The sequence below is a fragment of the Polypterus senegalus genome, chromosome 12 (genome assembly GCF_016835505.1).
Source record: "Polypterus senegalus isolate Bchr_013 chromosome 12, ASM1683550v1, whole genome shotgun sequence".
NCBI lineage: Eukaryota > Metazoa > Chordata > Cladistia > Polypteriformes > Polypteridae > Polypterus > Polypterus senegalus.
Window position 1 is genome coordinate 11,838,544 of NC_053165.1, and position 72,089 is coordinate 11,910,632.

At 41.6% G+C, this 72,089-nt stretch overlaps 1 protein-coding gene and 2 long non-coding RNA genes across 3 annotated transcripts; 2 read left to right on the top strand and 1 right to left on the bottom strand.

Annotated features, from left to right (window-relative positions):
* The first annotated feature begins 21,291 nt into the window (after positions 1-21,291).
* LOC120541511 lies at positions 21,292-23,065 on the top strand. The gene is made up of 3 exons (XR_005636017.1): positions 21,292-21,826; positions 22,788-22,852; positions 22,977-23,065. It is a non-coding gene; the product is annotated as an uncharacterized LOC120541511 (long non-coding RNA).
* Positions 23,066-23,978: 913 nt separating this feature from the next.
* LOC120541510 lies at positions 23,979-38,972 on the bottom strand. Its single transcript, XR_005636015.1, has 4 exons — positions 38,871-38,972; positions 31,519-31,624; positions 26,107-26,446; positions 23,979-24,063 (listed from the first exon to the last, which is right to left on the bottom strand). It is a non-coding gene; the product is annotated as an uncharacterized LOC120541510 (long non-coding RNA).
* A 5,957-nt stretch (positions 38,973-44,929) lies between these two features.
* On the top strand, positions 44,930-48,904 carry bhlhe40 (basic helix-loop-helix family, member e40). The gene is made up of 5 exons (XM_039770773.1): positions 44,930-45,488; positions 45,589-45,661; positions 45,887-45,994; positions 46,182-46,305; positions 46,817-48,904. Exons 1-5 carry the CDS (start codon positions 45,409-45,411, stop codon positions 47,680-47,682), a joined length of 1,251 nt encoding a protein of 416 aa, XP_039626707.1. The 5' UTR covers positions 44,930-45,408; the 3' UTR covers positions 47,683-48,904.
* The last annotated feature ends 23,185 nt before the right edge of the window (positions 48,905-72,089 follow it).

The following is a 72,089-nucleotide window of genomic DNA, read 5'->3' on the forward strand; positions in this document are numbered from 1 at the left end:
TGTCTCAACCTCTGTAGTTTGTCACTCCTTTGGACTTCTCATGGGTCTCTTGGTGGTCTCCTTCACTCATCGTCTTCAGTCTTGGTGGACGGCCTACTCGTAGAGGATTTCCATCTCTGCCATACTCCTTTCCATTTCTTCATGATTAGTTTAACTGGACACTCAGTAACTTGGATATTTTTCTTGTCTCCATCTCCTGACTTGTTGTTTTTTTTGGAGTTGCTTGGCGTGTTCTTTTGTGTTTGTGTTGTTAGGCAGACCATCATACGGACTCCCCACCAGTTGGCACTCTCACATTCAGGTGCACTTTTATGGCTCTCGCATGCAAGCCTAAGACCAGTGACTTCCATTGCGCTAATTCTGGGATTTCTAATATTTTCATATTAGCACAAATGCAATCAAATATTTTATTTTTCTAATTCATTTAGACCACTCTGCAGAGAGCTGTTTTCACTTTGACATTAAAGAGTCTTTATCTTCTGATCAGTTTCAAAAAAGCAAAACAAAATCCTCTGTACCGAATGTTGTATAATAAGTTGAAAACTTCCAAGGGGGTGAGCACCATAGACTTGCAAGGTCATGAGATGGATGGTTCCAAATTGGGAAACATCCTACCACCCCCTGTGTGTGTGTGTGCGCTGCGCTGCATGATCTTGTCCGGAGATGAGCTGCTAGCTTTTCCAGAGTTGATTCTTGCCTTGGGCTTCGGCCCTAGAAAACCACGAACTGTAGTGAGTGGGTTTGAAGATGGCTGGAATCGCCTGTCAGTGTTTAACAAATTGGGCTGCCGTCCCCATCTGCACTGGAGTAGATTTTTGCAGCAGTGTTTTAAGTTACATGGAGGTGACACACACCCCCCTACGCTGACGTGGCGACTCCGTCTCAAGGGCTCATTTGCTTGAAAGCTCCCAACCCAATTCTGTTGCTTACACCAACTGTCCCACTGAGACGTCTGTTGTCTCCTTGGTTTTCTGCTGAGCCGCCTTTTCTGTATTACAGGCCACACATCGCTCATCAGTCCTTCGCCAGCGATTTCCAAAACAAATGAAATTGAGCTTTGAATCTCACAGGGGTGCCTTTGCACCACAGTGTCGAGGAGACCTCCTCTGTCACAGGCCTTAATTTCCTCACATTTCTATTCAGAGTGACGCCCATGTCCCTGCTCAAGGACACATTTCACCGACTTTATTTCCTTGATATTTGTAACTTGCGTCAGGCTCTGTCTGCTCCTTCAGCCTGCTAGTCCTCTGTCTGTACATGGGGACCTGTGCTGGCAAAAGTGTTCCATGCAGCCTTGCAAGTGTGTCACAAAGCCCCCTAAAGAGCAGCTTTGGGCCTGCACCACGGACAGCGAGCAGCCTGTTTGCCTCCCGAGTTGCTTTGGCCTGCTGGTGTCTGCTTGTGAGGAGTCCACTGGGACATTAGTGACTGTCTTGTTTTCACACTTAGCTACTGCTTATAATTTTCCAGGCTGTGCATAAATGTTTTTGTTCTGCCTTCAATTCACGCCACTAACCCTGCAGACTGTGGAATGGGGTTCAGATTTACTGACTCAATTTTGTTTCCATCGAAGCTGTGCAGTTCTCGCCTCCCTTTTCAGGTCAATCATAGATTTACAACTGGACTCTAAATGTTTAGGAAGATGGTAAGAATTTGTTGTAAGGTTTTGTTTTTGAGTGTTATGAGTATTTGAGCCATTTTTTATTAAGTATTCAAGTGGCAGTCTCTAAAAGAGCTGCATGCCTTTTGCATTCTGTCATTTGCATCCGTGTCTGCTGTGCTCATTAATTGTTCATATTTCAATTCAATTAAAGGTGCACTCAACCCAACAGTGATAATTTTTTTTTTTTTTTATAAAATGTCACTTACTGCATGTCCTATTGTAGTGATGCCCAAGAAAGTTTTTAATCTCATGTTTACACACAGACTATGGAGAGAATAAAGTTTTATGATATAACACAAGCAAATGATGTGAAATACGGTTGGGGAATCTCGGGTTATATAATCCACATGTGAGTATGCAGGAAAACCTGGAAAAGGCATCCTTTATATGTCTAGAATTATCAGTGCACATCAGAAATCCACCTCTCCTCTTTCATTGGTCAAGAGTTCTGTCTTCTGTTTGTAAAGTCCTAGGTTTAACTGTTTTAATGTGTGCTTTTTGTACCAATTACTGAGGAATGATGGCATAAAATCCTGACCAAAACTACAAACAGTGTTTTAACTTAAACAATAGCATCATCTGTGATGGTGGTGGGCATACTGGTTTGGGTCCAGGGTAGGTGGGATAGGGGCTTTGAAGTGTAATGCAACTCCTTACTCCAGACATTTCAAACTAACTGGTCCATGATGATGGATTTAAGGCATTTTGGATCAGCAGTCTGGGCCAAGGAGGTGTTCTAACAAAACATTTAACTTAGATGTAATACTTCAGCTCATTGTTTATAGCACTGCAGATGTTTTTTTATACATAAAAATGAAGGCAAACAGCCTTTCAAGTATGCCTGATGGGGGGGGGGTCCTCGGGATCTAGGGTTCCTATGGTGTGTTTGCTCCTGTTGGCTTGCTACTCACCGTTTGTATTAGATGGGAATGGGTGGTGTAGGATCTTGGTGGCCGGCGGTGGTTTAAACAATTGACATTAACACCACATTGGTGGCGATTCTCCAAGACCACCACCTGCTAATGCTGTCATTGGCAATTCTACAAAGGTGGGGCTGGCCCACCCTTCCAAGATATGATGGTTCTCATGGACTGGATTTTGAAGATGCTATGAAGAGGTTGGATCACAAGGAATAAAAGTTTATGAACCTATCCTAGAAGTGCAAGTTGATGACATTTGAAAGTCCTGAATCTGTCCTGAGTGTGATTCGTCCTCCCCCTCCCCTGCTGACCTGTTTTCAGTGGAGTGGTGGGCTCTGATCATTGGCTTCATTTTGCATCACTGCTGAGTCAAGCTGCACCTCGGACACACACAGTGGGGATTTCCTCTGTGCTACGCTGTGTGGCAGCTTTTATGATGTTGCAGATGAGGTTGCCTCATTTCGTGGCTTGCTGGATAGAAAAACCTTGAGCACTGTGTTGCTGCAGTGCCAGAAACACAAGTGGCTGTCAGCCTCCTGATTCAATAAAAACAATTGCAACCCATCATTGGGAATTTGTTTTTCTCACATGGATTGCATGTCCCATTGCCTTTCATCAAAAGCCCAAGAGCTTAGTGCCAGTCTGTACCAGAGCCAACACTTTCTGAGGCTCTAAATCAGAACACCCGCCCCCTACTCCCTGTGCCAATGTAGTCAGCCCCTATTCGTGACATCTCTCTGCATGCTACAGCTTTTCAAAAGGCCACTCAAGTAATGGGGAATCTCCCCACCCAAGCATTGCTCCTGCATTCCTTCTCCTTTCTGGGTGTGCCATGGTAAAAAATGCCAGTGTTGCTTTGGCTCATTACCTTCTCTTCTTCAGGGGCTTTTTTTTATTTAAATTAATCAACTGTTATCCCTGTGGCTGTTAAGACCCTCATCCTATGCTGGAGGAAATTCTGAAAGTGATGAGTAATGAGGTAATTTAAGGAGGATGCCCCAACCTGCGCCCTGACCCTCCTGCCCGAATTGTAATACAGCCTTCATGTACTGTAAGTTAGGCTCCAATAATTGAAGTTGGCTTTCTTCACTTGTGCTGCCCACCCTGAGAATGCCGAGTAAGCCCACCTTATGTTTTCAGGCAACATTAAGTAAACTCAGGTTTTACAGGCAGAGTACAGTATTATTCCTTTATGATGGGCTTGTTCCTGAATGTTTGAAGAAGTTTAATGTAATACAGTGATTGGAGTCCTTTGGGGCCTCCCAGCATTGGAGGTACAGTTTAGGGTTAGAAATCAAGCAGGAAACTGTCAACAGGTTGATTTGTACCAATGTTAAGATAAAGCTATGGGACATTTCAAACCCATCCTTTAATGCTCAATTTATAAAGGAGGGGAGGGGGGGGCGCCATAAGAGTGGGATTTACCTTCAGGCCCACCTATCACCAACAGTTAAGGGCATCCAGTGCAGTGAACTTCTGAGTTAAGGGTCCGCATAACCTGTGCCATGTCACCAAGTGTCTGGTGCCATCACTACAGCACCATTTATTACTGGAGCACATTTTCATACACCAGATGCGCCCAAAGTGCTTCACAACATGTCAAAGTAGTAGTTACAAGCAAATAAACACAAATTAAATGTAGATAAGAATAATGATGAATACAGAGTATAACATAAATAACTAATGTACACTCATGTAAGATAAATACAGAATTAAGGATTCTGAGTCTCTAAATGATAATTAGGTCAGTGTGTCCAGAAAAACAAATAAAAAGAAAACATCCAGTGGGAAAAATCAAAATCTGCAGGGACTCGAGACCACCCACCACCCCCATTGGACATTCTGACTAAAATAAATGCTCTTAAGTTTTATTTTAGAGGATTTGATGCAGTGGGTCTCATGGCAGGTTGGTCTGCTTTCATTCAGACATCACAGGTGCCTGCACAGGACAGGCCTACAAATAAGAATGTCGTAAAATACACAACTTTACTTTAATTAATAGAAAATACAAATTGGCTTACCTAATTGTACAACTTCTTTCTGATTCTGTGCTCCAGTTACCTGAAACCTGGGGGTAGTAAAAAGCCAGAGAGTCGTTTCAGTTAATGAAAGGATTTAGTTATAAAGAATGCAAAAGATTTGAATTAAAAACTGCTGCAGATGCATCTAATTAGAAACATTAAGGCTTTACCTTCATCTGTTTGCTAGTCTTGCTACCCACCATTTCCCCCACTAAGATGAGTACTCGCAATCAACAAGCAGCAGGGCCACTCCTCAAACAGGCTCTCCACAGGTGGCTGTAAGTTCAAGTGTACTACATAAACTCCCACCACCCTAGAAAAGACCCTCTACTCCATATCTGGGAAGGGCACGCGCCATGACAGGCTGCACCGCAATATAAAAAGAGGCTCTGGGGTTCATTAATAGAAAAACCTCCAGCTCACCATACACATTTGATGCACCTCATCGTGCTTACATCAGTGCCCTCTATCATCTACTGGGATGTGGTCACTTCTGCAGCTTCTCAAGTAACGAGAGCCCACTTCTTATGTGCTGTTGACGCCTTAGTATCCAAACCATCGATGGACAATCATGGACTGGCATCAGCCACCTTTGTTTGGGGTAGTTTGACCATGTGAGGCTACCCACTTTGTAGCCATTCTTTGCAGGCATGCCATGCGCCATTACCAAATGGGGGGAATGCACACCTTCTGTGTCTTTTGTTGAACGGCTGGGGTGCTAATTCACCATCGTTTATCCAATTCTAATGACCATCTTCATGGCTCTGGATTTGGAATTGTTTCTTGCATGGTGTCAGCTCTGTTTCTGGGCCTCTTGTACTGCTGCTTCTCAGACACCAAGCCTGTAACATTTTCAATGTGTGGATGATGAGATTCAGGGTTACAGTGTTCAGTAAGTGTCCTTACTTCTCCTCTGGGCACAGATTTAGACAATTTACTGGATGTGGCTGTGGCATTCGGAGTATCGAGCACTGGAGATCATCTTTACTCTTTCTTGCACATGTATTCTTGAAGCCGACATTATCTAGTTTTGGAACTCGAGTGCCCGGAGCCTGTTCTGACAGCAGTTAGGTACAAGTGAGGACCCACACACACACACACACACACACACACTCCACCCACCTGTTGTCAGTTTACTAGTTCAGCCAAGCATTCTCTGCGTCTGTGTTCTCAGAACTGTCGTACATTTAAGTTTCCGTAACAATAAAAACAATTTGGTTAACTTGTCAGTATTGCCTATTCCACATCGGAAACTGTTGATATTTCACTTTAATGGGTAATCTTTGCGGGAAGATCTCGGTGAAGTGAAAACTCTGGCCACTTATTTTACATAAATATCAATAATTATTGGCTGGTAAGATTACTGTATGAAGAGGGGGTTTTAATTAGGGAAATGAAAAGTCAGTGAGGATTAGCAGAGGGCGGTGGTCCTGTCGGAGTCCTCGACATCCAGACTGATGACCATTTCCTGACCTGGCTGCCATACTGAAGCTGATGTGGTGCCACCACCAGTGCACATAGTTGGGACTTATTTTTGTGTGTGTCTTGCATCAAGTGATCTGTAAGGTACGTGTCGCATGTCACTCAATATCTTTGGCTTGCTGATGTCTAAAATGGTATCTGTCATTTTTATGGAACCTAGAACACAGAACTCTACCAAAACAGCCAGTATGGCAGTCGGATGTGTTCTGTTACTGACACTCATGTATACAGCAGATGGAAACACTCCAAGGTCCTGTCATTCTCGCACTCGTCTTTACTTCCAAATTCAGTGTCTTAAATTGTCGAACCAAGCCTCCAGTTTTCCACAAAATGGTCAGGGGTGTCCCAGCATCACGGAGAACCAGCCCTGGATGAGGTATTGGTCCATGGTGAAGGTGATCCTATGCCCATAGTCCATACCGAGGTAACTAGGACCCACCATATAAACATGAGAGGTCCATCAAAGACGCAGTAGCGACTAAGGAGAGATGTTCACTGATTTCAGGAAGGAGCACTTCCATTGAGGATGAGGCTATGGAAAGAGTCAACAGCACTAACTTCCTGGAGGTTACCATGACCAATGATCGGAGGTGGACCGGACACACAACAGCAGGCCCATCAGTGACTTTATTTACTCAGACACCTGAGGTAGGCCCAAATGTCTCCAGCAGCCTGAGTTAACTTTTATAACTGTATTGTGGAGTCCATAGGGGGCTAGGGCAAAGGGGACTGCGAGGCCTTGCAGAGGGTGGTGAAGATCATTGGCACACACACATTCTGTCACTTCTCAAGACCGATTTGACAACCACGGTGAGTGAAAGGTAAAGGAATCCAAAAGGACACCAGTCAGTTGGCCTACGTGGACATTTTTTTCTGCTCTTGCATCCCGCAGGGCACTACAGAACTATTAACAGCAGAACTGTGTCATTGAAAAACGGTTTCTACCCGCAGGGAATACGGCTGCATGATAAACTGTGTGTAACCGACTGAGTGAATGAAGTGGCCTGTCTTCTGGGGTTCTCGTGTACGTAGCGGAATGCTTACCTGTATGGCCATTATTATTACTAGGGACAATAGTAAAGGTTCAAACTTAAATCTGATATTTCTTCTAGACTTAATGAATCAACGTAAAACATCACGCAAGTAAGAATTTCAGTAAAAGTCTTCGACCGGTCACAGTTAAACACGTGGAAACTTCACACACACAAGCTTTGATCCACCAACTCTGGATGCTGCGACAGAGCAGTGCTAACCTTTGAGCCACCATGCTGCCCCAGATTGTAAAACCACACTTTGTAAAACCTTCTGACGTGCTCTGGTAGGTGCCGTCAGATCTTCCACTGACTCAGGCCTCAAGTCTAATAATGAAAGTGTACTGGTAAGGCTGTACGAGGTGACAACTGGCACAGCATGTGGCAGTGTCTTTACGTGACACTCTGCTCATAGGGGCATACGGCTTTAGTTAACAACATGGAGCAATTCAAAAGCGTGTATCGAATCTTCTGTCACCTCGGGCCTGAGCTCACTTTACACACACAGCGTCTCCTCCATAATGTTTGGGACCCATTTTGCCTTTATTTACCCCTCTGCTCCACAGTTTAAAATTATAAATCCAACAATTGAGACTTGTGATTAAAGTGCATACTGAAGACTTTCCTTTAAGGCAGCGGTAGGCAAAGGCGATCCTGGAGAGCCACAGTGGCTGCAGGTTTTTGTTCCAACCCAGTTTCTTAATGAGATGTCAATTGTTGCTATTTAAGCACTTATTGCTCAAGTGACATTTTTCTGCTTCATTTTAGTGGTTTTGCATGTTAAGGTTCCCCACCCTTAATTGCTTATTTTAGTATTAAACAGCTGCATTCAGTAGTTTTAATGACTTTTCATTAGCAATAAGATACAAATGACAATGGAGCCAGCAGTTCTCCATATACACCTGTGTGGATTCATCATGCACTATTTGGTTTAATCAAACACTTAAGAGTAAAATGTTTTAGATTAATCTGTTTTAGGCTTCAAACCATAAATGATCCATTGCCATTTGCATCTTATTGCTAATAAGAAGCCATTAAAACAGTGAATGCGGCTGTTTAAGACTGAAATAAGCAATTAAGGGTGGGGAACCTTAACAAGAGAGACCACTATAATGAAGCAGAAAATGTCACTTGAGCAGCAAGTGCTTCATCAGCAATAAGTGACTTCTCATTAAATAACTGGGTTGGAACAAAAACCTGCAGCCACTGTGGCTCTCCAGTATCGACTTTGCCTACCTCTGCTTTAAGGGGATCTGCACACTTTTCAGTCACACAAAACACCTTTTCTACATGGGCCCCCTTTTTAGATTTGACACAGCAATGAAAGGTATATTAAAGCAGTCGTCATATTTAGGACTTTGTCTTGGAAGTCTGCGATTCATAGACCTCTCTGGTGATGTCCTGCCAAGCCCTCTAATGCTCGTTTGTTTCTTGTGCCCTTAAATTCACTCCTGTGCCTGTCTGAAGTGCAGATGCTGTAAATGTCTCGTGCTTATGGCTGCCATTTCTGAACCGTGTTTTCAGACTCCCTGTCCATCCCGCTCGTCAGGGCCTTTTTCTTTCAGCTTTCTTGTTATTCACGTCCGTCAGTCTGTCCATTTTAAGATTGCTGGTTTGATCACAGCTTCAAAACTCTTTCTTGATTTCGAAATAGAGGTGACATGTTGCTGTTTCACCCATCTCGCCACAAGTTTATTGCTCAGTAAGTGTAGTCAACAATGGCTTCTCCTCCTAACAGCTGAACTTGCCCACAAGCTGACCCTGGGAGAAGGTCAAGTGGCCATCATATTTACAGTTAAAGACAACTTTGAGAAATAGCGGAGAGCTGCTTGAGCCCACTTCTGTCACAGACTTTCTCCATTTTTGGGTGGATTCTTTACAAGACTTCCTTAACACTTGTAACTTCTTGCCAATTATGGCTGAATTTATCATCAATTACACTTCCTGGTTTGTAACATAATGTTAACATAAAATCATCTCTCCATGGACTATTTTCTCAAGTGAAGGCCATGTTTCCTCATTTCGTGATCCAGCCCCTGTCCTATCAGCTATTCTCGTCCGTTTGCATGCAGAGGGCTGGAACGGTGCCGTTGCCTTCCTTTCCATTTGACATCAGTAAATAAATAAATGTGATGCTATATACTGCAAAGCTCTAACAGCTCCAGGGCTGCCCCTTGTGCCAGGCAGTCAGATGACATTTAGACTTTGATTTCTGCCACAGGCTCGAAGATGAAATCGGCAGATGTGTCAAACAGCGTCTCAAGCCCTCGGTCACACATTTGAAACTGGCCCGCACAAACAGTCAAACCTTCTGACCCCCCACTTTTTGAAGGCAATTCCACATTACGAGTTCATCCCTACACCTGCATTCACATGGGCATAGAAGACTTGTACCCATAGCAGTGGGCATGCTGAATGATAGATACTGAAGCTCCTGAATTACGCTCACTCCCTGAGCCCAGCCTGATTCAAAGTGTGACAAGTTTGAATTCACTAAATGATGTAGCGCAACTGAAACAAGTGAAACACTTTCTAAAAATTCAACTTGTAAAACCGGTCTCATCTTTTTTTTTTATTACTATTATTATTCTAGCAACACTGAAGTTGTGTCCCGAAGACAATTCATTCATAACTGCAGGGAGCCCCTCAATGACGTTTGAGGTGAAAAAAAATCATTGGGGTCCCCGTGTGGACTGACACTTGTAAATAAGATTTGTCACTGCCAGGCTGGTATCCTCCACCTACACAGTCAACTGATTGTGACAAAGAGACATGAACATGGAAGAGTTGAAAATTAATATTTTCAGAACTTTACCAGTGAGTTGCATCACTACACAGACCCTGAAAGGCACCTGGGCACTCTGTATAGGTGTAACAATCGTAGTTTACTGGCAAACGTGCTTCACTCACCAATGAGGTGATGCTGCTTCTACAATCATCCCTATGGGAAATGGGGGTACGTAAATCTGTATCCAGTGACAACGGTCATAAATAAAGTGAAAGTGGGACCACTCACTCACAAAACAAAAAAGGAAAAAAAGCTTGGAGACAGCAGCCAACAGTTAGGGACTGTATGTGCTACTTGAACCAAAGAGAGTCGTTCTGAATAACAAACGGCCAAAACTATTAGAATAGATAGGAGGAAGCAATGGCATCAGTTTCTGTAAAAGGGAAATTAATGAAATCATCTGGTCATCCACTTTCAAGATCACTAAATTCAGTTTAGGGCCACATCTGGCACAAGGTGGAAACAACCACGGACAGGGCAGACTTTCACTTTTACTTTATACATGTGTATCTATAAATAATATCTATATATCCACCCTAATGCAAGGCTAAATGTGTTTATCTGTGAATCTATGTCATTTCAGCACATGGTGCATCACACACATTAACACTGCTTTTACAAATGCCCAACTGAATGGCATCTACCTTAGGAAAAAGATAAGTGTCTGTCTGTGGCCGTCTGCTTGCCACATCTCTGTCATTCCAACAGATGGCACATTGCAAACATTAACACGACTTTTACAAATCCCATACAGAGACTTGGTGCACTACAAACGTTAACCTGTCTTAGCTGAGTAGCACACCTTGTCAGATAAAACATTATCAAACAAACTTATCGCAATTCAGTGCCTTGAGTGAGGCTGGAGTAAATCCTGGCAACATCAGCTGCGAGGTGGGAATTAGCTGTCAGCTGGGCACCAGTCTGTCTGAGGGGCCCACTTGCGAATCTACTTATCCTCACCCTGATCCAACTTGGAGTTGTCCATTTACCTGACAGGAAAGCAGGAGGCTGTAGCACGAGCCACTGTGTAGGCCCATTAAAACATTTTCAGCATACCTTTAATTTTGTTTATATCTAGAATTTCTTTTCTACACAAATATGGAACTGTCTTGTTAATGGTTAATTGCACTATAACAGAACTGGGGGCACAGTGGTGCAGTTAGCAATGCTGCCATGCGTCTGTGCAGTTTGAACCCTGGCCTTGTCACTCTCTTCACTGTTTTTTTTGTTAAAGTTTGAAGATTAATCAATGTAAGAGTGAAAATGTCCAAGGTATCTATGTATCTAATCTTGCCTACTATATCTATCTTATAGTGTTTTTCCTATCTAATCCTACTTACTATACTACAAATTATCTATCTATCTATCTTATAGTGTTTTATCTTTCTATCCATCTATCTATCTATCTGTCTATGCAAATGCCACACACACAATGTCAAGACCGGGATTCAAACTTGGCATTGAGGTAGCTGTGCTCCATATCCTTAAATCGGTCGTTTTTCGTATTTTTCGTATGTGTGCCTTGAACATTTAGAAACTTTTCAGGTGGTCTCATCCCCACTAAAGCTAGCAATTGAATGGAGGAAAGTGGCAGCAACTTTCCTAGTGGAGAGGAACGGTGATCATGGGAACAGCATGATGAAGGTGACAAAAAGAGAAAAGTAGGAGTTAAGTTGAAACTGGGACAACTGGGCCCCTATACTCTCATTTGTTCGATAATGAACTGGTATTGATCTGGAGTTTGCAGCTATTTCTGTACTTGATGATCACATACATTTATTTTATATTTAAAATACGAGTGCCATGATATGGAGCTTCATAAGGCAAACAGTACTGCATTGACCGACAGCCTGTTGCACTGTGGGTGGGAACAGCAATGCCTCACAGGCCCAGGCACTTTGACTTTTCCTTCCAGGTTAATCTACATGATTGAGTTTTGAGTGTGTCCTCATCTGTTTAGCACCCAGTTTGGGTGGGACAGGCACTGGCCCCCTGAACGCCTGAGTTGCGAAAGTGAACATTAATGGATTTACAGTACATGATACACTCCAAGCAGGCCTAATGAGCCACCCCACTAACGCTGTCTGTGTCTGCCACCCACCTTGTCTCTTTATGGATACTCCTTACAGGCCCAGGTTTTTCTAGACGCTCTTCTCCAAGGCTGCTTCTATTTCAGACTTTTCCTTTTAATCCTTAACCTTAAAGCTTTGACATCCATCATGTCAGTGTCTTCCTCCTCCACCATGAGCAAGGATGCTAAAAAAAAAAAAAATTCAAGCCCACCATTCCACTCCTCATTCACACTTGGTAATTTATTCAGGATATAGCTCATGACCCTAAATCCTCCAATCTAATCTTGAGGTTGCGAAACCCTGCAAGCGCATCCTTCACCACTCAGCCACCCACAAGCTTTTCAAGTGACTTTATTACTCAAATCTCAACTACCACTGTAGCCATCTGGAGTTTTTTTTTTTGGTCTGCTGAACCTAACAACCTGCAGGGGTTTTCCAGCATTCTTTACCAACGTGGCCGTTGCCGTTGGCTTCTTGCTTGTCACGACGCTGCTTACATCTTCGCTTTCCTATAAGTGAATTCATTTTTTACGAACAGAGTGAGGTGTTATTTTTAGGAACTCGAGTGCAGCGCCTGTTTGGTGCCGAGACGTGTAAAGTTGTAAGCGAGAGTACATTGTGCACACAGGGCTGCGTGTCAAACGCAATGACAGGCTCAACCTTAATGCTACACCTGGACTAGGGGGTCTCAAACTCACTTCCTGGAGGGCTGCAGTGGCTGCTACGTTTTCATCCCAGCCAGTTTATTAATTTGCCTCTAATGGAAATATCTGTCATTACCTCAATTTAAATGGACTCCTATTTTAAGATTTCAAAACCTAAACTGACTACTTTTTTTCTTAAACAGCTGGCAGTTATCAGGAAGCACTATGCTGATGGATTGGATGATGATTCCCCTTGGGATGAATAAAGTATCTATCTATCTATCTATGTTCTCAGGAAAAGAAAATATATTGGAAAATGTCTGACGTGTCAGAGTGTGTGCACTGTGAAGACATATAAATCAAGCAACATGTACTGTATTATCACAAACAAGAGCCAGCTTCTAATTATAGAGCTGCTAGCAGCAAAAACCTCAAGCCTTTGCTACCCACCAGGAACTGAGTTTGAGACCCTTGATCTCGGCAGGCATACGTCTCCCAGATGAAGGACCCTGTGACTCTGTGGACACTGAGGTGTGGCGTACAAGGGCTGATTCAGCTCCTGACCATCACACGCCTTTGCACTTCCTTCAGGTCTGTTTCTTTGGCTGCATCGACAAGTCTGTCATCTTCCTCCTCTTGACTCAAGTCTTAGAGTGACTGTCATCCTTTATCGGTTTCCATGGAAAGCAGCGAGTTGGCGGTATTAGTTTGCAACAGTTAACAACCTCCCAGAAAATGTGACTGGTGCCCAAGACTACAAACTAAACACAGCATCTCAACGTGGAAATCCCCTCCGCTTTATTGCTTGACGTTCTTTTATTTCTGCTTTCATGTGGTGTGAATCCTTTCTCCAAACATCCTCTGATATGCCAGGAATTGGGACAGAGGGTTCGTGTTAACTGTTTGAATCCTCATATTCAGTCCTCTATCGAGGCAGGTAGCAGGTACAGGTGGAGACCCGAGCACCTTCTGGGTATCTTCTGTATACTGCATGATGGGCAATTTATTTAAACTTTAGACAGATAGATACTTTATTAATCCCAACGGGAAATTCACATACTCCAGCAGCAGCATACTGACAAAAAACAATATTAAAGAGTGATAACAATGCAGGTAAAACAGACAATAACTTTACATAATGTTAACGTTTATACCCCCGGGTGGAACTGAAGAGTCGCATAGTGTGGGGTCTCCTCAGTCTGTCAGTGGAGCAGGATGGTGACAGCAGTCTGTCGCTGAAGCTGCTCCTCTGTCTGGAGATGATCCTGTTCAGTGGATTCTTCATGATTGACAGGATCCTGCTCAGCGCCCGTCGCTCTGCCATGGATGTCAAACTGTCCAGCTCTGTGCCTACAATAGAGCCTGCCTTCCTCACCAGTTTGTCCAGGCGTGAGGCGTCCCTCTTCTTTATGCTGCCTCCCCAGCACACCACCGCATAGAAGAGGGCGCTCGCCACAACCGTCTGATAGAACATCTGCAGCATCTTATTGCAGATGTTGAAGGACGCCAGCCTTCTAAGGAAGTATAGTCAGCTCTGTCCTCTCTTGCAACAGAGCATCAGTATTGGCAGTCCAGCCCAGTTTATCATCCAGCTGCACTCCCAGGTATTTATAGGTCTGTACCCTCTGCACAGTCACCTCTGATGATCACGGGGTCCATGAGGGGCCTGGTCCTCCTAAAATCCACCACCAGCTCCTTGGTTTTGCTGGTGTTCAGGTGTAAGTGGTTTGAGTCGCACCATTTAACAAAGTCCTTGATTAGGTTCCTATACTCCTCCTCCTGCCCACGATAGCAGTGCCGTCAGTGAACTTTTGCACGTGGCAGGACTCCGAGTTGTATTGGAAGTCCGATGTATGTTGGCTGAACAGTACCAGCAAAAGTCCAGTCCCCTGCAGCACTCCTGTGTTGCTGACCACAATGTCAGACCTGCAGTTCCCGAGATGCACATACTGAGGTCTGTTTGTAAGATAGTCCACGAGCCATGCCACCAGGTATGAATCTACTCCCATCTCTGTCAGCTTGTCTTCAAGGCACTTCTCTCACCTTGATTACTTCATAAAATGTTTTGCCTCCATTCTTGGAGAGTGGCTGTTTTTGGAAGTGGTTTTTGAATTCAACAGAACATTAGAATTCTGACCTCTGTTTTTATGTATGGCCTAACATTCTCCAGTGCATTCAATACCATCTAGCCATCCCTGTTTAAGGGGTAAGCTCAGAGATATACAGGTTGATATCGGCCAGGCAGACCACAGTTTGTGAGCCTCAAGGGTTGTATGAGCAATACTGGAGCACCACAAGGAACTTGCCTGTCTCCTTCTCTCTTTATTTTGTACACCTCAGACTATAACTTAAAACAGCAGGACATGTCACTTGCACAAATTCTCAGATGATTCTGCACTTATGGGGTATACTGATAAGAGGGATGAAATAAGAAAGAAGTCATGTGGAAAACTGTGAGAAGTGTCTTAACACCCGCAAAACCAAGGAACTGCTTACTGACTTTTGTCGCACCAGAGAGCCTCTACCATTTAGGGCAGGGGTTTTCATTCTAACCCTTTTCTTTATTAGTAACCTGTTTTTGCTACTAATTAACGTCTTTTGAACTAATTTTAATTGATTTGCTCTGACTCAGACCCCTTAATTGTTTCTTTTTCCTTAATTAGCAGCCAAACATTAATGAGATATAAAATGAGCCAAAACAACTGGTGTCCATCATACAGTATCTGAAAATAAAGAAAGATGAGGGTCTCTGCTCAGGTCCACAAAACATTTTAACAGTGCCCTTAGAAAAGAGAACATTAGTAATTTCAGAAATGTCTGCTATTGCACCATAAGAGCAGCAGCAAGCCATGGAATTGAAGAACGGGTTTAATGAGTGACTAGACTCAGCGCCTAATCAAGCAACTGCTTGGAGTTTGAAGCCCTGACTGAGGTGATCTTCTGTTAGCTCACATTTCATTTCTGTTTAGGTGCCATTTAAGGAAAGAAATGAAGCAATTCAGAGGAACAAATCTAAAAAAACAAGTCAATTAAAATGAAAAGAAAAGGAGTTAATTAGCAGCAAAAACAGGTCACTAATTGAGAAGAGGGTTAGAATGAAAACTGGCAGTCACTGCGGCCCTCCAGAACCGGAGCTGACCCTTGATTTAGGGAGTGGGATGTAGAAGTGGTGTACTCCTACAGGTATTTGGGGGTCCTCATCAACAACAGGTTGGACTGGTCTTGCAATAGAGATTAATTCCAGTATATAACAAAGGGCAGTGCAGGCTCCTAATCCTAAAGAGATTGCATTCCTTTATTGTGGGAAGTGACTTCCTTTACAACTCAGTGATGGCCAGTGCAATTATTTTCATCACTGTGGTGTGCTGGGTTGGTAACAACAATTCAGGCCCACCGAATTAACAGTCTAATTAAAAGGGCAGACTCAGTGGTGTGACACACTCTGGACCCCCCAGGAGGTCATAGCAAAGGAGTGAATGAAAGCAAAACTCAGTGCCATTATGAACAATGCTGCACATCCTCTCTGTGAGACACTGAGGATTTTCAGCCAATGGATTATACAGAAGTGGGTAAAGAAACACTACAGGGGCTCTTTTATAGCAACAGCAATACACCTGTACTGAGCCTCACCGGGTATGGGACTGAGTGCCAAGTAAGAAGTTTTTCTTCCTTTTAATTTTCTTTCTTTTTAGTCATTTTGGTGTTTGTTCAGACCAAATTATGTATGTTAGATAGATAGATAGATAGATTCTATCTATCTATCTATCTATTATACAGTGCCTTTCACATCTGTCTATCTATCTCATTTGTATAATGCCTTTCATATCTGTCTTGTGTTCCCTTCAGAAAGGAGCATCTTGCAGCACAACAAAAGACTCATTGTATTTAGCGACTGGAAGATGCCAATCGTAAGCAAATGGACTGAGACATGTTAGAAGTTGTCCTTGTTTTATAGCCTTTCCAATCAGCAGATCTCATTTCTAACAAGAATTGAGTAAGAATTAGTGAGCCAATGATCAATGGCTTCTATTTTAAATTCTAAATACCAAATAAAAAATGTGCTTTCTTTCTTTGTCAAACAGTTAGTATTCTTTGCAAGGCACTGGCTATTTGCCACCTGTCCACCATGTCCGATTTTGACTGTAATGATTAATAATCAAGTCTTAATAAATGAAGAAATATTTGATGTATGGATTAATAAATATGAACAGCACCAAGGAGGATTACTAAACTCTAACCTTGATCTTCCCTCTAATGCCCACATCTGACACCATACATTGTTGTACTTGACTCTAACAACCTTACAACACAGGAAAATGAATTTCTGTAAATTTCAACATTGTGGTCCACTACTGGTCATGAGGCAGATTGGATGAGGAGACACATGGAAAATAGTGTTAACTTTCCTCAGTGCACCTGATCATTATGAAACCCACTTCAGGACCACAGAGGCTAAAGCTGATTTGGCAGCATCATGTGTAAGGCAGAAACCAGTCCTGGATAGGCTGTGACTCAACTATATATTCACAAACACCCACTTGGGGACAATTTGGTGTCTTCAGTCACAGAGTGGTCAGCAGCTTTTGTGTGTCCAAGTGTTCCCACAACAGCAATTCAGCCACTAGATTTATAGTTTATTCAGTCAGCAAAGACAAAGGGAGAAGTTGGTGCTTTTGTTTAGCTGTTTCTTGGATAAAATCATTAACATCCTTTACAAATCCTACAACCTGGCAACTACTGTATATGCTCGTGTACAAGTCGGTCTTAAAACCCGAAAAATCGATCATAATATCAGACCCCGACTTATACGCCTATTCAAAAATGAGACACTTAATTTTTTTTTTTTTTACATCTTCTTGTCTCCTCCAATCTCCCATCAGTTTCTCAGACGCATCAAATTTAGTTGCAGCAGCGCAGTTATTAATTTCTTTTGCTACTTCATCGACTTCTAATTTAAAACCAGCTTCATATTTTCTTTTCATCGAACACTCTATTTACGATAAAGGTGTACAAGGGTGCGAGATACAAAAAACACAAATCTGTGCAAACAACGCTTTGGAATAGTTCGGGTATTACCGTGTGGTCACGCGGGCACAATACATAGTATTAAAAAGGCCATGTGCCCCGTGGTTACTCTCTCACGTGGGCGTTAGCATACCATAATCTCTTGGACCAATAGCATGAGTTTTCTGCATTCAACTTATATGACCACCATTATAAAATAAAATGAAATTACATTGTAAAATCAAGTCCCAACTTATCCACGAGTATGTACGGTAATATAACCAGGACAGTGAAGCTCAGTCTTTGTTGGTAGTTTGAATTTACAAAGCATCAACAGATATTTCTGATCTGGGGATCTTTACATTAAGCTGCCATGGATTCACCCAGACCCCAATTGAGAAGGCCCAAAAGTGCCATCACACCAAGGTGGTACCCTGAATGCTGTCATGTGTGGTGCGCTGTTTTACTGTACCGTAACAATCTACAAATATATGAAGGAATTGTGTGTTTGTGCCGACTGTGTTCTCTTATACTTGTTGTTGCTTTACACCATGCCAAAGCTGTTTTGTAATTTTTTTTTTTGCTTGCTCTTAAAGAACAAAGGTAAATAACAATTTGATTGTACTATTTGTAAATGAAACCATATTAAATTTCAAAATGAGTTAAGTAGTGAGTTGTAATGACACATATTGAGAGTCAATATAAAGGTGAAAGGGATAGGCAAGGAGAAAAAGACTAGAAACAAGGCAAAGTGAGATGAGACTAGTAGTTAGAGAATGTCAAAAACCTGAATAGTCACTGAATGTGTGAAAGCAACATCCTGGCAGTTGTTACATGAAACATGGAGATGGCGCCACACTAACATGTGTACAGTAGACCAGTACCTTCAGAACTTAATACCACAGGCAGGAAGGTAATATGGTTGGGTCAGCTGTGAGGATAGTTTTGGAGGAAAAAAAACTACAACGTAATATAAAACATTGTTAATTCAAGCGTAGTTCACCCTAAGGTCAGGGGTGTAGGTCAGAGCCTATTAGAGCAGCATCAGGGCAAGGCAGGAATCACAGAGGCCATCACACACAAGCACACACACTGGGCCAATTTCGAATTATTAATCAACCTAACATGCATGTCTTTGGTGCGATTAAGGAAATCCTACATAGATTAATGGAGAATGTGCGTACTCCCCACAAAGAATGACCAATGTGTTGTCTCACTGAAGCCACATTTATAATACAGATATCTGGAGACAACTCTGAGTTAATTTTGCTTAAAACTGGGTGGGAAATGATTAGAGCAGTCACATAGTGTCACATTTCTGAGCCAATCCAACGCCTCATGAAAGTGGTGCTCAAAGTAGGGGCGTTGATTCTGAACTGCAAAGCTCAGAGGTGCTCCTGTTAATCTGGTCCAACAGACAGCGAGCTTCTGTTTATGATGAACTGTCTAGAGTCAAAAAGTCTCCTAAAAAAACCCTACTAGACATAAAATGTGTGTTGCGTGTGCAGAGAGCACATTACACTTTGTAAAAATAAACATAACCTGATCCAAGGGGTAGAAACTTTCTGTAGCATCAGCGAATACATTTGGGACTTGACGGCCTCAAATGTGAATGATATGCTGTCGTAGGTGTGGTTTGTGCTCTCTGTTTTCTTTGGAGTTACGATAATACTGTAAGAGTCGATGTAAACTTGAAAGGCCTGGCAGCTACCGTATGTTTGTGAAAATATGAAGAGCAAACCATGCATTTCAAGTAAATGGTGTATCACTCTGCGTTAAATGGACTGCCATTGAGAAAGCTGATAACAAAGAGCCATAGGAGATGCAGATTTACGACACCAGCAGAACAGACGAGGCTGTGCAACATCCACTGTCTGACTTTTAATGAATAACTAAAGAAATTTAACTTTACTGTCTAATTGGAAGTGCAAACCGGCCAAGATTAAATAGCCACAGCGTTTTTTTTTTCTTGTTTTTATTTTTCGCCTTATACAATTTCTTGTATTAGGAATTTGTTAGTTTTCGCATACCCCTTGGGGTCAAAGCACAGGGTCAGCCATTGTACAGCGCCCCGGAGCAATTGAAGGTTAAGGGCCTTGCACAATGGCCCAGCAGAGTAGGATCTCTTTTGGCAGTGACGGGGATTCGAAACAGCAACCTTCAGGATACCAGCGCAGATCCTTAGCCTCAGAGCCACCACTCCACCCGTGTTTTAACATGGTGGATATCATTACAGCACAATGCTTACCTAAACTTGATTTGCTGTAGTTGTGTCACAGTGAAGTAATAGTTAAAATGACAGAACAACACTGTAGCAAATGGAGGCACTTCTCAAACATGTGGAGTCCAGTAACTCCAGTTGTCTACAAGTGTGTGTGTGTGTGTTTGTGTCTGTCTGTCTCCAAAGTCACAGCACTCATTATAATGTAGAAATGAATGATTAAGCTTCAGTTACCTTCGCTACTGAGTTCTTGAATGGCTAACAGCAATTGTAGCTTTTAATTTTCTCTCAGTGTCAAGTCTTTTGTTCAGTGTCTTTCTCTCTTTACCTAAAACCTTAGCAGCAGTTTAAAATGCATGGACTGGAGGAATTGGGAGCAGGTGTTTTAGAAGGAGGCTGCTAGTCACTACACACTTTTTAACGTGTTGTCCCCAGACGTGTATTCTCATTTCAGAATCATGTCTGGTCCCATGAGACTAATCAATGTGGGAATCAAACTCAGACTTGGATCTGCTAACCTCTCCTCCACAGTCCTGCCCACAACTGCAACAGTTCTAACAGTACAGATAATGAAGGCATGGCAATGAGTTTCTACTCTACACCCAAGGGCGGAACGTGGTTTTAGGTCACAGCTGATTTGTGAGTCAACATCAGGCCACTGTCAAAAAATGACTGCATGGCTGGTCATAGACAGTTACTTAAAATGTCCCTTCCTCTTATAGGCAGGCTGTAACTTTTCATGATAAATATACATTCTCGTTACCACAAGTACTGATACTTTTGACTGTTTTCTTACATTGAAACTGGTACACACACTTTAGCATATGCAAGATAGTCCATCCACATTTATTTTTTATATTTTTTTTGCTTTACTGCTCTTGATAATGAAACCCTCATGTCTGTGTGTTTCTTTTCCCTTCGCCCTAATGTAAACCAGTCTATTGCCAAGTTTCAGTCAGCAGCCCTTAGCTTTTGGGTTCAGTAACAGTTATTATTATAATTAACTTTTTAGGCAGCGTCTTGATGGATTATACATACAATTAATTTAAATGATAACTTTTGGTTAACCTTGCACTTTGTAAAGGGTAAAATAAAAGTGACATACAAGTAGTTTAGTACTACGCTTTATCTGAAGACTAGATGAAAATTTTAAAATCAGACAAGACTGAATTTGCTTGAAGGTTGATTGTAAAATAAAAAAGTTCAGACATCCAGCTGAAGAGCAGACAACCTAAACCATGAATGAGGTTTATTGTAATTCTGAGGTGGCCATGATAGATTGGCCGTCAAGCTCGGTGACGAGGATTACTTGTGCTCTCTTTGGTGTCTCCATTTTTTGACACCCATTGCACGCCCAACCTACCTGGACGGAGGTCTTTCTCTGAATTGCCCTTCCTTAGATTTCTTCCATTTTTTTTCCTACAAGGTTTTTTTGGGAGTTTTTTTTTCCTGAAGAGACGTAAGGATTGGGGGCTGCCGAAAACCAGGCCTGAGGCATATAAGATGAGTTTGGGCAATATAACAAATAATCTGTTGCTGTTGTGTGTCTTTAGGGGATGTCTTGCCATCAGTAGACTGGGAACATGGGATGCTTATTCATCTTAGGAGCAACAACTGAAAAGTATTGTCCAGTTATAGCATGTCTGGCAATAGGAGGGATAGCCAGCAGACAAGCCAAAGCAGAATGGAGGCTTCTAGTAGGGATGTTTGGAAAGACACAAAACTGGAGTTACTGAGCAGCACAACCATAAAGAAACCAGTGGATCAGGACAAGAGGTTTGAACTGGATCATTGCAGTTCCTGTAAGTCATTGCTGAGAGAGAGAGAGAGAGAGAGAGAGAGAGAGAGACAAAGAAACAATGTGGACAAATCAAAACACCAGTCGGGTACCAGCTTTCTGGATTAGCAGGACAGGCTGAGTGGCAGTTGCTGAGTTTCCAGCTAGGAATGCCTTGTTGTCGACCAGCCATGAAAAAAAAGGTAATGAAAAAGAGTGTAGGTCGCTGTCATAATCAAGTTTATGTTTTAAGTTTTTTTTTTTTTTATGAATTCTCCTTGAACTCAAATTTATTTAGGCCTTGCTTTATGTATTTTATTGGTCAAGGAATCTTGCGGTCACTTTCATTTTTGCACTTGATATGTTTTTAACAAGGTTGAAGATAAGCAACAACCTCCTGCACCACCATTTTGTTATTGCACTGCCATTTTGAGTTTTCTTTTTTGTTGACGGTTGCTAATTTAGGCAAGGTGAACAGAAAGTGGGCAGCGCCTAACAACTCCGTGTCACGTTGTGCACTTTGTGTTATTGAAATGAGGTTATTCAACCAAAACCTACTGCCAAAAACAAAAAAAAACTGTTTAAAAAGTGTTGGGCTGACAAATGCTGGCTCTGCTATTCAACTGCTATTTAAAATTAACACTTTGGCTTAATTTAAATGTGTGTTTATTGGTTTTCGAATTTGTACCCCCTCTACTGCACTACGGTTTTTGTTAGCTGTATTGAGCCTTGGTCATTTGTTTTTGGACTTTCTGCTTGCTCTTTTGGTTAGGATTCATCCCCTGATTTGAATGTGTTCACTGAAAAATAGAGAGCGTTTTATGGTAACAGAGTAACCAGGAACATGCTTAAAGAAGCATCATAGGAAGGAGGAGCAGAGAGCAAGAACAAAACACTGGAGACGGTGAGGTTAAGTTTTTAAGTTTGCTCGTGCACAATGAGGTGGCACAGAGGCAAGTGGAGATCTGAGCTAAAAGAAGAAAATCTAAGGAAGATCTGAGCATCATCAGCGTAGAGACGAAGTGACAGCAGTGCTCTCTAATTTTCACTTTATCTTTTCCTTAATTAAGCGAGTTTTTATTTAAATGACACATGAGTAGCATTTCCAGTAACACTGATCAAGTTTTAAATGGTTCTAATTAATCAGACGTTTTGCTCCATTAGGTCCTCGACAGCCTCCAGATACTGCTGCCCTTGAGGTCTGAAGCAGAGTGGCCCAGAGCTTGCTGGTTTGTTGTATTTTTTTTTTGTTTTTTTTTTCTCACACAGCTCAGATGTCATTCTTCTTCTAACTGTTTCCTTTGTTCTTTTGCTTGCAAGAACATTTTGAGTTTTTTCTTTTCTTTCCTGCAGGGTAACCAGCCTGAAAGTGGTGCTATTAAAAATGTATCAAGAGCTGGATTTGAGTTACACTCCTTCAGCTAAATCAAACTCACGACGCACAGTCCAACTTGCTGATTCACCTTCTCCACACACTACCAGTGGTTTATTCATTGCAGCTGCAAAATGAAAAATGACTTCCAAATGCAGTCTTTACAGAGTTCAGCGTTTCATCTGTTTTCTTTGTTCTCCTAAATAAATATTTTAGCATTCTACTGAGCAATGCCGTTTCAAAATCTCAGTGCATAAACAGTAGCGGAGAGGAGGCAGGGCACAGACTCCGGCATATAGCTTGGCAGGTTTTTTGAGAAATGCCTACAGAATTTAATGATCAGTCCAATTATACTTTAGAACAGTGTCATGTGCATGCACTTGGGAGGCCGGTTAAGGGCCAGTGAGGACAAGACGTATATATATATTTTTTATTGTATAATAAACTATTTACTTTAGAAGATAAGTTCACATAGCATATATGTCATCTTTGTGAAGAAACAGGTTCAGCTCCAAAAATACCAAACCTATCCTTTAATTTCTACTTTGTGCTTAATGCTGCCTGGAGAGTCAATGGCCAATGCATAAACATGTATTGGATTAAGAAGGTTTGGAATGTTATCTCTCCTTAGAGTTCTATGTGTCCATGTGGAATATAAATGAACACTCATTAATGACTGTGGCAACTGCTTACATGTATCATGCTTTGACCTCGATCCCACCTATTGCCATCTTCGATAGTCACCTTTTCCAGGTAATGGCAATTATCACTTCAGGTCCTTTTTATTGCTTATCACATTTTTGTATCCCCCAGATCTGCATTGGCTTTGCCTTTATGTTCATAGTTTTTGCTGAATCTGTGTTTCGATTTACTGCTTGCATTTTATTTTACAACATTTATGCCCAATTCCCAGGTTTTTATTACTAACTGATTTGGCTTACTGACCTTTTTCCATATTTTTATCTGACATGCTTCATCAATTCCACCTTTAAGTAACATCATCTGCACCTTTCAAATGTGCTTGCTGGCAAACGTCTTCCATGCTCATTTTCCACCATAAAGCTCAACCTGAGGAAAAGAACAGACAGAGTGAAAGCCTGGCCTTGGGCAGGGAGAGGACAGCCTCTCCCTGCTACTGGCACAAATTCAAACTCCTACTTTTGCTGGCTTTCTTTACTTAGATATGGCACTATTCAAACTTTTCAACATGATAAAAATGTGGTGGTCTATGTACATACCTAACATTTTTTACTCTCTCTCAGTTCGTTTTGCCTAACCAGGCGCCACTTATGTAACTTTGCATCTAAACTGAAGTTTATTCAAGCAATATTTTTTTTACTTTGATGGTGAAGCTCATACAAATAAAACATCATTACAAACATACCGCAGAAGGACAATGGTAATTGTCATTTCACAAGAGCCCCTAAACAACCAATTTAATTTAATGTGAGTCAATGTAAAGTATTACACGTAGGAAGTAAAAATGTTAGGTTTGAACACACAGTGGGACGTCTGAAAATCGAGAGTACCCCTTATGACAAGGACTTAGCAGTCGACCTCCAGTCAGTGTTCAGAAGCCATTAAGAAGGCTAACAGAATGTCAGGTTATATAGCGCCTTGAAATGTGGACTACAAGTCACAGGGGGTTCTGCTCAAGCTTTATAACACACTGGTGAGGCCTCATCTGGAGTCCTGGGTGCAGTTTTGGTCTCCACGCTACAAAAAGGACATAACAGCACAAGAGAAGGTCCAGAGAAGAGCGATGAGGCGGATTGCAGGGCTACAGGGGATTAAAAGTTATGAAGAAAGATTAAGAGAGCTGAGCCTTTACAGTTTATGGAGAAGGAGATGAAGAGGAGACCTGAGTGAAGTGTTTAAAATTATGAAGGGAATTAGTCCAGTGGATCGAGATGGTGACTTTAAAATGAGTTCATCAAGAACACCGGGACACAGTAAATTTTGCACAAACCCTCATTCATCGTAACAACAATCAAGTTGTTACAAGTGGCAGGTGTACAGAGGCTACCTGCTCAGGTGCTGCTGCCTTACACCTTTCCCTGAGGTGAGGTGCTACAATGCCACGCATGATCTTTTGCTCTCAGTTGCAGAGTGTAGTCAGATAGTCCTGAGCACAGGTGGTGGGGTCTCGATGCGTCAAGCTGCTCTTCTAACCAATGCAGTTCTGCAGCTTCATGATTGCAAATGTAAAAAGCTGATTAGGATGCTCCATATATGGATGTTTCTGGGCGACATTCTAGTCGCATTACATGTATGCACATTTACAAGGTGATTGTGAATTATAAATGCAAAGTGCGTACGGCAGGTTTTATAAATCTTTTTTGTTGTATGCATTTTCCCGTATTTGTTTTTTTGGTGTGTGTATATTTTCACACTTGAGTCCATGCAAAGATTTGAAATATGAGGCCCTTGGTCAGCCATTACATGGGACATTCTTTGATGCGAACTGTAAGCCCACAGATGGGCAGGGTGCGGCACATGTATTATTACTGGAACCTGCTTCAAACACCAACCGACAGGGAATAAGATGTTCTTTGCTTTTAGTTTTTGTAATAATTTCCAAGGCAACTTATACTATTGCTGCTGGATTCACTGACAATTTGCAGGCAGTATAATGTTTATTGTTGTTTTATAAATCACTTTAGTGGTATTGCTCAGTACACTGTAAATTCTAGCAAGAGCAAACTCCAGCAGTGACACAAAACATTTAATCATGACAAGCAAATGTTGAAAGGAACAGAGAGAAAGCATTTTATACAGTGTGAATGGTATTGTGTAATTAGCCCTTCTGTAGCTTTTAAAGGACTGTGAACAAAGTGGGCTGCTCTAATAGCATCTGCAGGGCTCAAATGATGTCAATAATACAACCATACAAATCAGAAAATAACCACAAGGCGAGACAAGCAAAGGGAGCACGACATTGAATTCAATCGAACAAAAGGAAAACGGCCTTCTGCCTCTCTGGGCTTTACAGGGGTCTTTTGGTGGGGTGCTTCACCTATGTATTCATCACAAAGCCGAAAGCAGAACTCTTTTATTCAGCTCCCATTTTTCTTTCCCTCTCTTTTCACCTTCTCTCTTGTCCCTACTTACCTACCAGTTACTCACTTCTTGAGCACTTGATTGTGTGCAGCCACTTAAATCCACACCAGGGGTGCTTCTGAGGCAATTGCTGAGATGGCTCCCAGGATCACCTTCTGGTGTCTTCTTTCCAGAGGTTCTTTGGAGGTCTCTCATCCACTGAGGTATACATTTTATTAAAGAAAAAAAAAGCAGTGTGGTCTGTGCTTCATAATATGCAGTTGGAGTCCAAATATATAAACTAGACCTTCTTGCCGCCAACTATCAAATTCTCTCATCCTACAGTCTGGTCCTTTAGCCATTTCTTCATTTCAGAGGGTAAATACTTCTGTGAAAGATCCTCCACAAGTGCCTGGGAGATGAAAAAAGAAAGCTTTTTGGTGTTTTATGACCCCTATGGTAGTGCTGCCTTTTCACAGTGGCAGGACATGTAACACTCCAATCATGACGGCTTTATTTATATTCTAGGCCTCTGCCTAGTTCTGTCTTTGCCTTAGTATATGGCACCTGCCTGCTTGCTGGCACCCTAGTGGAGCTCACTGGGTGCTACAATAAAAACAGAACACATGAAATGGCCTGATAAGTCAGTGTCAGAGCTTGGTCCGCATTGCTGGCAGTAAGTCAAACCCGTTTCCAGTGAGAGTTGGACTCCGCCAGGGCTGCCCTTTGTCACCGATTCTGTTCATAACTTTTATGGACAGAATTTCTAGGCACAGCCAGGGGGTCCAGTTTGGTGGACTCAGGATTGGGTCACTGCTTTTTGCAGATGATGTTGTCCTGTTTGCTTCATCAGGCTGTGATCTTCAGGTCTCTCTGAATCGGTTCGCAGCTGAGTGTGAAGCAGCTGGGATGGGAATCAGCACCTCCAAATCCGAGACCATGGTCCTCAGCCGGAAAAAGGTGGAGTGCCCTCTCGGGGTTGAGGGAGAGATCCTACCCCAAGTGGAGGAATTCAAGTATCTCAGGGTCTTGTTCACGAGTGAGGGATGAATGGAGCGTGAGATCGACAGGCGGATCGGTGCGGCGTCCACAGTAATGTGGGCTCTGCATCAGTCTGTCGTGGTGAAAAAGGAGCTGAGCTGTAAGGCAAAGCTCTCAATTTACCAGTCGATCTACGCTCCTACCCTCACCTATGGTCATGAGCTATGGGTAGTGACCGAAAGAATGAGATCGCGAATACAAGAGGCTGAAATGAGTTTCCTCCGCAGGGTGTCTGGGCTTTCCCTTAAAGATAGGGTGAGAAGCTCAGTCATCCGGGAGGGGCTCAGAGTAGAGCATCGAGAGGAGTCAGATGAGGTGGCTCGGGCATCTGATCAGGATACCTCCTGGACGCCTCCCTGGCGAGGTGTTCCGGGAATGTCCAACCGGGATGAGGCCCCGGGGAAGACCCAGGACACGCTGGAGGGACTATGTCTCCCGCCTGGCCTGGGAACGCCTCGAGATTCCCCCGGAAGAGCTTGAAGAAGTGGCCGAGGAGAGGGAGGTCTGGGCATCTCTGCTCATGCTGCTGCCCCCGCGCCCCGACCTCGGATAAGCGGAAGAGGATGGATGGATGGATGGGATGGATGTTTAAAATCATAAATACTAATTCTGCAATTCCTTACCAGTATCCAACAAGCTTTCTTTTGACATTTACTGCTGATGTACAGAATATTAAGGATTAAACACAAGCACCTTTAAATCAATTTGTTTCTATGGTGTACTGCTTAGGGCACTTGACTTTATTTTATTGGTTTAATTCTTGCCTTTGATTAATGGTGTGACCCTGAACAAATCATTTAACCTGTCCAGGGTTCAGTTGTTAAGTGTAAACAGCTTTGCCTTGTAAGAAGTAGGCCGAATAAACAATAATAATTGTTACAACAATGTAACGATACAAATCTTGAAAATATTTTCTGAACTCAGTTTGAACTTCAAACAATTCCACCCACAGCCCCTTCGCCGCCTCTGCAGCAACAATCCATGCTATGTATATTTGGCTGTATGTCAACATCACAAACTACTGAATACAGTAAAACTGCACTGTAGTGCCATCAGAAGATCCCTAAAGAGGCACTCCCTGTTACTAGTGCTTTAGTGTCAGTTGTATACCAGGGAGTGCATCTGTCTTTTCTTAGTTTCCATCTTAAGCCGAAGTCACATTAGCTGAATTGGCAGATAAACTTTTAGAGCAAAAACCTGGAGATGCACATAAAGAACAAAACAAAACAAAAAGGTACAAAGCAAACCAAAACTGAGGCCTCATGAGAGGCAATAAGTGCAGTCAAAAGAACAAGAGGGTCAAAACCAAAAGTACACCCAAGAAAAGAGCACAATGATTAACTTTGAATACATCAGAGTTTTGGTATCTGCAGACCGGATAAGGATTTTCACTTATAGTCAGCCAGTCAGTCATTCTCCAACCCGCTATATCCTAACACAGGGTCTCGGGGGGTCTGCTGGAGCCAAACCCAGCCAGCACAATGCACAAGGTAGGAACAAATCCCAGGCGGGGCGCCAACCCAATGCAGGGCACACACACACACCAAGCACACACCAGGGACAATTTAGAATCACCAATGCACCTAACCAGCATGTCTTTGGACTGTGGGAGGAAACCCACGCAGACACAGGGAGAACATGCAAACTCCACGCAGGGAGGACTCGGGAAGTGAACCCAGGTCTCCTTACTGCGAGGCAGCAGTGCTACCACTGCGCTACCATGCCATCCATTTTCACTTATAGCCACCCTCTTATCCCACTGCATCAATTACACAGGAGTCCTGACCTTGGGGGCCACATGCCTAATGACAGAAAAAAGCAATGGCAGCATTTGAGGACCTAAAATCATACCAAATCATGACAACCTCTAGTCATAGGGTATGTTAGACTTGCTGACCGAGGCTGCTATTTCTTGTTGTCAGACCATGTCAGTTTACATGGCTGTAAATTGTTGGGCAAGTCGAATTTAGTGATTGTGTGCTGCCTTTTTAGCTCATCTATTTTTCTGACAGCCCAAGCTAATAATGTGCTGCCTGAAGGAGCTGCTGCCCATTGGAAGTCTTCACAGGCACAACTCCTTTTTTATTTTTATTTTTTCCATTCTGTTGCGCTGTGTAAAATGCAAGACATCAGATAGATGAGCTTCTCTTCTGTTAGTATTTGTGAACAATCATTGGTAATCAGCAGCTGAATAAAATTGATGAATACGCATAAAAAATAGCAACATTCACTGAAATTTCTCTACCTTAATAAAGGGAGAAGTGTCTGTGTGTCTGTCTGTGCATCCGTCTCTGTCATTCACAAACATTAACACTGCCTTTATGAATCCCATACCAAATGGCATATAACAAAGACATATATGCATTGCATTTATCATTCCAACAGATGGTGCATTGCAAACATTTGTAGTAATGCATTTTATTACCGCACATTTGTGAAGTGTCATCTGCATTGCATTTTACTGCTACATGCGTTACAAAACAGATGGTACACTGCAGACTTTAACGCTGAGGTCTGTGTTGATTACTTAGATTTCAACCTGTCTTACTCGGGTAGCACAGCTAGTATCTTATATTTTAATATTTTGTCATTTCTTTTTTCTTGCATTATTTTGTACTGTACTCATGTGGGGTTTTAAAATGCTTTGTGACGGCACTGAATTAGGAAGGTGTTACATACATCAAAGACCACCTGACAAATATTTGTCAGTGCATTATTATTACAATGCAGGGTCATAACAGAACATTCTCAAGCTTTCTTAATTCAATGTAGGGTCACAGGGATTTTTGCTTATTCTAGAAGCATCAGGTGTAAGGCAGAACCCAAACCTGAACAGGGGTCGATCAGAGTGCCTGGCCATCTATGGTACAGTGGTATACTCATGGGCCAGGCCTATGAAGATGTGTATTGTGGTAGTTAGTGGAAACTCTGACGATTTATACATGTTAACTAGTACAGAGGTGTTAACAACAGTATTCTGAGAAAGAATTATTGCATGCTTTCCTATGAAATCAACTTCCTTTTTAATGATGTACTGTAGGAAGACACTATAGGTTCATAACATAGCTGAAATTCATTCCCTGGATGGCATACTCAGGTGTGTTATCAAACCAAATATTAGCCAAGAAAATGTGTTTATATTCATAATAGAAAATATTCCATAACAGCAATCTCAGATTTCACTTTTTGCCAGTGTGATGTTAAATGCAACACCCTCAAACCTGCTTAATCCAATTTAGAATCAGCACTCACGCGACTCAAGGCAGGAACCAGCTCAGAATGGGGTTCTAGTCCATCACAGGCCCAGCCTGCACTTGCTCAAACAGGACCAATTTAGATTGATCATGGGATGTCCAAGAAAACATGTAAACTTCACACAGGCAACAACTGGGTATATGATTTGAACCCAGGACACTGGCTTCAACAGGTAGCTGCAATGACCACTGCGACACCCCCAAGCCATGTTAAAGATAGCATGAAATTAGATGATGTGTAAAAACATAGAACCTATTCCAGACCGCCCACTAAAATGTATAATACACATATTTCCATTAAATCAATGGTTCCCCACCTTTCTTACTTCCCACACCCTTAGAAAATGTTTGATTTATGGTCACACCCCCTACAACTGCAATGTCACATCTGAAGATGAAGAAGTCAAATTTCTATTTTTGAACCACATATACTGTAGTACTGTGGGTGAACAAACTGAACTCAAAAAAGAAGGTTTTAGCTCAGTGCATACAATTCAAATATACAGTAAATTGAGCAATTTACCTTTAAAAAACTCAATAAACTTCTAAATGTGTCTCCTGTGAAACTTAAACACTCACTTTGACGTTTAAGAGATGGGGATATCCAGTGAGGAATTGATAAGAAATAACATACGATCAACAATGAAGGAGTTTGGAGGATTGGAGACCCCCATGAAGCAATGGGTGCTGGTGCAAAACTAAACAATGGAACACCGTCAATGAGCTTTATCCCCAATGACACCTGCACTACAGTTCAAAAAGGGATGCACTGCACAGTTAAAATTGCTGCGCTACTGCCAGGACCGCCAACAGGAGAGATGGGCCGAGTGTAAGCAACAGATGTTGCATCCAATTCAGTTCCCTTTGTCCTCCAAAAAACAAAAAATGTCAATCCAATCTCAAAATTGGTGATCTTTCTTATCAGGGCTTGCACAGAAATCAATACTAAACCTCACTCTTCTCTATGGATCATTACAAGGTCCAAAATTCCATTCTCTTATTCAACTTTACAAACACTCTTGACACAGAAAGAGACCCAAAGGAACATGCATTTCTGTTGCTCATTCCCAGGTGACAATTGCGAGTGTAATGCTTGATTCTTTTCAAATCATAGAAGAGGAGCACCAGCTGTTAAATGACGACACACTGCAAGACACCGTTTGCACCACGAAACAGTCAGACAACTCACCTCACTCAATTCTGGTAAATCGCAACTCAGCCTTCCTGTTTGTCATATCCCTTGAAATGCCATCTTGCAGCCCCCTGGGATTGCGGGCATCCCAGGTTGGGAACCTCTGTATTAAATAGATATAGATAATACATTAAAATTTGAAACAGGAACATACTATATATGTCAGCTGTTTAAAATTATCCAGACATCATAAACTGCACTCTTATAATTTTGAACAAATCACTTAAAAATATTCTTCTTGTTAAGCAAAGAAGTTGCACAAGGCAAAGCATATGGCTGACATTACCTTGCTCAGGGAGACAGTAGAACTGGAAACGGAAGACACATGGAACTGATCTGAGTGGACCATACACATGACTAATACTGCTGTTTTACTTGTACCATCTCTCTTCATTTTATTTTAACAAGTAGTGCATTATTTTAATTATAACACAAATCAAACAGTTGCCATCAGCACCTACAGGCCATTAATTAAATACACGTTAATGTTCTTTGAGAACTTAAATTACTCTGGAAAATCTAAAGTCCTAAATACATTAGAAAGTTTATTAATGTCAAGGTCCAAAGGTGCCATCCTACATGAGAGGCCAAGTAGAAGGTGCCTTGGCAGGGATGCCCAGCTGGTGTATAACAAAGGAATACTCAGAAATAATTGTTCTGAGGCTAAGTTAATGAAAGTGCAGTGAAAGAAGCAGGAGCAGATGTGACGAATTCCCCAAGCTGAGGTGGCAGCACTTAAGGCCATCCTGCATACTGTACGTTACTGACGGCCCTGCAGAGTTGCAAATTCCTCTCAGTAGGCTTTCAGGGGTGCTTGGGGCTGCCAGTAGGAGCTCTGGAAGGATGGGCTCTGGAGTTTTAAAGGGAGAGGTCTGGCCTGGAAGACATTGTGGTAATCTTACCAGTATAGGACTTAAAAGAGACCACTGACCACAGGCCCTGTAAGCTTCAGGTGGGTATTAGCAAGGTTAAGGATTTACCTGACTGTCTAAAAAGATGATAGAGTGGTAGATGAAGTATCTGTGAGTGCCATGCTGGTGGGCAAGTGGACCAGTCACCTCCTACTATGACAACAAAATGGTGTTTTAAATAGACCCAGAGAAAGTATAGTTCTTTATTATTTTATTGTATTTTTGCATTCCTGTAACTGCTTGTGATCTGCCAAAGCTCATGGGTACTTATTTTTTGATAAAAAATTATCATTCATCTTGGTCTTATTGGTTGTTTCTTAGTTTGAGGTCTGCTTCACAATACATGCCACAGGCTACAATATTGACTAAAGCAATTTATAACTCCTGGACAGCTACAATATTTCTGCACTGGAATGAAACGTTTTGGATGTAAACTTTTTTTTTTGTAGTGTTTACCAAAGTCAGCACTAAACAAATAAATTAAATCAAACCTATTGGTTTGAGAATTATGAAAAGCTATAAGGTACTCTTGATACCTTTGATTGCTATGAAAGCACCTGCCTTAATGTTCACGTCTTATTCAACAGTATGCAGCCTGCAAAATACAGCGATCAATTTAAAAAGCAATGCTAGACACGAGAATGCCAAATTCACCGCCTCTGCACCGAGTCAAAACCTGCAGACGCGGGTCAAGTGGGACCTCAAGTACCGACTGGCTGTACTGTGACTGATATGTGACAGTGTCTCCATGCACATGACTTTCCTAACTGCTGGCACAAACAAGTGTCTACGTGTCTCTGGCTGACAGTTCTCAGAAGTCTCCCTTACTCCCACTGTATATCTAATTGGTTCTCTACAGCCTTTAAATCAAGAAGACGTATTAAAAGAAATGATTGGACTCTTGTCTCAAGGCTTGTCATGTGAAACCTCAGCCTCAACAGTTTCTGGAGCTGTCTTACTGTGTAAGTGTCTGAAACGCACACTTTTGTCATTCCAAATAGGAATATGTCAGCTTGATTTTGCCGTTTATTAAATTTGGCCATGACAACAAAGTAAGCCTGGTAGATTAAAAATGCATTTGATACTTTAACGCAATAAAGTACTGTGTATACATCAGCTGGCATTTAGCAGGGATGGCTCCATGTAAATTGCTGAAGGCATTCATTTAAAAATGCCCAAATTCCTTTTATGTTTTCTTCTTTAATAGCATCTTAAATAGGATGAGCTGATACCTGGCAGCAAGACTCAAATAGATTTCAGAATTGGTCAGATAATCTTTCTGTAAAATTTTATTCAAAGTTTCCAACAAAGCCACAAAAGCAAATAAAACACCAATGTGATTATGCTGCAGATATACAAAGAAATTGTTGAAAGCCCTGGTATCTGACGCGAGTTATTTTAATGTGTGATGTGCACTTTTAAGAATTTACAAAGAAGGTGCCCCCTCTCTAACAGATGACACTTGGCCCATATTAATAACCATCTCTGCTTATACAGATTCAGAAAACGTGTAAATGATTTTATGAATTGTCTTTCATGGTGGCACAGTGGTAGTGCTGCTTCCTCGCAGTAAGGAGACCAGGGTTCACATGTTGGGTCCACCTGTGTGGAATTTGCATTTCTCACTATGTCTACATGGGTTTCCTCCCTCAGTCCAGAGACATGCAGGGTTAGGTGGACTGGCGATGCTAAAGGAGCCCTAGTGTGTGTTTGGTCTGTGTGTGTGTGTTCACTCACCGATGGACTGTCACCCTGCCTGGGGTTGTCCCTGCCTTGTGCCCAATGCTTGCTGGGATAGGTTTCAGCCCCCTGCAACCCTGCTCAGAAATAAGTGGGCTTAGAAAATGGAATGCTAATATAAATATAAATTTCCCATTGAAGTGGTTCTAATATGTGAAACTGTCTAATACCCCCTACCCTGTACTATGACACTACCTTTCAACCTTCCTCATAATCATCCATAATGTGCTTCAAATGCACATACACTCTTGCTGCTTAGCGTTCCAAAAATGACTTTTAGATGTCACAGTATCTGAAATGACATCCTGCTTTATGGTCACACATTCTTCCTAATAATAATAATACATTTATATTCCTACATTCTAATCTTCTCCAGCGTCCATACTGACCACCCAAGCCCCAAAGTTACCTACAAAATGTGAACCTTAACTTCATAAAGGCCACAATTGCATCATATTTCTATTCATGTCAGTCTTTTGATCTGTGTCTAATTCATGTTTTTAAACATAATTCAGTCCTAAAATATATCTCAATTTTAAAATGGAAATATGAGATTGCCTTTCCCAGGATGAATTATCTGCATTGTGTCTTGAAATTTTATGCATAAGAGGCATTCATAAATTCTATTAAAATTTTAGCTAATTACGAGTTTTGAACTGGTTAAATGGATGTAAGCAGTCAGCATTTGAAGATGAGCCACACTTGAACATGGATATTCATTGTGTTACCCCTAAACCCGGGTTAGCACATCAGCCATTTATCACATGTCTATTATCAAGAAAAGAAATAAGTGACTTCAATAGCAGATGTTTGCAGTACTGGACAGAATAAACCCTTAGCATCTTACATGTTAAGAAACAGAGAAATGTGCAATAAGTTGCTATTGAAAAGAAAAATGTACCCCATTAGATAATTCTGAATGTGGAAAAATCCAGGCCTTATTAGGCAAATGAGTTACTTTATACCTATGGATCTGGCTGTTAGATCCTGGAGACAAATTACAGCAATCGCTAGCCTTTAGATTATTAACTCACAAGACCTGGGTGTCACAGCCTCATTTTTTTGTTTTTGTTTGATACACTCATCTCAAGACTTGTTCTTCAGTTCATATCCCAGCCCCCAGATAACATTCAGTCAATATGGCTTGGCTCTCAGCCCCTTTTGAATGTTTGTCTTAAGGTTATGATGCAGATGGTTCTCATCAGTTCTCATAATACAAAATAACAAAATACATAATTAAATTCAGGGTTGCAGAAGGCAAAACTGGAAATTACATCATCACCACCTGATCAAGGTCCTGTGCAGCCGCCAGTGATGTTTGAATGAAAGCAGACATCTCAACTTGTCACAACACCAACTGCATCATCCTCTAAGATGAAGCTTAAAAAAATAAATACAGAACAATTTAAAGACATTTATGTTAGGCAGAATGCTAAGTAGGAGGTGGACGGTCTCTACAAACCAGATTTTGGTTTTTTTTCTCTCAAGCTTAACTGCAGGGTTTTTTTTACATTTTTTCTGGCCACACTGGCCATCTGATCTTATCATCATACTGTCATTTAGAAACTAAAAAAACAATTCAGTTTTTAAGGACACTTCTCTTCTTCTTTCGGCTGCTCCCGTTAGGGGTCGCCACAGCAGATCATCGTCTTCCATATACTTCTGTACTCTGTATCTTATTCTGTTACACCCATCTCCTGCATGTCCTCTCTCACCACATCCATAAACCTCCTCTTACACCTTCCTCTTCTCCTCTTGCCTGGCAGCTCTATCCTTAGCATCATTCTCCCAATATACCCAGCATGTCTCCTCTGCACATGTCCATACCAACGCAATCTCGCCTCTCTGACTTTGTCTCCAAACTGTCCAACCTGAGCTGACCCTCTAATGTCCTCATTTCTAATCCTGTCCATCCTTGTCACACCCAATGTGCAAATCTTAGCATCTTTAACTCTGCCACCTCCAGCTCTGTCTCCTGTGCCACCGTCTCCAACCCATATAACACAGCTGCTCTCACTACCGTCCTGTAGGCCTTCCCTTTCACTCTTCCTGATACCCGTCTGTCACAAATCACTCCTGACACTCTTCTCCTCCCATTCCATCCTACCTGCACTCTCTTTTTCACTTCTCTTCCACAATCCACAAGTATTTAAAAACTCATCCACCTTCGCCAACTCTACTCTTTGCATCCTCACCATTCCACTGACCTCCCTCTCATTTACAAACATGTATTCTGTCTTGGACACTTTGTCTTCTCTTAATTACTGTATATTATATTATGTGTACTATTTATTCATTGTTGTATGTATCTAAATTTATTTTTTTTTTCTTTGCATGTAACTACTTCATCATGGAAAAACTTTGAGCTACATTCTGTAAATGAAAATGTATTATAGAAATAAATGTTGTTCTTATAAGGTAGGAAACTGTCTTAGACAATGTGACTGTCTCTTGCAGGACCCTCTCACACATATCCACAACTCATACCCACACAGAGCCAATTTGTAATCACCAGTTACTCTAATATGCACATGCTACAGGAAATGAACTACCTGGAAGAAAACCCAGGCTCAGGTAGGCCAGCCAATACCGCTCCGATGCAATAGGGGGCTCTGTCACTAACCATATTTCCAGTTTCCACCACAGCTCCACCCAAACCCAGGAGATGACACCTAGTCCCACCCCCACTTCAGCTTCTAAACCCCACCCCTTTAGGGCTCAGACTTATCTAACCAGGTGGCCTACTGAGGGAGGTCATTACTTTTGGACCCCACACAAGATGGAGCTCTCTATAACATGTCTGTGTTCTAGCTTGTGCCTTGACACTGTTTTTCTTTTGTTTAGTTTTACTGTTACGCAGCCAGGTAGGCTATTTTCTTTATTAAGATGGGCTATCCAGTCACATACTCCAAACCCTTGGACGTGGCTCGTGAATTCTTCACATCTCATAAAGACACAGGGTGAAATGCCAACTCCACAAAATTGCTCATCACGGCCTTGTCCACTCTGGACCTCTAATCATTCCCTGTCTCTGATTGTCAAACTAACTCACTCGCCCCTTCACTACCTAACAGGTGATGAATGGTGACTATACTAGTGTAAAATGGCTGTTGGCACATCATCCAGGTGGATACTGCACATTGGTGGTGGTTGAGGTGGCTCCCCACTGTCTACGTGAAGTGCTTTGACTGCCTAGAAAATATAATAATGTAACTATCTAAGTGGGAGGAAAGCCAAAATACCTGGAGAAAAGTCTACAAAGTAATTAACTGGACTGAGAATGAAATTCAGTTGAAGCTGTAAGGTTCTAATGGCTGTGCCACCTACAAATATACTTAATTACATATCTGAATGCAGAAGCACCATACATCTTTTAACTGTGTTTGACATAGACATCTGTTCTGGTGCTACAGGACCTGTCTGATTTAGCTGGCTAGTTAGTTTTTGTGTCCAGTCCATGGCAAGGCTGAACAGGTGAGAGTCTTTCATAAGGGATACTAAACTCGGGTACCATATACAACTGAAAGCCAAATCATTATCAATTCATGTATACACACTTTAGTGTAAAAGCTTCACAGATTTTCTTATATGTATTCTCTAAATATTGTATATGCAATTGAGCACTGCTTTTTGCACTTATTATGAAAATATATGTTTCAAATTAGCCATTTACTGCATTTTCACTGTGGTTGTGTACTGGGGAAATGGCATTGGTGCAGGTGATGTCGACAAAGTAAAACAAACTGATTAAAAAGGATACTTTAGTCTTGGGAGTCAGGCTGGAGGAAGTGGTAGAACAGAAATCACTCAGGAAGTTGCTTACTATCCTGGACAACGACTTTCACACCCTGTATGAAGATTTGGCTAAACAGACGAGCACCTTCAGTGACAGACGAGAGGCACTATGTAAGGTTGTTTATACCTTTTGCCATCAAGCTCTGTAATGAGTCTCCCCTCGGCTAAGCTGTTGTTGTTCTTTGTGTTGAATGGCACTGAGCTAGACTAGCAAATATGCCTTCAAACTCGGCCTAAATTGTTTAGGACCTGATGGACGGCCAGAAACATACTACAAAATTTTTTAAAAATGCAAAGAAAAAAAGTGTTTTCTTGTTGCTCTAATTAAAGTACAGTGTTTGATATTAAAATGCCATATTGCATACCCCAATAACATGTTGTTGCAGAGGTTTTCTTACTTCCAACAAGAACAGCTGAACTGGTACCTCCTCGGCTTTCTGAAAAGTCCCTATTCAGTTGCATACAATTTGATGGACAGACTTTTATTTGCTAAATGAGAGGAGTACTTAAGATTATGATAATTCTTTGTATATGTCTTTTGGTACCTTGTTGGTATACTTATGATTAGTCTTGTTATATGTGTATTTGTGGCTTTTTTGTCTTCTAACTCCTTCGGGATTAATACAGTTTCTGTTAAATCTATCCATATATATATATATATACATACGCACACACACACACACACACATTAAATAGTCTTTCATATCTATCTAATAATAATAAAAATAATTCTTTACATTTATATTGTGCTTTAATCACTACTCTCAATACACAATAAATTGTTTAAATTATTTGAAGTTATATTTACATGGATGGTTTTTCGAGACATTTCTATCGAAAAACAGCGTACAAGTATCAATACATTCTTCACAAAGTGTTAGGTGACAATACAGACCACCTTACCCCCTTTCCTCATTCTAATCAGAGCTACTTTGCATTGCCGACTCACAAGCACAGCTTCTATCCGCTACTCCCCATCTACCCACTCGCTGTCTCCGTCTCTGAGACGCCGCTGCCACGAACTTTGCCACGCCAGCAGGCATTTCCGGTGAAAACACCGCATGGCGTCACTAAGGGGCGTGCCATCGGCGAGCTCAGAGCGCGCACGTGCAGCGGCACATGGAAGCAGCGGCACATGGAAGCCTCCGCCCGCGCTCTGCGGAGACAGCTGCACAAGAGACGTGATCGGCTCGCACATGCGTACTGGTGGAGAGGAAGCTGACTCGGATTAGGCGAGGCAGGCGAAAGCAGTAGTGGGCCGTTCTGGTGATAAGTGATCGCCCGCCGTAGAGCCACTATTTGCAGCACGCGAGAGCCCTACTGACCGGAAGTGCAGTTCTTGGTAAATTGGCATACAATTCCCTTCTTTTAGGCAGAAGTGCGCTATGCTAGTGTAAGGAATCGCCGGTGTGGCACTGCTTACAAAATGCGAGAGCCGCTCTGATTGGAAGTGCTGCTGTAATTTGACATTGAACTAACTTATCTTATATAAGCACTATCACGCGCTTTAAGCATGGGAAAGGTGCCATATAAATGAAATGTATTATTATTTGTCATTCATTATTAAGTACTAGTTGCTTATAAACCGAATTTTTATCAACTATACTTTCTTAATGATGTTTAGCTTTCATACCTTTGTTTTGTGAAAGTAGAATCGTAAGGAAAATGATAAATTCAGGCCGCCGCTGTTTATTATGAGAGTAAAGTGTAGAAAGGCAAGTTCGGAGGTCGCAGGCGGTCACTTGAGGGCGAAGCACCTGTTACTTTTTAAACTTAATGTTTGTAGGTAGCCTGACCTAATATCATGCCCGGGGGCCATTGCTTATATATTAACTTTGGATCTCTCCAGAAGACGGAAGTTTTTCCAGGATTATTTAGTAATGTATGTCTTGCCACACACCACAGCACTCCGGGTTACACGTTATACCGGCTTTCGTGTTTTCCGTTAACAGTCACGTCAATCACATAAATATTTGATCACTAACCCCCAATCCCCACAAAGTAGGAGAACAACTAGAGATTATTTTCCTTGGATCATCAGGAACCGCTCTTTACCTCAGACTATAGAGGTGTTATTGTAAATAGCTCGTTTTCTTCTGATTATATAAAAATGACAAGTTTGAAAACAATATTTGAAACTCCTTGCAGGTTATCCATATGGAAGACTGTTCACATATGGAACTGTTGTCTCAGCACTAGATAATGTCTCCTGTACTTGATTTTAACGGAGCTTTCGCTAATATTCTCTGTCGAAGTACGTGTACACCACAACCCATATTTAGATGATAAGAGATTTGTGAAATACCAGCGGATTCCTGATTTTACAATGGTTTCTTGCCAAATAAAGTAACACAGACTAAGTTCAGGTTTTCTTACTCTGTTAGCATCCAGCCCTGCACTATACCTGAAAGATGTTTGTTGTGTACACATCTTCTCAAAGCTTAAAGAACCAACTTCATGTGCCAAAAACCCTTCCCATAGTGAAATAGTTCTTTGTCAAGTAATGGATCTAAAAGAAGCCAGACAATCCCGTAAAATGCCATTAGAGAAGAAATATTGTAAGAGTGAATACTGCTAGTTTGTGTTTTTTTTAAAATACGATTGTCATTTAAAGTATCATATTACTTTCACAATGTATTTTTGCTAAAGGATATTATGCAAATACAGAAATTACCTAGAATTAATTTTTTCCTTGTTGAAATGCCCACGTCAAGCAGAGTGTGATAACTGAGCCCATAAACTGCACAACATGGCCTATACATTTGCTAAGTTGTTGAAATGTAAACCCCAGAGTTACAGGGTGAAACCTGTATGGGGTATCCCCCTTAATCAGTCCGATGGCTTAGCAGCGCTCAGGGTATGACAATGTGAGAACAATCAGAGATACCCTCTTGGGGTGATGTTCACTGGAAGATGTCCTAAGGTGCTATTTAAATATGTCTAGATAGGAAGCTGTGTTTGTTGATTTGGTCTCAATGTGTAAGCATGAGTGAATCATTTCACCTACCAGTGTTCGCATTAAAGAAATAAAGAAAGTTACACAATCACATGTAAACCTCACCGTACATGTTTTGTGTATGAAGGCTCTATCTATGATTAGCAGGCCGCTGGTATATACTAGACCTCTGAATCTTTATGCCTGACAGTCCTCACTTTAGATAGATAGATAGATAGATACTTTAGTAATCCCAAGGGGAAATTCACATTTAGAAGTATACAAGCAGTTGGAGTGGTGTTCTCTACAGACAGGCGATTTTAAAAGTCTACAATCTAAAACACACACTTGCAATGAGAAGTATAGCAAAATGACACTTTTTTTATTGGGTAAAAGAGGTGTCATTTTGCTTGACTTCTCATTGCAAGTGTGTGTTTTAAATTGCAGACTTTAAAAATCACTGGTCTGTAAAGAACACCATCATAATGGCTAACATGGTACAACACCCTACTTCTACAAACACACGTCTAGGAATTGAGGAGTCTACCAGCGAGTTCCTGTGTGACAATAAGGTGGTCCATTAACCGACTAGTGCTCTGACTGCACTCTTAAAAATCCTGGTTCTTTAATGGCACTATATAGGTCTTTATTTTACTGAGTTGTGTGGTTTCTCATAGAGCCTTTGATGGCCAGAGCTCCATTTCATTCTGAGAAAAGTTCTTTGCATATAAAGTTGGTTCTTTATGCTTTGAAAAACCTCCATATATGTACAAAAATTAAATTTTTAATGTATGGTAGGCTTCAGGACACTGACAGATTAAGAAAACCTAAACTTCAACAGTGGTGTTGTATGTATGCAGCAAGAGTCCTTTTAAAGTCATGAGCAATTGGTATTTCACCGATTTGTTGCCGTCATGGTTATTCACACCATGGAGACTGTTCTAAATAAATAAATGGTTCTTTCTGTAACATTCATATGGATGAGTCTTTTTGGAACCAAAATGTTTCCCCAATGGCATCACTCTGAAGATCCACACTGGCACCTTTATTTTTCAGGGTGTGTGTGTAGGAAAACCAAATAAAGTGCATCTGCCATTTCTAAATCGCTTTGTGTTCAAGTGGCAACTCTTTAAATGAAATGTACTTTAGCCTTTTGTGCATTTTGTTGTGTTCCTTCACTTAAGTAAAGCGCACAGTACTGAGTTATAGACACAACCCTCACCTTTAAAAAAATAAATGTTTCCGTATCAAGCACTTCACTTATAAAAAGACGTGCTGTAGACATTTAGTTGTCTTTATGTTGGAAAAACAAGGCAAATTACTTTTTAAAATGTTTTGTATTGCACACCAAGATGATTGTTTATGTTCATTACAGTATGAGTATTTGTATATTACTTTAATGCCAGTAATTAAAATGTTTCATTTACACTGCCTTTATTACAAAAAATATTTACGATTTTGATACAGCAGGCTATTCATGCCTGAAGATTCTAAGTAACGGTTTCACTCTTAGCAAACACGGGCTTACCCTTCTAACAGCCTCATAATCAGCTCTTCTGTTTGTATTAGGTGAGGTGAAGTGTTCACAGGTGAAAAATGAAAAGTTACACACAAGAGACCTGCATGCAGTCATCATACCACATTAAAACAAGTGTGAACTAAAAGTGTGTCACTTCTTTTCAAACTGTACACTGTTTTAAATTAAGACTATTTTGGATTTGATGCTTGTGTACAGTCCTTGAAAAGTGTCAACTTCGCTTTGGATTTTCTACCAAGATAGGGTGCACCTCCCTGAAATATTCATCAAGTGCACGGACCAGGTCAATAAGCAGCTCTAATATCTGCATGAGTGACTGGTCTGGGCTAGAATGGGCGCTCCGACTTACTGCTGGGGGCTTCTCTTGTTGGTGAGAAAAAAAAAGAAGGTTATAGAAAGTGTGACATACATGTAGTGGCGATTGGGTCCACATGTAGGAGAGTAGGGACAGCCTTACCACCCAACCACAACCCCTCAATTACATTTTTTTTTCCTCAGTAAAGATAGGTGAATCCACCACATAGATAATGACCGCTTATATATTAAGAAAAGAAAGTAATACCATTATAACTGAAGAATTGTTTACAATGACAGGGTCAGTTATTAATATTGTAATGTCACTCCTTTAAGGGACGGGAGTGGTCCCATGTTCGGTGAGTTAATAAACTGGCACAAAGTTGACCAAGAGTTTGGATTTCAGTTTTTTTTGTCTAGGTAGGGAATACTAAAAAAAAGAAACATTTTAGATTGTGATTATGAAATTTCTTTTTAGCTTTGCCAAGTGTGAGTGTCTATTCAATGGAAAGTCAGTACCATGCCCCCTTTCTGTGCCATTACAGATTTTAAAACAGAACACTTAACTTTGGAAAAAGGTGAGAAGATGCGATCCATTACAATGTAGCGCCCGAAACTTCAGAGGTATGCTCAGGCCTCCCAATACCGAACATTAGATACGGTTTATTAAGAAAATGGAGATAACTCATCTGGAGAGGAAGAGAGATTTTTTTATTTTTTAAATTATCTTTATTGTATCAAAAAATAAAAATTGTAAAAAAATCAAAAACATTTTCCTTACAATAATTGTGTTTTTATGAGAAAGAAATCACCATAATCTGAACTGCTATATATATATATATATATATATATATACACACACACACACACTGCGGTGGGTTGGCATCCTGCCCAAGGTTTGTTTCCTGCCTTGTGCCCTGTGTTGGCTGGGATTGGCTCCAGCAGGTCGCTGTGACCCTATAGTTAGGATATAGCAGGTTGGATAATGGATGGATAGATATTGTGATGGATGGCCAGGGATCATGCCCTACCAGGAGAATGGCAATTTATAGCCTGGGACATGAGTGGTTCCGCCCCCCAGGGTTGCATCGGGCCACAAACTTGGGGTTTAGAAGCGCAAGCCTGTTGGGGACACCACCAGGGGGCGCCTAGACAGCTCTGGAAATGATCTGCAGCACTTCCGCCACACCCGGAGGTGCTGCCTAAAGAGGACTGGAATCACGAGCAGTGCTTCTGCCACACCCAGAACCTCTGGCAGAGGTTAATCGGGAAGCACCCGGAGCACTTTTGGGTGCACTATAAAAGTGGTTGCCTCACTCCATTCAAGGAGCCAGAGTCAGGTGGAAGAGGATGGAGCTTGCGGGAGAGGAGTGGAAGAGGATGGAGCTTGCGGGAGAGGAGTGGAAGCAGTTGAAGAAAAGAAAGAGGAAAGTATAGGACTGAGCATATTTGAGAGTTGGTGCACTGTGTGTTGTGTTGAAAAGAACTGAAAATAGAGAAAAGCCACGCAAAATAACACCTTTTACTGGCTAACTAAAAAGATTACAATATGCATATATATATATATACATATATATATATATATATACACACACACACACACAAACACCTAGGTGCGTCCGGAGGAAACCCATGCAAGACACGGGGAGAACATGCAAACTCCACACAGGGAGAACTGCGCCACCGTAATGGACGTGCAGCCTTCATTTAAATGTGACAATTAAGGAAGCCAGAACTGTGACCGCCCACTCTGAAATTTTGGGTCAGCTGCCACGCAGCCCGTACCTCAGAACTGAAGCGCTAAGAGATCATGGGGCATGTTTTTCATCCGAGATATGCGCATATCTTAAAAAAGTGTCATTTTATAACTCTTTATCAGGGGATGTGTCAGCTGACCCGGAATGATCTCCAAGTTAGCATCCAAGTGGGACTATTCAGCGGGTGGCTCTGGCGGAATCACGTTGATTAGTCACGATCGTGGACTGCACGGTGGTGATAATCATCAGCGCAGTGTACATGAATCCATGCATGAGGTGCCCCGTAATCTCCCAGGAAAGCGTAAAAAAAATCTGCGATTTGCAGAGTGAATGTTGCAAAAAAAGAAATTAAACGTTTTTTTTTTTCCGGAAAGCGTGCTTTTCTAGCGGCTAGACTCCAGCCTGACCCCCTCTACCTCTCTCTCTCTCCCCCTCCCTACTCCTTCCGATTCTGATCACGATTTGCGGAGGGGAGGGAGGGGGGGTATCCCTAAGGAAGCTGTCTTTATATATCTCTTGTTTCGTGACAGCTGGGAAGGAGCGCACGGGTTTCACGCCGCAGCCGGATCCTCCCCCCTCCTCCTCTTCTCAGGAAGGCGACGGGGCAGTGCGGAGGGGGGGCGTTGGGTAGTGCGCCACCGGCAGCGCTCGCCGACACGTGAGTCTCATGTGACGGAGGGAGGCAGTCACTTATAGAGCTCCAGACACAGACGTGCCTCCAGTCACAGGCGGCTTTATTTAACACGTAGCCTAATCCACCCACGCCGAAGCATTTATTCCAGCTCGCGGCTTCGCACAGCAGCAGCCGACTTTCCCGGGGATCTCGGTAGACGTCGCGCGCACATAAAACAAGCGGAGTTTCATCGGACTGGTACACTTGACTGCAGTGTCTTGTTCACTGTGAGACAAACCGAGGGCATGGAAAGGATTACCAGTGCGCAACCACCACCGCCTTGTCTGGTGAAACACGCGTCTCAGGACAGCTCGGACCTGGCGGGGTACGTGCAGTATTTTAATGTTCTAAGAGGAGGGAGGTCGGTGGCGTGCACTAAAGCGTTCTTATCTAATATTAATGTTTTTGCCTCACTTACCTTGCAGGAGCAGGATGGATTTTCCTCACATGTATGTCTACAAACCGAGAAGAGGAATCAAGCGCGGTGAAGACAGCAAGGTGAGTGCTCACCCTCGGCGCGCTTCCCGCCTACCCAAGGTGCACGCAGCTGCTCGCGTTAATGAAAACGAGACCGGCAGATGTGTTGAAAATAGACTTTCAACTTTCTGAATGAGTGTTCAGTAGAATATAGCGGGTTGGATGATGGATGGATGTTTAGTAGAAGCAAAGTATGGCTGGAGTGCGAATTGTAAACCCGTATATATATTTATTTGTCTAATGTAGGAAACCTACAAGCTGCCCCACAGACTGATCGAGAAGAAGCGACGCGACAGGATCAACGAGTGCATCGCGCAGCTCAAAGATCTTCTACCGGAGCATCTGAAGCTTACGGTGAGTGAAGGACACTGGACATAGCACAATAATAGGATGTGATTAACACGCTACATGGTGCCCCAGCGGAGCAGACAAGGCAAAGGTCGTGACTGCCAAGCTGGAGCCGACATCTAGTTGTCACCCTTAGTGACAAGTCGCAGCGGAGCCCGCAGAAGTAACCCTTCTTTACCTCCTTGATTTGCAGACGCTGGGTCACTTGGAGAAGGCTGTCGTCCTGGAATTGACACTAAAGCACGTGAAAGCGCTGACGACTCTCCTGGAGCAGCAGCAGCAGAAGATCGTGGCGCTGCAAAGCGGCATGCAAGTCGGTAAGAGCCCGCCTTTCATCGTCTTTTTGTGCGTTCTTCCATATGAACACATTTGTCTTATTAAATTGTTAATCGAATCCAGGTTTGCGCAATAAAAAAGTATTAGATGACCTTTATTGGCAGCAACGTTTTGCCGGTGTTCCTAGTTAAAGCTTCGGATTTAGTGCCACCAAAATAAAAGTTTAGCTGCACATTCCGGATTATGCGGGTCTGATTGTTCATGCATGCGTGCACAGATCCAGTTCTTCTATTTAAGGTATAAACCGATTTTTATGTTCTAGCCTTATGGACAACCTACACCATCACGAGATGATTTTCAGAACAGACTGGGCAATAACACAAATCTTAAAAGTGAAGAATCGCTAGTAATAGAAATCTTTTGTAATTCTGAATGCCAGAGGTACACTGTACCCCAGTCTGTCAATGACTTCCAAGATGTTTTATGTGACAGGTATCCTGAATAAGGAATTTGTTAGGTTTCACTAACTCCGATGTTACTTTTTCCATCTAGGGGAGCAGACAATGCCACTTCAGGACAGCAGTGAGGAGATGTTTCGTTCTGGCTTCCACTTGTGTGCAAGGGAGGTTCTGCATTTTCTGACAAAGCAAGAGGATGGCCAGCATGTCACACCTTCCCACATGATCAGCCACCTCCAGAAAGTTGCTGCTGAAATCATGCCCGAGACCCAGGGTTTGCGGATGGAGCGTGACAGTCAGAAAAGCCTGGATGCAAAAGACACATCTTCTTCTCCTCCCCAACCGATGAGTTTTGAAGGACATGGCAAAAACTGTGTTCCAGTCATTCAGAGGACTTACGTGCAGACTGGCAGTGAGCAGAGTGGCAGTGATACAGATACTGATAGTGGGTATGGGGGTGAACTGGAAAAACTTGAGACTAAGGCTGACCGTCACTACTGCAGCAAAGAAGATGAACTCAAATACTCATTCAGTGACCGGATAGCCACAATCAAACAAGAGACTGATGATCCACCAGCTAAAAGGGCAAGGGCCGGGTCAACAGAGGATAATGCTCTTTCTAATAAAGAGTTGTTGGGTATTCACAGTAATTTATTGGGATTTTCTTCACATCAGCCCCCTTTGTGTCTGCCTTTTTATTTAATCCCTCCTTCTGCGGCAGCATATTTGCCAATACTTGAGAAATGTTGGTATCCTGCCTCAATGCCAGTTCTCTATCCTGGACTCTCCAATGTGTCATCCACACTTTCAAGCGTTATGAACCCAGAGAAGCACCCCCCATCTCTTCTTATATCTCCAGGCATGGGCTCACCGCACACATCACAGTCTTCTCTGGACTCTCCAGCACTGCGTCAAGCTTTAAAGCAAACTTCACCTTTGAACTTAGAAACCAAAGACTGAGAACCTTTTACATGTAACACTATGAAATGAATGTTGCCACTGTCTATAAATAGGAGTGCCTGTTTGTCTGGGAGTCATTTAAGCTGGCAAAGCACTGGACTAGGCGCATGGTCAATGCTTACTGCGGCCAGTTAAAAAGTGATGGGCATGTGTATTCCAGCTAAGTGGCCCTTGCATCTTTATGAATTAAACAAGGAAAATAATGAGGCTGCCCAACAAAAACATTGGGGAATGGGGTTGCAGACATCTCATGCTGTGAACGGTGAAAGAGAAATTGTCAAAGAATGGCACAACTACAGAATCATTGTTTGTGTGTATATGTGTGTGTGTGGCCTACCTTGAGGAACTAAATATTGGGTGTTTTTAATTAAATAATTGCCACCCCTTTACCCCAGATTGTCAGGGCAACTAAGAATATTTACCTACCTTTTGCACTTACACCTTTGTTGAATGTAAGAATCCTGTAGATGCTGCTTTCAGCTTGACTGCTATAAATTGGAGAATGGAACAGACTTTTTAGCTGTCTTGTGCCATTTTGCTGAAGTATCTGTACTGCCCCAGACGTTAACACCAAAAAAACTCTTGTACTGTTTTATTTTATTGTTTTGTTGCGTGTCAGAAGAAAACACAAAAAGGTTTGGATTGGCAGTGACTATATTGTGACTTGACTGCGATAGGAAACTGGTGTGCGCGATGCTGATGATCATGCCTGTTAATCTGAATGCCCAGACTGATAAAGACTGTTTAAGTAGCAAACTTCCGAATTCATTTTGTTAATGTGTAATATTATCACCACATGCGTTTTGAGAGACTCAGTTCCACCGATTCTGAGGTTACAGGCCGTGAGAAGTGTGTGATGTTGTAGAGGCTCTGTGAACGACCAGGTTTCTTTCGCCCTTGGAACTGTATTTTGGGGTGGCCATCAGCCTGCCAGGTTACTGGCAATGCTGTCTGACCATTTAAGACACCAGTGCATTCAATTTTTTTTTTTTTTTGGTTTCTGTTATATATCATGTTGCCTTTTATTTGTAAAATATATATCAAAAGCCTGTCCAGTTTCTTTGTGTAAATATTTGAGTGTAAAGCGAGAGATGAATGTATCATTTTAAAACAGTTTAGTTTTGTATGTGGGAGCGGTACTTGGGATTTTTATTGCAGAAACAGAAGAAGGTTGTTTTATGTATATATTTTGTCTATAATTAAATGTTGAAATATATATATATAATATTAATAAAATAATTATTTTTCTTGTGCAACATTTAGTGTTGCTTTGTAAACAGAGATGCCCTTCTAGTTCCTGACTTGTTCTTTGAAGGTGTGGCACGTGTCAATAGTGGAGTTGTACGTAGAAGCATGCCAGTAATGTGGTTCCCAAGTAATACTAATGCATCACGTATTGCACAGAGTAGTTATAACCTCTTTTCTGGCCCAGTGGAGCTGAAGAATGCACCCAATAGCCATGCAATAATCTGCGCAATGCAACTCCCCTGACTGACTAATCAAAGTGAAGTTTTGTAAATTAGAAACGAAGAGGCTTTGGAACAAAAACTCTCTCAGTCCATATCCTTTTACAGCTCATTGTGTCCGCTTTCACATATGGATCTGGCTTTTATTTACTGAACACTTGATAACAAGTGGTTAAGAATTCAACCTTGTATACAGTCCTTTTTGTCAGTGACATGCATGGAAATCATGCTAAGCCAATCCACCATGTTCTATTCACTTACTTGGATGTAGTCTACAAAACTAGTTTCAGCAAGTGACGGGAGGTTTTTTACTTTACTGCTAAACTGCCTGCACACGGTAGCTTCATGCTGATAATTAATGTGCGGCTGTAAATCCCCCAAAAACATGAGCAGGTTTTGTAGCAGATGTTGCCTCTTCCTGATTTCCTGTTAGATTTCCAAAGAAGACGGGCATTTGTTTAGTCTCAAAAGACAAAAAGTGGCCATGAGCGTTTTACACATAAGTTCTTCACTAGTAAGAAATGCAGGGAACCAAACAGCCGTAATGTAAAAGAAGTCAAGTAAAAGAAACTGCAATAAATATGAGTCAAATTTATGTTTTATCATTCTGGGTTCCTATTAATCTTCAAAGTTTGGCTGAAGTTGTTTTGCAATAATCCTATTTAATGGCTACAAATAAAAGTGTTAATTTATCGAGAAAGCGGCAGTGCTCTCACTCTGATACCCAGGCTTCTAGGAAGGATCACTTGTAAATGCCACATACTTCCTCTGCTGGCTTGCATCCCAGTGAGACTCATGACCACAGTGTCACCCATCTTGCACACGTAATTGGCTGCTGCTGTCAGCGTCTTCATTTCTGGACACATCTCCTGTTCACAGCTCGCACTGAGCGTGTGATGTTTTGCACCATTCAGATTGCACAAAGCAGCTCTCTTTGGTTTGATGGATTCCTTCTTTGGGGGGTTATCATGGAGGGGGGCTTACAAAACAGAGTCTTGCTGTGGCTGAAACTCCCTTTCACCTGAAATCAATGTGATGTATCACAGAGTATTCTTTTGTTTTTGTTTCTTTTTAAGGGAAGACTGAACTTCTAATAATTATCATGGCTGACGTACTGAGCCTATGTAGATTGCATAGGAAGCATACCACACATGTTGAATGAGCCCATACAGTCCCCTGTAAAAGAAAAGAAAGCCACTTCTCCTCAAAGTCGAGGGTGCAAACGATATTCTGTTCAGTGGGGCAACTGCAGCTGAATGTAGTCTTAAATTAAAGAATTATGTGTGCAGCATTCAGACTGTATAAAACACAATTTAGATGCATACAGGTAAGTAACGCCACAAGTGCCATGGACAGCAGCTCTTCTGTGGCCGCTACATTAGAATTTGTTTTTCATCCACAAAGGGTGACCAGTCAGGGAATGAGTTTTTGTCATGAGCAGGATCCAATCTGGGAAAAGGCCAAGAAATAAGCACAAAGAAATCAGAGCACAATTGAGAGTCTGCGTTTTTGAAAATGTGCATTTTTGTCTATCTACACCACAACTCTGCAGCTATGTTTTCAGAAGTACACGGCTCTGGAAAGCATTTTCATAAGTGTCCATTTTCAAGAGTTGAAAACGCTGGGTTAGTGTGCCTAATATATGTGTTTCTAAATGATAAGGTAGCAGTGTGGACGTAGCCTGGGATGTACTGTAAAACTGCTGTTGTTAACTTACAAGCTGAGGTGTCATGCTATGAACCAGTGGGAATTTATTTTTCACTCGGTGTGAACAAAGTCTAATCTGAAGTAAAATGGTTTCCGAGACCAAAGACATGGCAAATGATTTCAGAAAGAATCCCCAGTTACTACTGTATATTGAGACAGTATTAGTGTCGACCACGAAGAAGGTAAATTACATCAAACTCTTAAGGCAAACACTGCCATTTAAAAAAAAGGTGCAATTGTAGCTGTTTTTTTAGGGCATCTTTAGAATTTTCTGCTGATCATGATAATTTAATGAATCTGGTTTAACTTTGTCTTGATTTAATGATTTACATTTTGTGAATCTGAGGAGTTAAAACATGCATATGAGAAAACTGTTAAACCACAAAAAAAGACCCTGGTATCAGTCTTTCTTTATGAATGCTTAACTCAGCCAATTGTATTCTGCTGAACCCTTCGTGGCCTTTATCAATGAATTTTAGTTTCCTCTCTTAGAACATATGAAGGATTCCAAATTAGGATTATGATAATTCATATCCACAACTGTAGTCTTGCACTATCAGATAGGTGTTAGAATAATAAATACATGGGAGATGGTAAAGTGTTGATGACCAACCAGGTGCTCCATTTAACATAAAACAAAAAATAAATAAATAAAAAGTCCAAACCATATTTCAGACATCAGGAATCCTTTCTGTGCCTTTCCTTCAGGCCTGTTTCAATAGATCTCTGCTGTGGCGCTCCACCCTCTTTGGATCTAGGCTCGTCAATGAATGCAGACTTCCAGGGTCTCTGTTCCTTAAAAAACTCCCGGGACAGAAGAGACAGATATTCCAAGGCAAAACCAGAAGTGACGTTAGAGCTTGTCATGGGATTTGCCTTCTGGGTCTGCGGATGAAGGAGAAGAGAGTGTTAGCAACTCCTCAGGCACTGGTGTCAGTATGCTTACCTTAACAGAGCTCTGTAGAGGCTCCCATTGGGCGCATGAACATGAGTGTATATTTGTGTTAAAATGTGCTGTTTGGATTGAGGTTATTATCTTATTATAAAATAAGCTAATTTTAGGGTTAAGTGGTAGCGCTGCAGCCTCGCAGTAAGGAGACCAGGTTTTGAGTCCCATGGAGTCTTCATATTCTCCATGTGTCTGCGTGGGTTTTGTGCAGGTGCTCCGATTTCCTCCCACTGTCTAAAGACATGCAGGTTAGGTGAATTGCCAATTGTCCCGTGTGTGTGTTCACCCTGCAATGGACCGACACCTTGCCCAGGGTTTGTTCCTGCCTTGTGTCTTATGCTGGCTGGGATAGGGTCTGCCACCCATGACCTTGGTCTGGATTAAATGGGTTAGAAAATGATATGACTAATTTTTTACACCATGAAACACACCCTCTACCTCCAGCCAGGTACCAGGACATTTTTCCTAGTCTGCTGAGTCATGTCCATGGGAGGCCTAAGGCTTTTCTTATCTGGGATTTTTAACACCCTTTTTAGGCTCAGGGCTTGATCTCTTATCTATTTGCGGGCCCACAAAATATTGGACTACAATCCGTTTGCCACAGGAATAGTTTTGTGAGTGGACAAGTGTGGTGAAGATAAGGCACTGATCTGCTTGAGCAGCACTAATTAAAGGCTGGAGAAGCCTGAGGGTCGTCCACTCAATCAGGCTCCATAGCTAACCACGCCGCTGCTGTGTTAATTCTACTGCCAGGAGTCGAGGTCAGAAAGTTCACTCAAGATTTCAATTGCAAAAAAATCTTTACAGGAGCACTTGCATGCTGTGTGGAGGCAGACATCCATATTGCCTTCCCACTTTTATTGATATACTTCATGTGTGGGTGTGTTGGCAGCAGTCTTTCTGACTGTGAAAAGAACATTAAACTGACATCACCCACAAAGAAGACAGTCATTCAGAAGCGCAGTACATCTTTAGGATTTTCCTGAATTGAATGTAATTGTGCGTGCTTAAGTGGTGACATGTCATGACATAACATGTGACCATGCAAATATCAACTGACTGACATCCGTATTAGGAACACCAGCCTCAAGTGTTTCCCTTCTGAACAGCCTGACTTATTCAGAGAACAAACTTAACAAAGCCGAGGGATGCTATCCCATAATTACTCTGAAGAAACCCTCACTTTTAGCAGATTCACTGATGGTGACCATAGAGAAAAGCTTGTTCTCTCTTATACCATAGACTGTATTTTCCCAACCTTTGTGGTGTTACAACCCAGTTTTTCACATGCCAGAGTGTTTGCAACCCACCAGTGGCCCCCTCCATGAATTTACAGCAATTCACTAGACACCCCCCACCCATGAATTTTGAGCAATTATAGGAGCCGGAGTGAAACTGTCCTTTGGCATCACGCGATCACCAAAGCAATAGAGAAATCAAGAGCAATCATCAATGCTGAATCAAGCATGATCTTCAGAGCAGGGTCTGGGAAGGTTGCCCAGTCCACCTGTGATGCTGCTGCCATGAATTGAGTGTGACCATAGGAACTTTTCATCTGGAGGCGGCCACAGCCCATAGTTTGAGAAATGCTACCATGGACGATTAACTGGATTAACATCTGGAGAATAATACTAAAGAACAGAAGTACAGCGTCTTCAGTAAGTATCCAGAACTCATCTTTTTTTCACATTATGCTGTCTTCATAGTCTTTTGCTAAAATCTTTTCAGTTCATTTTTTTCCCTTTTGCCTCTTGACTCACCGGTACAAGAAAACCTGTGGTATACTGTTCAATTCATCTTGACGTCTAGTTATGCAAGATATTAAGCTTTTTGGGGTTCCCCCCTATTTTTGGCCCACTAGGCCCCAAACCGCCTCATCTTTACGTTATTTTTAAATCATATTTTGTGCAGGAAATTACACCCTTATAATAAAAAGCAAACTAAATAAATGGTAAGAAGGACTTTCAGTTGTGCATGGCACATCAATTGACCTCAGGGGATTACCCCTAATAAGAGGTTAAAGTTACTCCTTTTCACAAAAATTTGAGAAAGAAATGAGGGTCGGTAATATAGGCACGTGGAGTGTCATTTTATGCTATTTCAAGGTTGCTGATCATGAATCTATCTGCCATTTTGAAGCCGGTCTCTAGCACAGATAAATGGGGAGGATTGACATCAGGAAAGGCATCTGGCCGTAAAAATCACGTCAAAACCTCTATTGGAGAAGTCTAGGCAAAAGAAATAGCTACCCCATATAAAAATGGAAATAGCTATGGAAGAAGAAGAAGAAAAGGAAGAGGGTTGCAGAAAGGTTTGGTAATATAACATAATATGACACTCCATATGTCTATTTCAAGGCTACTGATCACAAACATGATACTATTTTTGATATTTGATTCTTTACTGGTGGTCCTAGCCCCTATAAGAGCCACTCCCAGAAGGTTAAAAATAATTATATATTTCAAACATAAGCATGTGGGGTATCAATTTAGTCAGTGATTATAAATATGGTGTTATTTTTGATCCTTTACTAGGGGTCTACCCCTCTACTGACCTCCATTAGTGGGGTAAAATGACAAAATTCTTTTACAATGGAGAATATTTCGACTTGAAACACATGAATTAATGCACACATTTTAATATTTCAAATATATGACCCAACTATCCGTATTTATCATGTTCTTCTTATAGCGTCTTAAGCTAATTCAGACTTTTTCCATCTAAAACCATATGTGACAAGTTGTGCATTGTCATTGGACCCCTTTGGTATCACAACAAAAACATTTGTTATGTAACCGATTCTGGCCCACCTATTCTTCATCGTCCAGCCTCTGCTGGCCAGTCTGTTTCCAATCACAGGGCAATAGTGGGCTGAATGTGTGTTTGGTCAGTGATCTCAACTTATCTGTGATACTGTAGGGGCAAAAACCCTCAAAGGTCTGCTGCTTCCTGATGTCCTGTATCATGCCATATATTTATGTGTGTGTGTGTACATGTGTATAATAAAATTCTCTTTATTATACAGTACTTAAATGTTTTTCATTTTTACAAAAATAAAACCAGAATTCTTAAACACTGCCAGGTTTTAGGACTCTTGCTGTCCTTCAAGGGACCTTTTGTAAAGGGCTAAAAGTGTTATACATTGTAGTGGCTAAGCTATTGGTATATTAGGCACAGTGTTGCTCTGGTTACCTTATAAAATACCCATAAACAATTATGTTATAGATCAAGTGACACAATGGTGTGCCCAGTCACCTCACTGGGTCTATGTGGGCATTCATCCCTTAACCCCACAGACATTCAGGTTAGTGTTAACTGGTGACTCTTACTATGGCCCTGTATGGTAGATTCTGGTGTTCCATTTAGTGGTAGGCTCCAGCTTTACACAGATCTGAACTGGATTAAGTGGGATTGAGAATGTTATCTTATAGTTGTATTTGTAATGTGCTTTAGATTGGTGTAAGGTAATATAAATAAAGAGTGCTTGGGTTCACAGTGATTCCCTGACATACGCCATGGCCAAGTGATCATGCCACTGCTAACTCTCAATTTATGAGCCCCATGGCGACCCAAACAAAACTCCACAGCAGTGGAAAGTTTTTGCCCTTTAACTTTACGGATGTAGCTGTGCACACGCAAGCAGGCAGGCTCATGCAGGAGCCTGTGAAAGGCAGTCCTGGGAGAGCTTGTCGCGATCTCCACCGCCCTCGTCTTGCTTGCCTGCAGATGGGCGTGCTCATGCTGGGAAGCATTTGTCTGAAGCGCATTATCCTGACCCGCACTAACCACTCCAGCAATGTCACGTTCCTGCCTGTGGCCTTTCATGTGAAACCGTGAAACCCTGGGCTAAATTTGGCCCTGTGGATTCCAGAAGCAGATGTGCCTGGCACCCAGTCAATAGAAACCTGATCTCGCTGTCAGCTCAGCAGGGCGATTGTTAAAGATGCAGCCGGCTTAATTGAGCTGTAATTTATGAAAGGGGCTTTCTGAGGCGTCCATTTAGCTGTGCCACAAAATAATGCTGACAAAACAGACAGAGGACGCCTTTGAAATTTCAGGCTGGTGCCAGGCACATCCAGCAGCCAAAAAGCTGGGTGGCATCTGTTGTTTGTTTTAAAGGCTACTAATAACTGGCATAAATATTTTCTTTTCACAATAATGAACGTTTCAAAGAGTTGGAAAAAAAAAATTATGACAGGGCATTGGCACTGCAGGAAGGACTATTCAGGAGACACACATTTACACCTGGGTGATGCCATCCAAATAGAGTTTGCAATATTCTTCCTGTTTTCACATTCAGTGAAGGAATAAGAGGGGGCAGGGTGGGAAAATATGTTTTGGGTCAAGACTGAGACAAGCCAAAAAAAAAGTATATTTTTTTCACATGGAAGAAAAAAAAACGTTTTTAATAAATAATGAGGTTACGGGAAAAAATATTAACCACCGTCTCTGGCACGGAATGGCGTGGCTCCCTTGGGAATACAGCCTCCTTCAATGGAAAGGAGGTGTTTTCCGGTTAAGTTGGCTGAACCAGACGAAAGCAAGCAGCCTGGGATTTTTTTCAGTCTTTCTGCCATGACCTCTGAAACTCAGTGCAGTCAACATGTTGCTCACACGCAGCTTGACTCTGCTTTTCCAGATGGGTTTGTGTTTGCAACAGAGAACCTCACAGTCTGTCAGACCTGAAGCAACCTGTGATTTGCTCAGACGATAATGAGCTCTTGACCCAGAAGTCGTGGTTTTGGTGGCTGTACTTGAAAACGGATTTTATAAAATATGTGTATCGTTGCATCTAGCAAGTACAATGTGTAATATGGTCTTTCCTAAACAGTTCATCTCACAAGATAATCTCCCCGAGTTCAGAAAGTATTTGTAGTCTACCACGCAGCACAGTACTGGAAACAGTCTATGTTAGAGTGTCAATCATGCTTGCGGTTGAAGACAACCTGCACGGGCTTAGCAACATGTAGGGTTACCTAAGGTTTTAATGTACTCAGGTGGGTGTGCTATTCATTTCAAGGAATGGCTGAGAATTTAGAGAAGATTAACAGAGTCTGATTGTGGGCAGCAAAGGTGTGGCCTCAGTGATTACTGGATATTACTGTTTAGATTACAGCAGGGGTGCCCAGTTTTGGCAGGTTTTCATTCTAAAACATTTCTCAACTTCCTATCAATCCTTGTTCATAACTGAACTTTTTGTTGGATCAGGTGTCTAATGCCAGCTTTCAGCCTGCATTCTCTGAAATTATTACCAGTACAGGTTTTATTTCTCTTTGAAATTTCCAAAGAATTTTATTGCTGCCATGGCGTGGTTCGCCTACTAATTAACTATAGGCACTTATTGAGCAAATTATTAGCTACATCTGCTTATCCATTCACTGATCTAATCAGCCAATCAAGTGGAAGTGGCGTAATGCATAGAATAATGCAGATACAGCACAGAAGCGTCAGTTAATGTTCATATCCTGCTCCACTGACAGACTGAGGAGACCCCACACTATGCGACTCTTCAATGCCACCCGGGGGGAAAACGTTAACATTATACAAAGTTATTGTCTGTTATTACCTGCATTTTTATCACTCTTTAATTTAATATTGTTTTTTAACAGTATGCTGTTGCTGGAGAATGTGAATTTCCCTTTGGGATTAATAAAGTATCTATCTATCTATTTATCTAAAACACAAGAATGGGAAAAAAAATATGATCTTGGTGGGTTTGACTGTGGCATGAGTGTTGGGGCAAGACAGGCTGCTTTAAGTATTTCTGTATTTGCTTTTCTCCTGGGATTTTCACACACAACTGTCCCTACAGTTTAATTCTGAATGGTGCAAAAACAAAAGACAATGCATGAGTGAGAGTTCTGTGGCTGGAAATGCCTTGTTGATGAGAGAGGTTAGAGGAGAATGGCCATCCTTGTTAGAGCCGACAAAAAGGCAGTGGTATCTCAAATAAGCACTCTGTAGAAATGTGCTGAGCAAAAAAGATGTCTCAGAATGTACAACACATCATGGCAGATGGTTTAAAACAGCAAGAGACCACATTGGGTTCCACTCCTGTCTAGCCAAGAGCAGAAAACTATGGCTGCAGTGGACACGGGCTTATCAAAACCAGATAGCCTGGAAAAACCATAGCCTGTTCAAATGAATCTCAATTTCTGCTGAGGCGCACAGATGGCAAGGTCAGAATTTGTAACCAATTAATCCATGCAATCCAACCTGACTTATGTCAATAGTCCATGCTGCTGGTGGTGGTGTAATGGTGTGGGGACTGTTTTCATGGCACACTTTGGGCCCGTTAATACCAATCAGTCTTCACTTGAATGCCACAGGCTCTTTGAGAATTGTTGCTGACCATGTGCATCTCTTTATGGCCACAATTTACCCATCTTCTCATGGCTACTTCCAGCAGGATAATACATCATGTCACAAAGCAAAAGTCATCTCATACTGGGTTCATGAACATGACAATGCATTCAGAGTTCTTCAGTGGCCTTCCCAGTCACCACATCTGAATCCAGTGGAACACCTTTGGGATGTAGTAGGATGGGAGATTAGCAGCTGACAAATCTGCAGAAATTGTGATGCAATCATGTCAACATGGACCAGAATGTCAATGAATGGTTCCAACATCTTCTGGAATCCATGCCACGAAAAACTGAAACTATTCTGAGAGTAAAAATGAGGTCCTACCCAGTAATGGTATAGCGTTCCTAATAATTTGCTCAGAGAATGTAGTGTGAATATGAAGATAATCAAATCTGGTATCTTGTATTTGTATTTCATGTTTTAGAAATTACACAATGGAATAAAAAAGTTGAGGAATCGAGGGGTTCTAATCCTTTAGAGTCCAGAAAATATATTGTGGATTTCCGTGAACAGTAAAATACAGTACTGGTAAGAATGTCCATCATAGACAAATGCTGTTAGGAACAGAAGGAGAACACTAGAATTACCAGAGCCTACGAAAGGGAAGCTGAAGGTAAATTCTGAATTTACGCGGTAAATAGGTAAATAACATTAGATCTGGCTTTTATGTAAGTAACATATAAATGTTAATGTTTTGGGCATATGCACCGTCCTTTGTATGTAAGAGCCAGATCTACAGCGTAAAGTCACGAGTGCAGAGCTTCCCATGTACATATACAAAGTACAGCGATGGCAAAAGTGAATTTTTGATCCGATTTAGAACTGTTGTCATGATTTGAGCTTACCTCTGTTATAGCACATCTATGTGAAAACAGCCGTGTTAAACGCCGGGAGAGGTTCTATGGGGAGTTGGGATCGTGAATGTGGCTGAGAAAAAGACAGAATGAAAAAAACAAAGCTAACCTTTGCAAGTATCATAAATTACACCAGCTGTTACAGACTGGAATCAAATGTAAGTTTTTATTCTAAAATAGTAAGAATACGAGCAGCTCAGTTCTCAAAACGAACCCACCCGGGATCGAACCCGTGAAGCTTTGATTACCAGTCAATGGCTGATACTGCTTCATCACCTAAGCTGTGATAACGAATGCATGTCAATGTTGCAGGTAAACGCGGGTTGTTTTTCTGCAATTATATGTTTGAATAAAAGTGCATCTGTTCTGTTATATTTGTACCTTTTGTGAAAGTGTGTCTTTGATATTTGGAATTCAGGCTTCACACATTATATAGTTAATACCTACATTTTGTCATTTACTACTAGAATATGAAAAACGTTTCTATTTTAAAAATGTGTATACACAGATTACTGTAGAAATGCGGGTGTTCCAAATAACGATCTGTTATTTCCACTCTAAAACTCCACTTCACTCCCAGATAATCAATCAATGCATGAGCTGGGAGAAGTTTGTGCACGTTCTAAGTCGGTGGGGGGATGGAATAGCCGGCTGCTTGCAGCTTGTCTTTATCGGCACATTTAGAAGACAAAAGACGCTGGCAGAGAGGTGCGAACGGATCTAAGAAGCGATTTAAGGTGGGACGGATCTACGAGTTTTTTAATGGGCTCTGGTAATTCTAGTGTTAAACAACACATTTTACTAACCACAACAACTGCTTTCTAAGTTAGACACTGACTGAAGTGAAAGCCTGCAGCCACAGCGGCCCACCAGGACCACAACTGGACACCTGTGTTTAAAGACTCACAATGTATGAATAAAAAGGAAGAATGGGAGCCAGGTGCAGGTGTTCGTGTCTTAGCATTAATGAATGGGATGAAAGCCAGCAGCTTTCTTGCTCTTAGCATCTCTCGTTGAGCACTTGGCATTCCCGCTCATCGCACAGCTGCAATCATTTGCGAATTTAGCACGGTATTTGAAATAGAAAATCTCACTTACCCATTACTCTGATCTGGGCGTTGTCTGGCTACACACTCCTGCCCTTCAACAGCTGTCATGTTCAGCTGATGGTGTTTCTTGAGCATCCTTGGTAAAAGAAATGTCATCTTGGGAGACGTCGGAATTATTATTCTTCATTTCAGTGACGACTTTATCTAAGGCAATTTATAACATTAGAAATCCAACTGGTTACATTTCTTTTTGTTTTTTCAATTAGTGTACACGCAGATGAAGTGACTTTTGGCATAGTCGCACAACGTCAAATCTCAAGGTTTGTAGTCAAACTTTACCCACTATGCCACACTTTCTGTCTAAACTGAAGGGTAGCAAGGCTAGAAAGTTAAGAATTGTCCAGCATAAAAATGTTACAAAAAATCCTGCAATCACTAATAGCATTCCCTGGAAAATCCTCACCCCATATGCCTTAAAACCACAGGAATGCCATCACAGAAATGATAAAAGCCTTTTGGGACCCTCATGTCTGACAGCACCTAAACATACCCTTTTATTTTTAATGCAGTTTTTTTTTTAAGGCCTTTATTCTAAAACTATATGACAAATAAAACACCTAAAAATCAAACAATCTTAAATTCAAACACTAAGTTACAATGCACAGTACTAAGGTGGCGCAGCCCTCTTTTAGATGAACACAAACCAGCTCCTGTTTATTGCATCAACTGGTTGAATCAACAGAGATAACAGAATGGCAAAAGGCCCTAACAGGTCATTTCAAGAGTTAAAGGATTAACAGAAGCATTTTAGAGTCACTTATAAAATAAAAAGGAAATATACTGTAATAAAAAAAAAAAGAAACTGTGCCTTAATTTCCCTAGCGCAACAACCTGATTGACGTCTTTTACAGAGAAGCAGTTGACCTCTGCATTCAGACGCCAAAACTAGAAGACAGATTATGTGAAACAATGGCCCTGGGTCAGGAAGTGACCAACAAAAAAGCAGGGGGTGGGAAACGTCAGCTTCATTCTTGGTTTCACATGGGAGGAGATACTGACCTGCCTCAAGTGTTCAAACTTAATGGTTTTAATGTTTTCAAACGTATGTCATTAGTACATTCTGGAGACACATTGAGAACTTTGGTTTAAGGACGGGGAGAGACAGGGCCAGAAGCTAAGCATGATGATACCCATAAGGTCATTTTACACTAATGGTCTGAGCCTTACTAGACAAGAGGTCACCTGGATGTCCATTACCTCGGAAATTTGGCACAGCTCTCACCACAGCAGAGTACCTGTGACTGAGACAGAACATTCATGTGTAGTCGTGTGGACACTGTGACTTACATTTGAATAACATTTACAATTATTTGCTTAGCAGGCGATTTTATCCAAAGCGACTTACAAAAGAGGTCAACATAATCAAGTAAACATCAATCTGGGGTGTTACGGGACAAGGTTACAAAACTGATCACCACCAATGAAGATCTCAAAACACAATTTCTAGGATAGAAATACCTAACAGCTGTCAGTTAGACAGAAATTCACCAAACAAGATGGTCTTCAGACTCTTCTTAGACATTTTGAGGGAGTCAGAACTTCAGATGGAGGTGGGCAGCTTGTTCTACCAACTAGGAGCTGGTTCTCTTGACAGCTGCCTGCGAGTTGTTGAGGAAACTTTGATTTATATTTTTGGCTTATTTGAAGTCTGCAGTGAAAAATGATTTGTTGGTTACTGTTGTTGGTATACTTACTAAATACTAAAGTATGGCAGAGTAGAGCGGAAACAAATAATTGGTTTGACTGTGATAATCAAGCCACTAAGCAGTCATTCTATCAGTATGGAATTCTAAAAGCACAATGACTGCTGATTTTCCCTTAAAGATCAATCCCCCATAAATTAGTCAAGAACCTTAGAATTTTGGGAAGGTCTGACTGCACACTGATCCACTTTCTTAAAAAAAGATAACAGAGATATGTTCAGAGTTTACAAGGTCCCGTTTGCTCTGACATGTAAAGTCAAGTTGCCTTCTTAAGAATACAACTTTCCTGGAATATGAGTAAATGTAGGCGACGCCCATTGCCGTCATTATCTTGGTTCCTGATTGGCATTTCTCCAAAAGCAGGGTGTGTCACAAAACGTTGGATCCATGTCGCGGGGGTCCAGACACAACAGGGCAATGACACACTTCCCTTTCCACTGCAGCATAATTCTCTCTCTCTCTGTGCCAGGAGCACAGGCTGCTTCACCTAAAATCGAATGCCACATGCACAGAACCTTTACGTCATATCTGACCTGAAAGACCTTTGAGTCACGCTGGCAACAATTCTGAATTGTCGTTTCATTTGCTTTGTGTTGTACGCTCCACTGGGTTCAACCGGTGATTAAGGATCTTTGACCTGACAGGTCAGAAGTATACGCAGTGAAGTGATGGCAGATAGGTTTAGGCTAACATTTTTTGTTTTTTTGAGTATTGGCATTTTAGAAAAAATAATTTCTTTGTAATAGGCACATTCAAAGTTGAAGACCAGCAAAATGTGTTTGTGACCTTTCCTTAATTATTAGCCAGTATTTGCTTTCCCTCAGTTATAAAATAACTCGGCTAACTAGTTGCTTTAAGTTGTTCTTAAATCTCTGTTTTGTAAAAGTAATTTATTGTTGTCAAACACAGAGGATATCTGTTATTAGCACTGTGGCAGCAGACCATGTAAGAAGTAAAATGTTACCAACATGAAAAACAAAGATTCAGACAGATATTGGATAGATGAAGAGCACCAGTGCTTCTATATTTGAGAACACATTTGACTACAACACGTGTGGTCATCTGACAAGGAATCCAGGGAGAACATGTAAAGCCGGCATCACATTACACAAATTCTAGTCAGAGGGAATGTCAGACTTGACAACTACGGCTGCTGATCTTGTCAAGTAATGATGTCCGATTACACGACCAGATATATAGGGTATGACAAATTATATGAATCCACAATAATGTTCCAAGAAATTGCCCCTTTTTCTCCATCCATCCATTATCCAACCCGCTACATTCTAACCACAGGGTCACGGGGTTCTGCTGGAGCCAATCCCAGCCAACACAGGGCGCAAGGCAGGAAATAAACCCTGGGCAGAGCACCAGCCAACCGAAGGCCCCTTTTTCTCACAGCCAATAATGTGCTGCCTAACAGAGCTGGTGCTGTATGAATACTGTAAAGGCATGGCAAATCTCTGCCTTTTTCCTTTTTCCATTCAGTTGTAGTATGTAAAACGAGACATCAGATAGGAAAGCCTCTCTTCTGCTTGAGTGGTTTAAAACACACACGCTCCTTATCAATCAATCAATCAATCAACATTTATTTATATAGCACATATTCATACAAAAAAATGTAGCTCAAAGTGCTTTACAAAATGAATAGAAAAATAGAAGACACAATAAAAAATAAACATAAGTCAACATTAATTAACATAGAATAAGAGTAAGGTCCGATGGCCAGGGTGGACAGAAAAACAAAAAACTCCAAAAGCTGGAGAAAAAAATAAAATCTGTAGGGGTTCCAGACCAAGAGACCGCCCAGTCCCCTCTGGGCATTCTACCTAACATAAATCATCATATTTTCATGGAAGGACCTGATGATGATGGTCACGTAGACTTCTGGCTTTCAGTCCATCATTGTTGGAGCATCATGATGCTTTGAGTAGGTGGTGGTGGCGCAGGCCGCCACCACAAAGAAACCGGAAAAAGAAACAGAAGAGAGAGTAGGGGTCAGTACGGATTTTAGAGCCACCATGAATAGTTATTATGAAGAATTGAACATACAGAGTATCAGGATTATGTTAAAGTGAAGTTATAAAAGGCCATGTTAAAGTAATGTGTTTTCAGCAGTGTTTTAAATTGCTCCACTGTATTTGCCTGGCGAATTCCTATCGGCAGGCTATTCCAGATTTTAGGTGCATAGCAGCAGAAGGCCGCCTCACCACTTCTTTTAAGTTTAGCTTTTGGAATTATAAGGAGACACTCATTTGAAGATCTAAGGTTACGATTTGGAATATAACGTGTCAGGCATTCCGATATATAAGATGGAGCGAGATTATTTAAGGCTTTATAAACCATAAGCAGTATTTTAAAGTCAATCCTGAATGACACAGGCAACCAGTGTAGTGACATCAAAACTGGAGAAATGTGTTCGGATTTTCTTTTCCCAGTTAGGATTCTAGCAGCTGCATTCTGCACTCGTTGCAAATGATTTATGTCTTTTTTGGGTAGTCCTGAGAGGAGTGCGTTACAGTAATCTAGTCTACTGAAAACAAAAGCGTGAATTAATTTCTCAGCATCTTTCAATGATATAAGAGGTCTAACTTTAGCTATGTTTCTTAAATGAAAAAATGCTGTCCTAGTGGTCTGATGAATATGCGATTTAAAATTCAGATTACAGTCAACGGTTACCCCTAAATTTTTTACTTCCGTCTTAACTTTTAATCCTAGTGCATTAAGTTTATTTCTGATAACCTCGCTGAATCCATTATTGCCAATTACCAAAATTTCAGTTTTCTCTTTATTTAGTTTGAGAAAATTACTATTCATCCATTCAGAAATACCAGTAAGACATTGTGTTAGTGTATCGAAAGAGTCTGAGTCATCAGGTGCTATAGATAAGTACAGCTGTGTGTCATCAGCATAGCTGTGGTAGCTCACATTGTAACCTGAGATAATCTGACCTAACGGAAGCATATAGATTGAGAATAACAGCGGACCCAGGATAGAGCCTTGTGGAACACCATATCGGATATCATGTGTCTTTGTTATTCCTCATCATTGCTGCATTACATGCATTAAGCATCCCAGGGGGCACTCAATGGCTGTCGACTCCCATCACACACAAAAGACCTCCCCGTCAGCATAGGACAAAATGGGGAATTCATAAACTAGTTCGGATGAGTCACGGTGGATGTCAAAATACATGCTTTGAGGCCAAAGGAGCATGCCACCACTGCTGCTGACTTGCTAAGATTATGTAAATTAAGTCTGCGATTGAAAATCCCTGGAAAAGTTATGTCACGGTTGCACTATGATGAGGACACTTTAGATACAAGATTGAAAATCCCTGGAAAGGTTATGTCACAGTTGCACTATGATGAGGACACTTTAGATACAAGATTAATGCCACCAATGACCAAAATGATTAGTGTCAATGACAACCTAACATGCTCACTTCCAGATTGTATGCCCTTCTATCCATCCATCCATCCATTATCCAACCCGCTATATCTTAACTACAGGGTCACGGAGGTCTGCTGAAGCCAATCCCAGCCAGCACAGGGCGCAAGGCAGGAAACAAACCCCGGGCAGGACGCCAGCCCACCGCAGGTATGCCCTTCTACCATCTTGAAAATCATTAATTCAATAACTTCTTTATCATGCATTTCGCAGACAGAATACTTGTATGTGAATGACAGGAAGGTCAGTCGAATGATGAGGAGTTGGCAAAGGTGGATGAGTTTAAATACTTGGGATCAACAGTACAGAGTAATGGGGATTGTGGAAGAGAGGTGAAAAAGAGAGTGCATGCAGGGTGGAATGGGTGGAGAAGAGTGTCAGGAGTAATTTGTGACAGATGGGTATCGGCAAGAGTGAAAGGGAAGGCCTACAGGACGGTAGTGAGAGCAGCTATGGTAAATGGACAGGAGACTGTGGCACTGACCAAACAACAGGAGAGATAGCTGGGGATGGCAGAGTTAAAGATGCTAAGATTTGCACTGGGTGTGATGAGGATAGTCAGGATTACGAATGAGGACATTAGAGGGTCGGCTCAGGTTGGACGGTTGACAGACAAAGTCAGAGTGGTGACATTGTGTTGGTTTGGACATGTGCAGAGAAGAGATGCTGGGTATATTGGGAGAAGGATGCTAAGGATAGAGCTGCCAGGCAAGAGGAGAAGAGGAAGGCGTAAGAGGAGCTTTATGGATGTGGTGAGAGGGAACATGCAGGTGATGGGTGTGACAGAGCAAGATGGAGAGGACAAGAAGATATGGAACAAGATGATCCGCTGTGACAACCCCTAACGGGAGCAGCCGAAAGAAAAAGATGATTTGGGATGTGATGTAAATGTGCAGCAGTACGGTAACTATTTTTTATGGTTTATCTAATGCCTAAATGTCATGCTCAGTCCATACGTCCAGACACGGGGCCTCATTTATAAAACGTTTTGCGGAATACTGTATAAATATGTGCATTCCAAAAAAATAGTAAAATACGTATGCTAAAATAAAATTTGGATTTATAATACCTGGCATATGCATATTTCTATGTAATTTACCTTTTATAAATCACAACCAGCTTGTAAATGTGTTTATGTGAACTTGCCTTAAACACTGCAATGGAACATCCATGGAGTATGCTAATCAAACTTATACATATGCAGTCATGATGCTGCAGAACTTCATTGCCTGGCACTGCTGCCACCCACCTGACACACTGAGACTCTGCCACCTGCATTCAAGAGAATCTGGCTGTGCTTCACAACTGAGAGCACAAGGTCAATCACGGCATTCTAGTGCCTATTCTCTACGTCCTGGGGGAAAGATGTAAGGTGACAGGGTTTGAGCTGTTAGCCGCTATTACTTGGCACATGTAATGAAATGATTGCTGTTACAATGAACAGTACATGCTATATGAAAAACCGAGGGTTCAGCCAGTTACCTTACCAATAAGATATTCACCACGTACAGTTCCGTCACGTCTGCCAAAGCTGCTTTGCTTCAAAATAAATGAATCACAGGTTTACCCAGGCCACAGAGCCACAATGTTTGTCAGTCTGATCTTGGCATCACAGATGACTTGTGCGTTAATGGAATGTCACTGCTTTCGGTTAACAAAACCAGCTTCACTCTCGCTAGATGCCTTTATTGAAATAACAGGTGCAATAAAGTGCTCCGATTACATTAGAAAAAATGGACACAAAACATGGCAAAAACATTTTATGTATGTGCACCAACAACATACGAAAACTGGATATAGTGTCTCGTGGGTTGGTTTATGTCCTTCAACACAGCAAACATGACAGCTTGGCATAGAAGTGGGCAGCTTGGCTTAAAAATAACAACTGATAGCTGATATAAACTGACAAAAATAAATAAAAACAAAAAATCTATTCTGTACAAATATAAAACACTGGCCCTCTTTAAAATTAACCGCTGTGTATACATCACATGCATTACTTCTGACGTTTGATGTCTGTCAAGTCGACGCACATTATACGCAAGTCCTCACTTAACTGGTTTACCTGCATTTCCCTACTTGATCAAGGGTGTTGTCACTTGTTTCTCTGAAATGCCCGTCATGTTTTCCTTTTTTAAAAACCCTACGTTTGCTTATGTCGTTGCATATGCACATTTCGAGCCTCTTTTTTAGTGTACGCAAGCTTTGTAAATTAGGTCCCTGATCGCTCCATGTGCTCGTTTTCTCGTTCGAATCCTGAAGAAATTCCAACGCGGACGGAGATCGCCTGATGGCAATGGCCCTATAGTTGGTTAAGGGACCAAGATGAATCTTTCTAATCCAGCGTTTAAATCACTAGAGACAAGGTGGGCCGATTGTGGTGATGTTAAGGAGGTTTACGTTAAAAGTAACGAGGTGAATTTGACCATGTCTAGTTGATAAATCATTGAACGCTCCTCATGCATACACGTCGACACACACAGAAGCCCTTCATCCAAGCACTGACGCACACAATTTCCGCCCATAACCGACAAATCTGCTGGCTCCAAACGTGCGGGCCCTTTAAGGTACGTCCGCCCATTTATCACACCGTGGAGTCCGCAGACAGTCTGTCACGTGCGCCCCCGTGCTGTTTTTTTCCAGCCCTTTCTCGCAGCCTCAGTGGGCATGCAGCGTGAATCAAAAACCTGCCAGAAGCCCCCTCGCCAGGTGACAGCTGCAGGCCCGCCCTCCTCCTCTCGCATACAACACATCACTGCAGCCGGAGAGGGGAGATTCCCAGCCCACTTGTCGCGCTGTTCACTTCTTCTGAAAAAACATTGTGCTGACATTTTCTTCTATCCTATTTAATTAAATTATTTTTTTTTTGTGCAAATGAAGCAGCTGTCTAGTTCCTCCGGCTTCCTCAACAGACTGGCAGAAGGAGAGAGGAGGCAGAGCTGAAATACTTAAGGGGCTGCCAGCGAGAAAATTTCCGCATTTTGCATGTTATATCCATACCACCCGCCACGCTACTGCAAAACAGAACTCTAGCCGCAGTCTAGAATCTCTGGCATGTGTCACCGCCCACACATTGTACAAAATATTAGATGGCGTTTGATTAATTTTTGGTTCGGATTCAAATAATGCGTACAGATTCTCACTATAAACCATATGCTCGGAGAGAACGCTGCAGCGACAGCCCATCTGTTTCAAACACCTCACCTGAGCGGAGTTTTCATGATCTACGACACTTTGATGACCCGAGGTGGCGTGGACTCTGAAAATGAGCCAATCAGCGCGAAGGATTTAACGAGGCGGGCCCTGCCTTAGTCACGTGTGTTTGGGGCTGCGCGCCTACCGCTCTGGGAATCGCGTGTTTCGTGTTCCATGGACGCATGTTACAGGAATTGAAAGACACCTTAGCAAGTTTTTAAATGAGGTAGACGTCGCGTCCCCATTAGTTTACCCGGCCGGCATTGTCTGTTTCTGTTCCCGCTGCATGGCCTACCACGGAGCGGAGGGGAGGGGGTTTGGGGTAGTAAGCGGCGTTACTCCTGGATGGCTGCAGTGGCTGCAGGTTTTTAATCCAGTTCAATTTTATAAAGAGAAGTCCGTTTTTGCAGTTGTAGCAGTTACTGTTCAAGGAGCCTTTTTTCTGCCTCATTTTAGTTGTTCCGCTTATTCAGGATCCTGCACCCTTGATTTGCTTATTTTAAATGGCAACATTTTAATTCTTAGCAACCAGTAACGGCACACTACACTTGATTTGAGCAGGGCCGGATTAAGATGGGTGCTATTGGTGCTGCAGCATTAGGCCCATTCCTGCAATAGCCCCAGATGAAAACAGACGAGAATTTTCTAGAAGCTGAACAGTTTTCCTTTGCTATATTAACCTCAAGATAATTCTTAGAATGAAATTTGAAGTCCGACATTCGGACGCCTAGACACAGCGTTACTTATTATACAATTACTATTGTTCTTTGCACTGTGATGTAACTATAACGTCGTTGTGTTTATTGTTAACCGAAGATTTCAAGTTAATGCTATCAATTTTACGTTAAACAGTTTACTTAGTAATTTAACTGCGTTTTTTTGCAATATCTTGGGGATTCTTGCCATTTTATTATATTCGGTAAGTGCCACATAGTACATTTTTCACCTTGAAAGTGAGTTGTATAGTAAAAAATTGATGGCTATTTAAATGGTTATCTGTAAAGGTAAAACTAAAAGCTGGCCTGTGGGTCCGGGAAGGATGTTTAGAATTTTTTAAATCCTCGACAGGATTCCGGTCTAATGAAATTTAAATAGTGGACAAATTTTTATCCTCAAGAGCCTGAACTGAGTCACTTTGACCCAATGTCTCTGCAAATTAATTTTTTCTTACTCTGTTTCGTAAGAGAATTGCGAAATTTTGTGTATTTCATTGTTAGGTTTTCTGCATTAAGTGCATTTTTCAGACAATTGCTATTGAATGTTGATGTTACATAGTTTGATGTTAATCTCGAGTTGTTATGATACTACGTCATTCTCATTATTCATGTTCAATAAAGGCTGGCTGGTTGCGTCACAAGCAATTAAGGCTCCTTGGTCGGTCTGAGTGCGCATGTACGGTGAGTGTCGAATGCACAGGCACCAATGCCGAGAAAAAATAGGCCTTTTATGTGCTGCAGCATCCGGCCCAATTTCGTCTTAATCCGGCCCTGGACTTGTGCATTCCTACTTTTCCTCCTCTTTCTCTGTACGTTTAGCATTCGTTTGCTCAGAGGTTGATGCGCTTGCTGCTTCCTGGGCAGCTCTTCTTTTCTTCACCCTAGCTTCTCTTCACTCATCGGCAACTTTTCGAGTTCAAACTGATTAAGTCAATGTTTGTGTTGCAATTACTTATTATGTTGTCCTTAATTTTTCACTTAAGCTAGCCCTTAAGTCTTCAATCTGCCTCAAGTATGATTTAAGATATGAAGAGGTAGGAGGAGTGATGGCGAAGGTGGTGAGACCGACGCCCGTACACATGCGCCACATGGCCGACCTGATGGCCACTGCTGAGAGTTGATTCCACAATAAAATAAAAAGAGGAATAACCGTGGAAGTCAATCATCACCTGGAAAGTAGATAGTAGACGTCACGTAGTATATGTGTACCAAATTTCAGGTCAATAGGTCAAACAGTTTGCGAGCTACAGGTGATTTAAAATCCTGGACAGACAAACAGACAGCCACGGTAACATATCTTCTTCTATATATATATAAAAGTCAATGTATGCGTGTATGTTCCAGTATCACTTCCGAACGGCTGGTGCGATTTTCATGAAACTTGGTACACATGTTTCTCATTGGTTGACTAAAAATACTGTAGGGTGAAATGAACCGTAACCCACAGGGTGATCTTGCACTCTTGTACAGTATGCATGTGATCATCCAGGTGACACTCGGAACGACCACCAGAGGGCGAACTGGAGGTGACTTCCATCATTCTTTATGTTTGAGCACCACCGCACCCTTGTTGCTTTTAAAATTAAATATAGTTGGCCAGTTCCAAGTGTCAACAGGATGATAACATACATACAGTACCGGAAGACATGCACATTAGTGAGTCTTCATTGTTTAATTTTTTTTAAAGTTGTGTTTTTTTAATTCTATTTTTCCCAAACAATTAAAAAAAACACTTTATTTTCTTCCCTGGCAACCCCTGGTAGTTCAGCTAGTTATATACTGTATAAAGATAAGATGCAAATAATAAAGGAAGCAGCAGGCCTCCTTCTAACTCTTATCCATTTACATCTGTGTGTATTCATCGTGAACTATCACGTTTGATAAAGTGTCTGGAAGGAAATTGAAGAGTTAAAAAGTAAAAGACTATTAATTACTCATCAGGCTTCAAATTATTTGGGCGATATTGTTTGAAAGAAAAAAAATCTATTGATATAAGAATGACCTGACACGGCAGAGTTAAAACACTAAGAAATCATGAATTTAGATACAATCTGTTATTGGTTTCTAATTAAGCAACTGTATTGAAACCAAAACCTGCAGCCAGGGCTGGGCTAAGATCTTTAGAGGCCCTAAGCACTTAAGCGCTTGTGAGGCCCCTAAAAACCCTAACCCTAAGCAATTAAGATTTTGGTGCCCCATATATATCTAATTCAAAATATAAATGTTAAATAAACTGTAAAAAAAATTAAATCTGTGGTGGGCTGATGACCTGCCCGGGGTTTGTTTCCTGCCTTGCGCCTTGTGTTGGCTGGGATTGGCTCCAGCAGACCCCTGTGACCCTGTAGTTAGGATATAGTGGGTTAGATAATGGATGGATAAAATTTTATTTTTCAAAATGAATCAAAACTTACAGTAAGATGGAAAAGAAATGTTTATTTTTGTGTACCTCCACTTTATTTATATTTGATTAGTTTTCTCTTACTTTTTCTAATTGCAAAGTCTTGGATCAGATCCTCAAAACTAATCTTATGTAACACATCTGCTTCTATACCTACAGTACTGGAGATAATGCATCCAGCCTACCTATATATATATATATATATATATATATATATATATATATATATATATATATATATATATACTCTGTATACTCCAATCAGTCATAGCAACGCGCTTTCTTCCGATTGTTACATTTTTGTAGCTCTGATGTGTACATCAATGTAATCGGTGTACCAGGAAATCATGCATTGCCAGAAGTTCCCCTTTGCTTGGAATGCAAAGTGTGATTAAATGTGTTATTTTTTAACGCGTTATGGAGCACATGCATCAAAGCTTCTCAGCTGTGCTTGTGCTAAGAAAAGGAAACATTTTAAAAATAACGTAACACGA

Excerpts from the sequence above, each read along its gene's own strand:
- bhlhe40 (XM_039770773.1), top strand. The coding sequence starts at position 45,409 with ATGGAAAGGATTACCAGTGCGCAACCACCACCGCCTTGTCTGGTGAAA. Across the intron at positions 45,489-45,588 it reads GACAGCTCGGACCTGGCGGG|GAGCAGGATGGATTTTCCTC; the intron begins GTACGTGCAGTA and ends CTTACCTTGCAG. Across the intron at positions 46,306-46,816 it reads GCAAAGCGGCATGCAAGTCG|GGGAGCAGACAATGCCACTT; the intron begins GTAAGAGCCCGC and ends TTTTCCATCTAG.